Source organism: Haliotis cracherodii, unplaced genomic scaffold (genome assembly GCF_022045235.1).
Source record: "Haliotis cracherodii isolate W230 unplaced genomic scaffold, xgHalCrac1.p SCAF_18, whole genome shotgun sequence".
Classification (NCBI taxonomy): domain Eukaryota; kingdom Metazoa; phylum Mollusca; class Gastropoda; order Lepetellida; family Haliotidae; genus Haliotis; species Haliotis cracherodii.
Genome location: NW_027266273.1, coordinates 21,914,013 through 21,986,101, shown reverse-complemented (window position 1 = coordinate 21,986,101; position 72,089 = coordinate 21,914,013). Strand labels below are relative to the sequence as shown.

Genomic DNA, 72,089 nt, shown 5'->3' with positions numbered 1-72,089 from the left:
TTAAGTTTGCCCGGTAGTGTAGTGGAAGTAAACGTCCTGTTACCTTAGAGTGAGTGAGTGAGTGGGTGGGTGGGCGAGTGAGTGAGTGGGTTGAGTGAGTGAATGAGTGAGTGAGTGGGTGGGTGGCCGAGTGAGTGAGTGAGTGAGTGAGCGTCCGGCTTTACGTTTTTACCACTACTCCAACGACACCTCACCGGGGGACTCTTAGCATGGTGTTCCTGCAATGTTGGCATGCGGGAATCGAACTCAGGTTAACGGTATGACAAGCCAACGCTCCAAACAACAATTCGCGCCACTAGTGAGTTCATCCAGTCTGGTTGACTTTTACCTCAGTTGACTGCAGGATCAAAACCTCAATACACAGGCCCTGCTCCTTCGTCTGTACGCCAACTGGAGAATTCGCTAAAACGCGAAAAAACTATCGATTGAGAGGAGCCAGGTAGATGAGACGACCCAAGGCGAGCTGTGACTCAATGTACTGCCCGTACATTACCCCGTTATAACAATCACGGTCCATGTAGATACTGAGGCTGTGGTAGTGTTTCTGCATACAGAATCCTTGATGAGGGAGTATGTACAGTCAGGTTCGCCTCCCCGCATCCGTCTAGTCCCGGGGGGACGGGCAGGGAAGCTTGTTTCCTTATAGTGCGGGACGGGATGCCGTTGCGCAATACCTGTTGACATTAAACTCTAGACCATACCCATTTAAAAAAGCAAGAAATGTCAGAGCAATGAAAGCTTTATAACGAGCAATCAAAATATGCCTCGTCATGTTCAAGGCTTTATGACGGCTAGTCATGGTATCAGGCTGGAAATTGTATGCTGCCATTATATCAACATTGGATTATGAAGAATGGCGCTTTTACCGACATCAGTTCCATTGCAATTGTGCCACCGGAAATACATTATGAAGCGTTTGGAGGTCCACTGGGGGGTATACATCCGACGTGAATAACGTTATCAGCAATAACACTATTATCAACGCAGTCCGTAACTTGTTCCAGCACGTGAGGCTGAAAGCGTCTGGGGGGGTGTTTACCATGCATAATGAATTGTGTTCTTAAGAATCCACGGACTCTTGTGTGAGACTATGCTTCAATGTATGGTGTTTTATTCAAGTGTTCATTTTCAAAACTGAAATAGTAATTCGGATTATCATAAGCTTACGGCGACTGTCTCACACAAAGGGCATGTTCTAGTACAGCTGATTCTGTAGTTCGTTGGCAGGGGTCCTAGCTTGGTGCATATTCCCGCTAGGGTCCGTAGGAGCGTTTCTCAGAGGGTTGGGTGGTGGTGGGGAAATACAATTTTGTAGCTTTATGGGGCTCATTGTCCCATGTCACCAGTGGCACTGGTTCAGAATCGTCACGAGAGCCAAGTCGAAAGCCAAAACTAAAAAGCACATTATTTAATCTAAACATATGACTGTGCATAAAATAATAATGATTCTAAATTCGGTTTCACAGCAGAAACTCAGCAGTAAAGGGGGGTGGGGGGAGAGAGAGTCTTACGGGCCTGCTCTACCGCGCATAAAGCAATGCCCTACACAATTAGTGAGACACGAAGCTACCGCGGGCAAGCAATATACACAGAACCCAAGGTTTACATTTAGAATACATGAGTCTAAACACACACAGCCATGTTGCACCGAGTTCTTGTCAAACAGCCCGATTAGCTTGGCGTTAAAGGTGAAACAGTGAGTTCGGGTGTAGTGGCTGGTGAATTGGTTGGGGAAGGTGTAGCGGATATGACGTCAGAGGAGGCCACATGTGCGCACTGAGAAGACCATCACGTTTCAGTTTGGCGGCCATCTGCTTTTTCCATTTGGTCCTGAAAAGATGGAAAGTGAGTGAGTGAGTGAGTTGGGTTTAACGCCGCTTTTAACGGCATTCCAGTTATATCGCGGCGTGTCAGCTTAATATGGGAGGAAAGCCAGAAGTGATGCAGGTCTCAGACGTTTACCACTTCGGTGAAACCCACGAGCACGGGTATGGTGCTGACAAACCTAGAAACATAACCCGGGCGAACCGGGTTTCGAACCCACAATCATAGGTTTCTGGCGTGCCCAAAGGACGCAACTCTGCACAGCGAATCGCGGGGCCACCCGTGCCCCCAAAAGATGGAAAGAGTAACATTGCTTTCAGTAAATAATTGAAAAACTTACAAAAGAAACATTGTTAAAAAATACCAGAGCTGTAATTTGGAAGAAATGATTTATATATGAATTCATATACAGCAAAATCTAGTTGAATTAAATTCCAGGGCGCAACGAAGATATGTTATGTAATCCGTAGACAAACAGCGTATCACTACTTCAATATTGTTTGCTTTGTATGTTTGATTGTTGTTTAACGCCGCCCCAGCAATAGTACAGCTATATGACGGCGGTCTGTAAATAATCTTGCCTGGACCAGACAATCCAGTGATTGACATCATGAGCATCGATCCACGCAATTTGTATACGATGACATGCACTAAGCAAGTCAGCGGGCATGATCACCCGATCCCGTTAGTCGCCTCTTACGAAAAGAATAGTCGCCTTTTACGGCAAGTATGGCTTTCTGAAGACCTATTCTAACCTGAATCTTCACGGGTCTATATAATATGTTTTGCATTCTTTGAGGTAAAAACGTAAAAAAAAACGAGGTACAAAGTGGTTACACAAGTATTGAGGTAGCGGATTCATGTAGAGTGTGCATACCGGTTTTTACGTTTAGAAATATTTAAAAATATTTAAGTCAATTTATTAAAACAATACGTAATCAGTGACATAGTTCAGGGAAATAATGGAACCCAAGTCACACCCACCCTATTATTGACCAATCAGGAAAGAGTAGACCGCGAGTGGGCGGAAACAGAAACGCAAAAAGAATTGTTTGGCTAGCCAATCAAATGCCATGGAATCGCTTGCAATTGTTTCATTATACAATATTGTTGTTATGGATGCTTCCGGCACAATAACCGCGTTGACGATATACCGAGTCGTTGGCGTTCGATATATGAACATGATTGGTAGTGTCGTCTAGTTACTCAGCCTGTACTATGGACAGTGCATGGAAAGTACAGTAAACCTCGGTTATAACGAACTCAAAGGGACTTCTAATTTTAGTTCGTTATAACCGTAGTTCGTTACAAGCATATATACAGCATAACTTCAGCAAATAGTCGGGACTAAAAAGTAAGTTCGTTATATCCGTCAGTTCGTTATAAGCGAGTTCGTTATAACCGTAGTTGACTGTACCGTCGTTAGCACCAGTAAAGGCTCTCATGCACCGGTTTTGCCAATTTGAAATCAGATGGAATGACGATTACATCCGATGAACGCGTGAAATTTCGTTTTTTTCACCAGTGGTAGATACGATCCCTTATTTTAGGAACTGAAATGCCGAGTATTTATTTATTCATTCTGTTATGATCAATGCCCTGGAGCCATTCACAAGCATAGCTATATGTTGAGCCCGGATTGAAAGACGTCCCATCAAATTATTCTCATGAGCAAGCGAAATTTTGTGCAAAGATAGAGAATGTGGAGATCCCCCCAAAACACAAGTGTGATATCCTCTTTATCACATAATGTCATTCTTCAATTGCGTCCTCGAAAACTCTATTCCCATCTCATTACCTAAACACTGAAAGTTTCCCGTAATGTGCGCATTAATATTTACGTCAGAAGGTAAGTGATATGTTAGTCGGACAGTGACAGCAGTCAACATAGTTCAAACTGAAACCTGTTACTTATACAGTGGGTGGGTGGGGGCAGTCGTCTAAGGCGCGGCGATTTGCTGTGCAGTTGCGTCCCTTGGGCACGCCAGAAACCTATTATTGTGGGTTCAAATTCCGGTACGCCCCGATTATGTTTCTATGTTTGTCCGCACCATTCCCGTGCACGTGGGTTTAATCAAACATATACAAGTCAAAAGGAATGTGTGTATCGTCAGAAAGAGATGCGAACATTAGCCACATATAGTGTAACCATTGAGCTATAATGAGTTTTTGTCATTAAACAGTATATCACGTGACTAACCACGGGTCTGGGTAGTCCTGTGGGTACCCGGGTCCTACTGAGAACCCACCCGACCCGAGTAACTGAGTTACCCGTCCCAGCCCTAATCCCAGTAGTTCTCCAGATTCCCGATGGTTAATTCTGACTTAAGTCGCCTAATTAGAAAGGGCGATGCCATGTTTGTTTGTATCGTTTTTATCCGTTGGCTTTATCCTGCCGAGAAACCTAACCATTATATGGTAATAGCATATATGCATGATATACAACCGTGACTAACCGAAAGTGCAGCCACATATGGAGGATACGATTATATACGCATGATATACAACCGTGACTAACCGTACGTGCAGCCACATAGGGAGGATACGAGTATATACGCATGATATACAAACGTGACTAACCGAAAGTGCAGCCACAGAGGGTAGAGGATACTAGTATATATGCATGATATAGAACCGTGACTAACCGTAAGTGGAGCCACAGAGGGAGAGGGTACGAGTATATATGCATGATATACAACCGTGACTAACCGTAAGTGGAGCCACAGAGGGAGAGGGTACAAGTATATATGCATGATATACAACCGTGACTAACCGTAAGTGGAGCCACAGAGGGAGAGGGTACGAGTATATATGCATGATATACAACCGTGACTAACCGTAAGTGGAGCCACAGAGGGAGAGGATACGAGTATATGTGCATGATTTACAACTGTGACTAACCGTAAGTGGAGCCACAGAGGGAGAGGGTACTAGTATATATGCATGATATACAAACGTGACTAACCGTAAGTGGAGCCACAGAGGGAGAGGATACTAGTATATATGCATGATATACAACCGTGACTAACTGTACGTGCAGCCACATAGGGAGGACACTAGTATACATGCATGATATACAACCGTGACTAACTGTACGTGCAGCCACATAGGGAGAGGATACTAGTATATATGCATGATATAAAACCGTGACTAACCGTAAGTGGAGCCACAGAGGGAGAGGGTACTAGTATATATGCATGATATACAACCGTGACTAACCGTAAGTGGAGCCACAGAGGGAGAGGATACGAGTATATATGCATGATATACAACCTCGACTAACTGTACGTGCAGCCACAGAGGGAGAGGATACTAGTATATATGCATGATATAGAACCGTGACTAACCGTAAGTGGAGCCACAGAGGGAGAGGGTACTGGTATATATGCATGATATACAACCGTGACTAACCGTAAGTGGAGCCACATAGGGAGGATACGAGTATATATGCATGATATACAACCGTGACTAACCGTAAGTGGAGCCACAGAGGGAGAGGGTACTAGTATATATGCATGATATAAAACCGTGACTAACCGTAAGTGGAGCCACAGAGGGAGAGGATACTAGTATATATGCATGATATACAACCGTGACTAACCGTAAGTGGAGCCACAGAGGGTGAGGATACGAGTATATATGCATGATATACAACCGTGACTAACCGTACGTGCAGACACATAGAGAGAGGATACTAGAATATATGCATGATATACAACCGTGACTAACCGTACGTATAGCCACAAAGGAAGGATACTAGTATATATGCATGATATACAACCATGACTCCAGCCACAGAGGGAGATGATACCCGTATATATGCATGATATACAACCGTGACTAACCGTACATGCAGCCACATAGGGAGGATACCAGTATATATGTATGCATGATATACAACCGTGACTAACCGTACGTGCAGCCACAAAGGGAGAGGATACGAGTATATATGCATGATATACAACCGTGACTAACCGTAAGTGGAGCCACAGAGGGAGAGGATACTAGTATATATGCATGATATACAACCGTGACTAACCGTAAGTGGAGCCACAGAGGGAGAGGATACTATTATATATGCATGATATACAATCGTGACTAACCGTAAGTGGAGCCACAGAGGGAGAGGGTACGAGTATATATGCATGATATACAACCGTGACTAACCGTAAGTGGAGCCACAGAGGGAGAGGGTACTAGTATATATGCATGATATACAACCGTGACTAACCGTAAGTGGAGCCACAGAGGGAGAGGATACTAGTATATATGCATGATATACAACTGTGACTAACCGTAAGTGGAGCCACAGAGGGAGAGGATACTAGTATATATGCATGATATACAACCGTGACTAACCGTAAGTGGAGCCACAGAGGGAGAGGATACTATTATATATGCATGATATACAACCGTGACTAACCGTAAGTGGAGCCACAGAGGGAGAGGGTACTAGTATATATGCATGATATAAAACCGTGACTAACCGTAAGTGGAGCCACAAAGGGAGAGGATACTAGTATATATGCATGATATACAACCGTGACTAACCGTAAGTGGAGCCACAGAGGGAGAGGATACGAGTATATATGCATGATATACAACCGTGACTAACCGTACGTGCAGACACATAGAGAGAGGATACTAGAATGTATGCATGAGGGTACTAGTATATATGCATGATATAAAACCGTGACTAACCGTAAGTGGAGCCACAAAGGGAGAGGATACTAGTATATATGCATGATATACAACCGTGACTAACCGTAAGTGGAGCCACAGAGGGAGAGGATACGAGTATATATGCATGATATACAACCGTGACTAACCGTACGTGCAGACACATAGAGAGAGGATACTAGAATGTATGCATGATATACAACCGTGACTAACCGTACGTGTAGCCACAAAGGAAGGATACTAGTATATATGCATGATATACAACCGTGACTCCAGCCACAGAGGGAGATGATACCCGTATATATGCATGATATACAACCGTGACTAACCGTACATGCAGCCACATAGGGACGATACTAGTATATATGTATGCATGATATACAACCGTGACTAACCGTATGTGCAGCCACAAAGGAAGGATACTAGTATATATGCATGATATACAACCGTGACTCCAGCCACAGAGGGAGAGGATACTAGAATGTATGCATGATATTGGTCTGTGACTCACCGCCTATTCTGGAACCAGGTTTTGATCTGGGTCTCCGTGAGTTCCAGGTGTTTGGACAGCTCGATTCTCTTGCTGACGCTCAGGTAGCGGTCGGTCTGTAACGGACAATCAGTACCACTGAGGGAAATACAATTGAAGGTTTCTGACACCTTTCTTACACGACACAATTAAATAGTTACAAAGACACTTTTGGCATTAATGATAAACAATACTATAGCGCGAACTGACTCGAATAGAAGGTTGTTTTTTAGCTGGAGTATTCATACGGTTTCATATGTTGCCATGGGGAGTGAGTGAGTTGGGTTTAACGCCGCTTTTAACACTATTCCTGTTATATCACGGCGTGTCAGCGTAATGTGGGAGGAAAGCCTAAAGTCATGCAGGTCTCAGTCGTTTACCACTGTGGTGAAACCTACGAGCAAAAGTATGGTGCTGACAAACCTAGAAACAGAATCAGAGCAAACCGGGATTCGAACCCACGAACTGGCTCCAGGCCAGCCTAAGGCGCCTTAGACGACTGGGCCACCCGTGACTCCAAGTTGATATATGGATACAATTGTATATGCATGCATCTTGATGTACAGGTATACTGGACGTTGAGTTACCCAATAAATCTTTGAATATTACCTTCCACCTATTAACATCCTTATTGATTCCACATTCAATATACAAAGACATGGTGTCTGTGTGCAGTTAGAGCACATCTGGAGTGCAGTTACAACTTGAGCTTAAAATACAAGCATAAAGTAAAATAAAAGAAGAAGAAATTAATCTGTCTCGAACGAAAATACCACTTCAAATGTGTGTCCTGCTCCATTAAGGTCCCAGGGCATTGCAATAAAGGCTATTAGTTCATGACGTCAACTGACGGAGCGTGTCGATGTTAGAGCATGTTGTTTCTTTGTATCCCTTCTCCATTATTGAAACTGTTTTTCAGCACTGGAGCGTAAGCGGCAATTGTAGAGACCTCACACCGAGATTACCTTAAACTCATTAAAATCAGAATTTAATTCTCGCTACCGCTACACAACGATCTAAGGACCTCCCATTACAGGTCACGTTTGAACGACCTTTCGCAAACTTTGACCGACCAATGAAATGACTAACACGAAGTCGACATTAGCCTATCAGAAAGCAGCTTTCTCGAGCTTTACGGTACTAGTTTCAATTTGACTACTTCGCTTTGAAACATTTTCGATTCAAAATTTGAAAACTAAGTAAAATAACATTTTGAAATGTCTAATACAAGGCCTAGATTGTATGGCAGTACTTCCCATGGGCAATGCAAGGTCTCTTCCGTTAAAATGTTTACCCCATTGAAGCAAGAGACAGACGATGATTTTGACAAACACACACACGCGCGCACGCACGTACACACGCACACAAAATACACATTCTTACTAATCCTGTAAACGACGCTCTGAATGGCCGGTTGAAAGGTCGTTGTGACGTGACCCATAATGGGATGTCCCCAGATCTTTGTTAAGCGGTAGCAGTAGATTTTAATAAGATTGAGATTACCTTAAACTCTTCCTCTAGCCTCTCCAGTTGTTTTGTTGAATACGCCTGTCGGGGTTTCCGGTCGATGTTAACCCTGCGCTGACGACGGGAGCTTCTCTGAGCTGAGGAAAAAAGGGCATGTGATGCATTCATGAGTCAAGTTTTTGTTTACAGGTTATCGGGGCTTTTGACATAGCCTGCCTCATCTTGAGGACTTACCGTTTCGGAAATTAATTGTTTAACCCCAAAACAGTAAGTTGTACCATAGGCACTTTGATGTTTAGAAATGCAACATTGTCAAACTAATACGGTAGTCGTCATCCGTGGCCTAGGGGTAAAGCCTCCGCTCGGGGAGCATTCAGCATTAAGGGGCTAAAACAAGGATTGGTCGGCTTGGAGTCAGTATAATGTGTCTCAATTGGGTATTCATGTGCAACTGCGGCATGGTATCTCAGTGGGCTAGCATTGTAAAATCAGTAATAGTCCGGACTAGTACAAGCAGCCACACACACACACACACGTGCATGCACGTCGCTATATAACGGCAAAAATTTTGGACGCGACTCTATACCCCATTTCATCCCACCTCACCTCACAACTAACGTCCGGCCTGTGACGGTCATGGGAAGGCACACGTTTTGAAAGTCTACAAAAATAGTTGGATCAAACAGTGAACTGCAGTAGACCCTACAGACATCCCTCCTCGAGTAACCAGTTACATATATCTCCGTATGATTAGATACATATATCATATCATACTGAATAATCGAGGCTGCAGTCAGTATCGGGGATCCGGTACAGTACTGTGAGAATTCGAGAAAAATGCAAATGTAGAAATATTCTTCATATTTACATGTCATGAGTACATGCCAATTTATGGTTAGCTTCTACTATTTACTAATGCTATCTTGTTATTCCAAAACATCTCATTGTGTACGTCCACATGATCTTCCAAGATAGAAAACTTCCATACATTTAAAATATGTTTGTAAAAAAGTGTATTTTATATTTTCAATGTGGATGCATCATAATTACATTTGAACAAGAACTTTAGCAAGTTTACATGCTTAAATACATGTTCTAATGGGTATGTCTAGAATTTTCTTTCTTGAAATATTTTAAAAGCCAAACTATAGTGGAACCCTGGATTATCCGGAAACCTCGCCTTCCGGACGATATTTACGTGAAACGAAATAGATACTACATAAATTATTAAAATGCTTCATTTATACGAAAATTATAGAAAGTAAATTATGTATTTTAACTGCCTTGTTTGATTCTTCACAATTTAAGGCTTTAATCCCATCATTCTCAACATTTCTTGATAGTCTGACACGAGCAACTTTTATTCCGATTTGCTATTCTAAATGAAGGTAAACAATCCTATTAACTACTTCAACAATTCTCCTTGGACTACTGATACATTGTTTGATGGACAGCTCTGGAAATACCTTCTGATTTACGCAACAAGCAATGGCCATAAATAGTTAAATTCCTTGTTCTCCAAATATCGAAACGGATTTTTAGCTCTTTCAGCACTCTTTAATATCATCTTTCAGGTATGTCTTATCGTTTACAGTATTCCAAAATATCTATATCTTGACATTTTCTTGATGCCAAATGGTGCCCTACAATTGTCATTTCTAAGAGACATTAAAACAGATTTTTCCACATTTAGTTTAAGTATTAAGTATGATGAAGAATGGAAACGTGCAGGTATTGTCCATACCAGAATAAGAAGGGACAATTTTACCAACGTAAAACTAGATGGTATGGTATAAATATTATAAAATGGTTAACATTTGAATGTAAATGCAGTGAGGAAAGCTGTTGGGTAAAATGTTTATTTCAAGGACATGGTTCCTCCTAAAAATGTTAATTTACCTCCTTAATATGAAGGAATAAAAACAATTCAACTGCAGCCACGTCGATATATTGTCTCATACATGTTGTACATCCATTACATAATGAAGATCGGGATAAATGGAAGCTACTCGGGGGGATTCAACAGGAAAATAAATACAAGAATTCCAATAAACATTTAATTATTCCGTGTAATGAATACCTCAATCAGATACATGTATAGGATAGTAATTAGTGTGAATTTTGTGACGTGAAAATACCATAAGACATCATCTATTTTATTGATAAAATGATTTGCCCTTTTGGGTTGGATATCGTTGTGTTATTGAGTTAATAACCATAACAAAAATATGATAATTATGGGAATATTATTTTGTATGGTGTCAGTGAAAAACACGATGATTCTGAAGTTAGGAACTATTTCTTGCTGTCAGCAAAATATATTATATACAGATGTAAGGCTACAAGTTACAAGTATATAAAGTCACTCATTGCATCCAAACTTAAAACTGTTCTTGTCAATAAATAAATATTATTGTTATATTTTATTTTTAACATGGAAGCAATATCCTCTGATACGCCTGTCCACGTGGTACTGTACAGGGTTGTAAAAACACGGGACTATGATGTAATAAGGATGTGTTTAATAAAGAACATTAAAAACATGGTTACCTTCTATGTATGCTTGCCTCTGATACATGGACTGGCACAGCCAGGATGTAGACTGGAAGACCCCCAGGGATCGGGCTAACGTGCAGGGGTAGTGCAGGAAATGCGGGGGCCGGGCGTATGCCATGTAGTCCAGCGAGGGAACACTAGAACCAAACACGTCCGGCCTGGGACTGTCCGCGCATGAATCGCTCGATTTCGGGATTCGCAGTGATGACTCTGCGACGTCATACTTTATGGCGTCATTTCGGGAGGGGTCACTACTAGCGGTGTCCGTATTTTTATCTTTCAGGATGTCATCTATGGATAAAAAATGAGATTTTGTGGTTTCATCTCCTTCTAAACTTTCTCCCCTCTCGTCCACAGAGTTGCGGCCTTCGGGGCCGGAAGTACGGGAGCTCACCTCTTCTTTTTTCGGCATCATCAAAATATATTACAAATGCCCCTATGACTTTAAATGTTTCAAACTCGCCAATCTGAAACTCTATCTGAGATTTATGACATTGCTGAGATTTTTATATGAGTATTTCCTACAAGTAGACATTATCAATTAATATACCGCCATCGATCTCTATTGTTACAGATTGCGCGTGCAATAATTGGCCCTCTAACAAGCACAAGTAGGCTGATGAAAGGTACCATACGAGCAGATTCCCACTGCTATAACTTTGTTAACCATTGTCGTAATCAATGTTAATTACTGTGAGTCCTCTCGCATCATCCACAACACTCTACCAATCCATAAATGCCATTAAAGTCCTTTTAGCTAAACTTTGGTGAGTATTTTCGTTGAAGGCGTGATAGTGAATCTGTGTGTATGTTGACTGGGTGTGAGCCGGCCAGACTGGTTTCACCTGTGTTGAGCGTTCCGAGGGCTCCTATTGTACCATAAGAGCCTAATACATCACAACGCTCTAATGTGATATAGTGATCCCGTAACTGCCACAGGGCTTGGGGATAGTTGTCATAAGTAGCTCGTTGCAAACATGATGAATTATTAGAAGATGTTCGTCTTTTTGAGGTGGCATGCGTCTCATTGACATGTTTGTTTAACGTAGGATACCCAAGCTTAATTCACTTCAGCCCCCGCCATAGAATCAGATGCAGATTGATAATGGCCTGTTTCTAGATTGCCGCCGTGAGGTACGGTATATTGTTGTTAATGAATCAATTTTCAATTAAACCACAAGAAAATACAATATTCATTTTTCTCCACATCGAATTTTAATTTACTTGGAACTACTTCGACCATTATACGGGAGAGAAGCCAGTTGTTTCTCCGCGGAACTACTTGAGATTGAGACAGTTTACCGGCCTTTTTGTTGAAATCGTTTTGTAATAATGATTTAGTACATACAAGTACAGTGAAGCATAATTTTGGTATCCCCTGCCGTGATAATTACTACTGTTGTTAAATTTTACATAATGCCCATTTCCCTGCTTCACTCAGCATTGTTAAATCACTGGTCGCCCCGTCCACATCGTGATCAGAGGGAGTGTGTGAATGTTGTTTGGCGCCGCATTCTGTTGTGACAGCGGTCTGGAACATGGAAACCACAAACGGTGGTACGATGACACGCAATCAGCAATGTGACGGGGCGTGGCCATCCGATCCCCATGTTAGTCGTATGGTTGTTACAGGGATGGGGGGGGGGGGGGGGGGGGGGGGGACTAATGTCTTAGTAAATAAATGACTTCATCCCTCTCTCAAGCAATCACCGCGTAATTACACATTCAAAGCAAGTAAGAATTTTCTGATGAAATGTACCAAGAAACTCCAGCTCATACCTAACGGTACATGGGTCGACCCTGATACAAATATATCAGACACAGCCCATGTAAGTCTATAATGTTTGACAAGTCTAGATTACTGCAGTAATTACTGGGCTCCTTTTTATCATATTTTTTATTAAGATAATTGAACAACTGTTTTTTTCTGTACGATATGTTCACTTCAGAAACAAGATGTTAGAGGTACATAGGCAACTGTGTTGTGTTTAATTTTACTGAAAGATTTTAAAGTAGCATTTAAAGCATTCATTCAAAGCTTTGGGATGTGGACTTCCAAGGTTGATGAGGGGCAGGTATCACTGGGAGCCTTTTCCCTCCACGATTGTCACAATCGCCAGCTTCAGCAATCAGGTAATGAAAGTTTTTAGAGACTTGAACTTCCTGACATCGCTTGAACTTCTGAAAATACATGCGTATATATGGAGAAACGGTTGAAATGTTTTAGTTTAATAGCTTTATAATGTGCTTGTTTATTGTTTAACAGCAAAACTCAAGCTGTACGAGCTGACAGCGGCCTGTAAACAATCGAGTGTGGGCCAGACAACCCAGTGATTGATATTATGAACAACGTCGGAATACGATGCCGCAAAATGAACCAAGTCATCGAGCTTGACCACCCGATCCGTTGAGTCGCCTCGAACTATAAGCAAGCGTTGCTGGAGACCAATTCTAATCCTTGGATATTAGTTTTAAATGTGTGATTTGTGTGGGAACGGCAACAGTAGCAGCAGCGTCAACGCTGCATCAATCAGCCATCTATAACGAAGAGCCAATTACACAATCCATTACACGCCTCTAATTGATCTTCATATTTCTAATCTCACATCAAACAGCGACGATGTGATCAAAGCACGCCTCGAGGTTGATATCCTGCGAGATTGGAGTAAACTTGTTGTTCACACATGGTAAAGGGCACTTTATTCATTAAAGTTATCAAGTATATTTGGGTTCTTTCGTTGATAAGGGTCAATGGGTGAGGTTTGGGTGGGTGAGTTTGGTTTAACGATACTTTCAGCCACATTCTTGCTTGACCAGATTTGGGGCTTCACACATATTACCCATGTGGAGAATAGAACCCAGGCCTCCGGTGTGACGAGCGAACACGTTCACCTTGGGGCTATCACACCGTCCCCCGTCTTGAGCATAGAATCAATAAAATATAATTCTGTGCCCTACTCTCATGAGACCTTTCATACATCAGCGCTAAAACACATATGTGAATGTTTGTTTGTTTGTTTGTTTGTTTGTAAGTGAGTGAGTTAAACGTCACTTTGAGCGTTATTTCAGTTATACGACGGCGTGGCAGTTCAATGTGTGAGAAAAGCCAAAGGGGACACTTGTCGTGGGCGTGTACCAGATGACTGAAACCCACAGGCACTGGTGCTGAGATTCACCGCCAGGGCGAATCTGGGATTCGAACCCACAAGACGAGGATTGTGACACCTCTCTGCCCAGCGAATCCAGCATTTTCTATCACTGGGCTACCCGTGTTCCCATGTATGAATTTCAACTGCACATGGATGTGTATAGACCTGATCCCAACGCATTCACAATAACATCCGTGGTAGCAATTTTGAAAATATCGTTTTAAATAAAGTGTTAAATGTCGTGTTGGCCTCCGAAGCCACGTTGACTATCATGCATCCCATGTAGCTAATGTTATGACCCGCCTCCTGTCTTAAATCTTCCGTAGCTCGCAGAGCGTATGAAGCTCTATCATCACACGCAATACTGCCCTCAGTTTGTTTCCGGAAGTCTGAGCATCCCTCATGAACCCCAACAGTGCGTATACCTTCTAGTCTCTGTGACCATCTATCATGAACCCCAACAGTGCGTATACCTTCCAGTCTCTGTGACCATCTATCATGAACCCCAACAGTGCGTATACCTTCTAGTCTCTGTGACCATCTAAATGAACCCCAACAGTTCCTATACCTTCTAGTCTCTGTGACCATCTATCATGAACCCTAACAGTGCGTATACCTTCCAGTCTCTGTGACCATCTAAATGAACCCCAACAGTACGTATACCTTCCAGTCTCTGTGACCATCTAAATGAACCCCAACAGTGCGTGTACCTTCCAGTCTCTGTGACCATCTATCATGAACCCCAACAGTGCGTGTACCTTCTAGTCTCCGTGACCATCTATCATGAACCCCAACAGTGCGTGTACCTTCCAGTCTCTGTGACCATCTATTCTGAGTCCCATCATTATCCCTTGCCGTCAATGTGACTGTCCAGTCCTGACAGTTGTTCTTCAACTTCAACATTACCAGATGTGCATCATATCAGTGTGTTTCTTGTTTCACATGCACTCAGCAATATTCCAGCAGTGATGGATAATGGGGGCAACTTTCCACACTATCGAATAGGAAGACATGCAATCCACCAAGTCACCGATCATGACCACCCAATAGCCTCTTAAAGGTCACCATTGGATGCTGTTGACCAGTTCTTATCGGCATCATTACTTGGCTGCTTGCCGTAAGAGGTGACTAACAGGATCGGGTGGTCAGGCTCGCTGACTTGGTTGATGCATGTCACTGACATCGATTGTGCCGGTCGATGCTCATGATATCAATCACTGGATTGTCTGATCCAGACTTGATTATATATATAGACCACCATCATACAGCTGGAATATTGCTAGGGGCGGCGGTAAACGTACAACCAACCAACCACAAACTTAGCATCTGTTGGATGGCCATCTACAGGTCTTTACACACAGAATGACACACATGAGTGATTAGTTATTTTATTGTTTCAATATAAGTATAAATGATGATACAAGTATCACTAAATGCAATCTAACAGATATGTACAAGCAACGTTCACCACAGTGAGATACTACACAATATACCTCTAAAAACTGTTTGGGCAATAGTGGAGTCTCTTAAAGATGACAAACACACTGAAACAATGGAAAATAGTTATTAATGGTATTGATTAATATACGTTTCCATGGTTACAGAATTTTGCAGAATGTTTGGACATAGTGGTTTTCCTGTGGAACAATTATCTTGAAATTTTGACATGAAAAACAGTCCATGTATGCTTGTCACTGGCTAGTTTGGCTGGTTGCTATGGTGAAGTGTAGCTGCAACTGGCTTAGCATTATGTGAAAGCCAATGTGATACAGTGTATGTATTGGATCAAATCTTTTAACTGAACCTATATCAGCAGATCATGGCAGCAAAGGGGGGGGGGGGGGGGGGGGGGGCAACTCTGAACATCATGATGCAGAGCCTTATGCCATGTGGTCACCAGCTGTCATCTTTTATTCACATGGTTGGTATATGATGACAACCAGTGATAGATAACAGTTCAATATCCAACACCATGAGTGATGACACAAAATCAGGTTAACAAGAGACCATGTGGTCACCAGCAGTCATCTTTGATTCACATGGTTGGTGTATGATGACAACCAGTGATAGATAACAGTTCAATATCCCATACCATGAGTGATGACACACAATCAGGTACACAAGAGACCATGTGGTCACCAGCTGTCATCTTTGATTCACATGGTTGGTATATGATGACAACCAGTGATAGATAACAGTTCAATATCCAACACCATGAGTGATGACACAAAATCAGGTTAACAAGAGACCATGTGGTCACCAGCAGTCATCTTTGATTCACATGGTTGGTGTATGATGACAACCAGTGATAGATAACAGTTCAATATCCCATACCATGAGTGATGACACACAATCAGGTACACAAGAGACCATGTGGTCACCAGCTGTCATCTTTGATTCACATGGTTGGTGTATGACGACAACCAGTGGTAGATAACAGTTCAATATCCAACACCATGAGTGATGACACACAATCAGGTACACAAGAGACCATGTGGTCACCAGCTGTCATCTTTGATTCACATGGTTGGTGTATGACGACAACCAGTGATAGATAACAGTTCAATATCCAACACCATGAGTGATGACACAAAATCAGGTTAACAAGAGACCATGTGGTCACCAGCAGTCATCTTTGATTCACATGGTTGGTGTATGATGACAACCAGTGATAGATAACAGTTCAATATCCCACACCATGAGTGATGACACACAATCAGGTACACAAGAGACCATGTGGTCACCAGCTGTCATCTTTGATTCACATGGTTGGTGTATGACGACAACCAGTGGTAGATAACAGTTCAATATCCCACACCATGAGTGATGACACACAATCAGGTACACAAGAGACCATGTGGTCACCAGCTGTCATCTTTGATTCACATGGCTGGTGTATGACAACAACCAGTGGTAGATAACAGTTCAATATCCCACACCATGAGTGATGACACACAATCAGGTACACAAGAGGTACATAACAGTTACTATTCCATGCTTTTAGTGTTCTACCTCCTCACCCAACAGCAGGAGCAGCCTAGAGAACCCACATACATACAACTACTAGTCACACTGATCCACTTGATCATCATTTAAGACACACCTAATAACAAACAGTTTGTAATTTGGACATGTGCGAGACTAAGAATCGCACAATGTGTGATATCTGATAATAGCCACATTACACACCAATGTGCTACTGGTTCCTTTCACCAAAGTGGTAAACATCTTAGCCCTGCATCACATTAAGGACCGACCATTTGATATCCAGGGGGGGCTGGGATTTTGTATTGAGGTTAGATATTTTTTCGGCTTCAGCTACAAAACCAGATATTTTTATATCTAAAACTATGAGACTGAGTTTTTAAAGAATAACACCTTGCACAATATAATTGATGTAGCAGGAAGCATTTTTTAAATTTTTTTCAACATTCTGAGGCATAATTATTTAATACTATTATTTATTTAATCAAAAGGCCAGTCCCTGACACACCGTGATGTAACTGGAATACTGTTCAAAGCAGTATCAAACCCAACTCACTCATTCACTAGATATTACACATGACAAATGGAAACCAGATTCCCCCTACTCAGCTGCAATGAGGAAAACAAACACTAGCTTGAGTCATCATTCAGAAGAAACAATATCTTAGAGTTCCAGACTGGAGATCCTAGAGCACCTCCTCTACACTGGTAAGGTCAAGTGATACCAGTGAACAGTGTTGCCTAGAACGCAGTCCACATTCCTCGGCTTCATAGCAATCTTGTCCCTCACATGGATTTCATAAGTGAAGAGTAGCTCTTTTTCAGTATTCATTCAATGGAGGATTGTCAGTTGGCTGTGGGAGGAGAGCCTTACAATCTGGTTGAAACAGCCAGCATGAGGATGATACGCACAAACTTAGAAACAATCAGGGTGATACTTGTATAGTAATATAAAATAATCTGGAGGTCATTACTTTACTTTTTAGCTTTATATATGCAATTATGACTGTTATAAGCTTTTCATTTGCTTTGATTGCAAACAATCTCATGCTTACTCCTTTTTGTGTGGCTATGTCAAGTGAGTAGATTTTATGTTTACACTTTGCAGCAAATGTTAAAACTCCACTTGTCTCCATCTACAGATAACGTGATACATTCCCCAAACCATTGAGTTCATTGAAAATGTAATTCCTTAGTACAAAATAGTTCTTAGTTTCGTAAATGCTGAGGTATTTTGTGTGGAGTCCATGTGCAATGGGGAAGCAGAACTAGGAATCCTATGGTTAAGGACAGCCTAAAGGAGGGCAGGGTCTAGATGTATACCACTCGATACCAACCAGGAAGGCTATGGCTGCAAGACGATGGATCATCATAATGAACCTGGGATTGGAAATGATACTTAGTAGATCCTGGCAGTGCTAAGGGAGGCAACTGAAATATCTTAAGTATTCTTTACTCTTCACAAGATGAAGGTTTCCTGCTGGAGTCATGACACAAGTATCTCATTCATCAAACATCACCTTACATCCAACAATGAGCCACAAGGCTCTGCAGCTCACCTGACAAGAAAAAATAATGTTATGACCTTCCACCTTATTTTAGACAACATTAGTGTGTGGTTATAGTGGTGCTTTGAACTCTTAGGATCTTCATATAGTCATTACTGTCACACAAAGTTTAAGAATGTCATTTTTATATATCAAACTTCTAAAAGAAATTTAACATAGATAAGATGTCTTCATTAGAAGGCAATGCATTCCAAATTTCAGCTTCATCAGTCAAGCAGTAATAGAAGTGAAGGGATTTATGATTATGGTTAAAGTGCAACCATCAATGTTGGGGTTACTGGGGGTCACAGGGTGATGTACTTTTAAGTAGCGGACAAAAGAAAGAGACTCCTCTTTGACATGCTGTAGGCTACTAGCTACTGCTTTGAGGTCTGAAGCAATGGCTGTTTTGGCTTTGGTCAGACAATGTGGTAAAACATCTGTTGGCAGTTTGGGCCTGCTTGAGCTTTTTACACTATTTTCTCCTATATCAAAAGATACAGGATGGTGAAAGGATGACTCAAGGTCAAAATTCACAATATCGCAATATTAATGTAAGGCCACACTTCTAACTACACTTAGGCCAAATTTCAATACATTTTGGAAAAAAGATGGCTGCTAAATAGCCGTAAATGGGTTTCAAAAGATGGTAAAAAGTGAAACGGAATTCTGCGAGCATGTTTTAGAGACTCAATAGCTGAGAACATTCATACCAATTTTCAGCTCTGTTGGACACATAGTTTCAGTAGAGATGTTGAAAATGCAAAACGTAACAATGGACAGATAGGAAGACGGACGACAGAAAATGCGTCATAACAAAAGCTCACTTGATTCTCAGTCAGGTCAGCCAAAAATACTTCATGAAATATCAAATAACAAATTCCATTTTGGTCTTTAGCTTTGTTAATTTTCAATATAGGACAATGTAGCAAATCATATTGGAAGTGGTCAATAATGTCTCAGGTTATCTCATTATTAAATTGACAATAAGAAAAACAATACACAAACAGTATGTACAATCACTACAATAACAGCTAAGCTGTCTAAAACAGTGGAACTAAAAATAAATTATGCTATGCTGAAATGCAACGCTATACAATAGAATATACATGATCTATCCGGTTACATGTCTAAAGAGCATTTTATCATAACAAATAAATACAAAGTTCTTCCATAGGGAAGTAGTGTCTTCTATACATATATGGTTGTATGGCAACTGTGGACATTACATTGTTTGTTGCCTAACACCACACTTGTAATCGGGTGAGGTCAAGATAAACCAGTGATTGATATTGTAAGCAACATGTTATCCACAGTTAGGGACTCGCAATAAATCAAGTCTCTGGGCCACCCTATCAGGCCCAGTGCTGTGGTTGCTGTGGACCAAGTCTTCCCATAATCCCCATGTATAGACATGACAACATTAACTTTGTCCAGACATCACACACTGATCCCATCCCAAACCCTCACATTAGAGGTATTAACACAGTTAATGCCATGGCAGGCATATTGGAGGGAGTTTGTTCAAACTTGGGAATTTCTTAACATCCCTTATAATCTTATTCAAAATATTTTAGCACTGCAAAAATAATATAAAAACTAAGTATTAAAGTCTTTTGGGGGGGTACATTATTTGGTCCTGATAGCAGTGAAATAAAAGTCACCTTCAAAAACACATTCCTGAATATTATCAATCATAACAACCATAATTAGGAATATTACAATTTAATTTGTAATTCTTTAGCCATAGATTTGGTGAAATATCAGCCTATGTGAATACTGGGATATATCCCAGCGATGTTGTCATACCTCTGCACATTGGCTGCACGATTTCATTACAAATATGCACACAATAAATATGGGTGTGACAAGATGATCAGCTACCCCTTGTTCCATGTTGTAAAACTAAAACACAGTCAGTGTGGTTGTACCTCGTTTTTAGCAGCACTCCTGCAACATCACAGGGGGGACATTAGAAATGGGCTTCACGTAAAACACAGAGACACGTGGGATCATGGACCAATTCCTAAAACAATGCTGGCCATTTCAAATGTTTTGTAAAGTTTAGTACCATATGACATGCCATTTCGGATTCAGAACTTACTCTATAGAAAAGTTTCAACTCATAGCTGGCCTGTACAGTACTCTTCCGTCACAAATCCAGACCCATACCCACACACATCAATAGCAGGTAAACCATGGACCTTTGTCCCTCCTCGTACAACTCAGGACTACCTTCTGTGTTAACAGAACAAAACCTTGGCCCATTGCTTGAGACTCTCAGGCAGTTCCAGCATACAATGAAAGGAAGTTCATTTCCTCAGCTGCTTATTAAGACATAACCCCATTGGCCTATCACTTAGCTTGTCTGCATCAGGTAATTAGCGGAGGGTATTTGGCAGGTACAGCTTTGTCAACATGGGTGTTTTGCCAAATACATCCGATTGATTCACTCGACACATATACTATTAAACAATAGTTAAGGACCACCTGATTCTTTCATATTACAGTTAATCTGCCATGACAGTGAGTGAGTGAGTTGGGTTTAATGCCACTTTTAACAGTATTCCAGTTATATCACGGCGTGTCAGCATAATGTTGGAGGAAAGCCAGTAGTGATGCAGGTCTCAGATGTTTACTACTTCGGTGAAACCCACGAGCACAGGTACATAATCAGGATGAACCGGGATTCAAACCCACAATCATAGGTTTCTGGCGTGACCAAGGGTCACAATTCTGCACAGCGAATAGCGGAGCCTTAGACTACTGGGCCACCCGTGCCCTCCTGCCATGACAGATTAACTACATGTATAGTAATATAAAAGAATCTGGGAGTGCTTACTTCTTTTTTAGCTTTATATAAGAAATTATGACTGTAAGAAGCTTTTTCATTTGCTTTGATTCCAAACAATCTCAAGCTTACTCCTTTTTGTGTGGCTATGTCAAGTGAACAGATTTTATGTTCCCAGTTTGCAGCCAATATGTTATGTCTCGTAAAACTCAACATGTCTCCAACTACAGATAACGTGATACATTCCCCAGAAAATTGAGTTCATTGAAAAAAATATTTCCTTAGTTCAAAATCAATTTTTTCTAAATTCCGAGGTATTTTGTGCGGCTTTGTCCAAGGAGCGGGGTGCTATGGGGAAACGTAGAATGTGAATGCTGCAGTCTAACATTGACCCAACTGGCTGCACATGGTGTACATATATAAGGAAAATATATCTCTAGCACAACTTGCATCACTGAAAGGTAGTCATGAACGCATTTGGGTAGAACACATTTTAACCATTACAGATGTGGCCACTCATTCAGTCATTTATCACAGGGAACAGAGAACAACCATACCCCACTGCAGTGAAATCGTGGTAACTCCTTTTGCTTACAATAAACTATGGTCCCTGAGGAGTCTCTAGGGTAGGGATTTCCTGGGTACACCACAGGATACTTTGGGGATAGTATTTCTCAGGAGACTAGAACAGTTGAATACACCATGCATGCTACAAGCAAACTAGTCGTAATGGCTCAAACAAGACATGATGTTGGGTCCCTTTGGAATAACAATGTATTGTATTATTTGCATCCATTCTCAAAGTTTATGTGTAAACGACACAATAAGTTAGCTCCGGTAAAACCTTGACATGGTCAAGATACTGACAATCCATTTATCTACAACTACTCACTCCTTACATGATAAATTTTCCAGAACATTCAGAGTTCACTGAAAAAATCATTATTCAGTTCAAATTTGTTATTATTTATATGTAATCAAAGGTGTTTTGTCATTGTCAACGTGTAACAAAGTATTAATCCTATAACAACTATAACATTGTATTGTGAAATTTGCAGTTCCCATTTTCTTTTTTCAATATTGGCCTCTAAGCAGGAATGATTACTCTGTTTACTACTCAGAAGATAAAGAACACCCGATTCTTTCATAAAACTAGACTTAATCTGTCATGGCACTGAAGTAATATGAAAGAATTGGGTGTTCTTTACTTGTTTTGTGTAGTATATATCTAATGCAGCTACTTTCAACCTCAACACTGTGAGTAAGCTGTGGGAGACAAGACAAGACAGAATGAGCCAGTTTCACAGTACATACAGTTCCATATATACGTGCATCAACACATCAGTGTAACACATCTGAAATGCAGATTCCTGAGGCAAACATATCCACCAGCCTGTATCAGTGTAGTTTCCACCCTCCATATCAAGCCTACTTTTGGTGCTGAAATATGAGAGAACTACCACACATATCCAAAGTCCAATCAGAGAACATTTGACAAAATCAGCGTGTTCTGATAACGTGGTTGATGCTTTTGACACAGTCATTGTCTGTCGAATTATGTTGACATCATTCAAAAATTTAGCTAAGACAAGTATTTTGAAGTGGTTCAAGTTTTCAATCAACTTGCCCAAGTAATTTCATATATTTGAATGCAAATCAGGTTGTCTGCCATAGTAGTCATCACTGTGAAGCCATTAAAAATAAGAACAGCGATCTGATTGGATATCATGTGGTCGTCACTTTGTGAAGCCATAAGAACAGCGATCTGATTGGATATCACAAGAGACACGACTCATCTTCTTCACAGGGTAGTGCTACAATTGAGCCAAGAAAGTAGGCTTGAAATGGCAAGGTAGAAACAAGGCTTTGATTTAGGCTAGTGGGCACTCTTGCCTCGGGAAGATGCTGAAAATGTGGCAATATCATACACTATTAGCTCCATGAATACTCATATCTGATCATTAATCATTGTCATGAACTAGGTGATTACACTGACCATCCTAGTTCTATGGCCACATAACATGCGTGAAGCAGTGAACACTCAACTCTGCCAACATCACATGAACTGTAGCCTAACAGTCAAGTTAATCTGTTCTTCATATCATGAAGGTATTGATACAAACATGGATTAAACATTTATGACATTATCAAACCCAAACATAACAACATTAAATATGTCTCATCTGTTATTTCAGCAATACTTGATGTGAACAGATGTATGTAAGATGATCGTTCAACACCACAACCAGGTTTAGGAGAACCTTTTCAGTCATCAGTCTTCATCATTCAACTGATGCAAAAGATGAATCATTCTGAAACACTCTGACATCGCATATTCAAATTTTGTAAAATTTGGCAGAATGGCCACAAAAAGTAAATGAAGTTGTTCTTGGTATTTAGGTTCGAGATAATTAAACACAACATTGCTGTATGGGTTTGAATCTCATTCAGTGTGTTTGGTGATGGACTTAAACACAAAAACGCATTTTTCTGATTTCATTTTAAAGTTGATTATGTGTTTTCAAAGTGTGTCAGTATATCATTTTCCCTATGTTTTCCATTGATTTTTGATCGTTCGTTCCAAAAACTCTCTACAACAACTGTGGTCCCAACCTATGGAACATGTAGGACAACTCTTCGTTCAGGCGGACTGAACTCGTCAATGATACAATCATCATCATCATCATCATCATCATCATCATCATCATATTTCAACATCATCATCATCATATTTCAACATCATCATCACCATCATCATCATCATATTTCAACATCATCATCATATTTCCACCTCCTTGTCTGAATAGAAATGAAAGCCCTATGGCTGTTTAAAATGAAACACTTGTCAGCTTGTTTTTGACATTGTTCAAACATATCTCAGCTGTAGACACACGTCAGTACAAGTGTGACTGAAAGCTCATTGGCTGTGTGTGACTTGACCACTCCGACACACAACACGGTCAGTGTGTCCCTGTCAGTGTCAGGTGCTGGCCATTATTACTGTGCCAGATACAGGGCTTAAGTGTAGGTGGAAGCTGATTGGTCAAGCCTGCAGACCAGACACACTCATTGGTCCTGTAGGGTCATATGATCTTCTGGAGCTACAATGGCACATACACACACACACATTGAAAGTGTCACTAGCACAGTTGTGTAGGATGTCAGCTCTGGGATGCAGGGGCTGTCTCAGTTTCTGAATCAGAGAGGTCGTCGTTATCCGAGGAATTGTCCAAGTTTTCATCAAGCTTAGCTTTTATCACATCCAGTCTTTTCTTTATGCCTTGGTAGTCAAATATCCCCCGCCTCTCTCCAAATGGATCCTGTAAAAGATGTACATCAATATAGTTGAGTATTATAATCTCTAGTGTCTTTTGATATCAAATATATGTACATGAGTCGATAAAAGTTAAAAATATGAGTCTGCAAGTGTTGATATATTTCATATCAAAAGAAACAAGGGTATCATTCTATTTAACATACAAAATCATTTTTCCAACTTGCTAAGTTTGTAAACCGTAATAAGCAGTGTCTTTTGTGTAAAATGTACTGCTAACCAGCTTCAGCAGCAGAGAGATCAGTGGTATCAGTTGCTGTGACGTCACAATGGTCTGCAAAGCATTGGGATGTAATTTCATTGCAGCAATATCTCCAGTTGGGTTTGCTTGATCTCACCCAAGCACTATCTCCTGTGGAGGCCAGGTTTGGATGATATTTTGTTTGTTTGTTTGTTTGTTGTTTTACGCCACACTCAGCAATATTCCAACTACATGACAGCGGTCTGTTAGTAATTGAGTCTGGACCAGACAATCCAGTGATTGACAACATGAGCATCGATCTATGCAATATGGATCGAAGACATGCATCAATAAGGTCAGCGAGCCTGACCACCCAATCCCGTTAGTCGCCTTTTATGACAAGCATAGTCGCCTTTTAGGGCAAGCATGGGTTGCTGAAGACCTATTCTACCCCGGATCTTCACGGTTTGGATGACAAAACCTGCTAATCACCAGCTCAGTATGCAACTACCAGAACACTGAGAATGAATACAGGCTAACTAAATAGCTCAGGGAGTTGTCTGAAGCAGACTACTAGAGGCTGTAGTATGAGCATGCATGTAACTACACCATTGTGTCCACGTGAGATGTGGTGCCTCGGAAGGCTTGGCTACATGTGCCCTCATTCAGACACGGAGTTTGAATATCTGTGTTGGAAGCTGTATGTCACTGACCTGCATTGTCTGCCCCTGCTGGTGGCTGTACTTGGTGCAGATGGACTCGTAGTAGTCGTAGTACGTCGGGAACGACTTCTCCATCACCTCCCTGCAGACATCACGGAAAATTTGGAAAAGTTAGACATTTCACACAAAAACAGTTGAGAATCTTGAGATACTTTATGTTCTGGAAATACAGCAACTTTACACATGTACACTGGTTGTACTTACACATCTGATGCAGTGTCAATATCTTCAGAGCCATGTAAATTCTCTAACAGGAAACAGTGCAAGTGTTGCCTTTCACAAGCAAAGCAAAAGTGTTGCCTTTCACAAGCTTAGCACAAGTGTTGCCTTGCACAAGCATAGCACAAGTGTTGCCTTTCACAAGCAAAGCAAAAGTGTTGCCTTTCACAAGCAAAGCAAAAGTGTTGCCTTTCACAAGCAAAGCAAAAGTGTTGCCTTTCACAAGCAAAGCAAAAATGTTGCCTTTCACAAGCAATGTACAAGTGTTGCCTTTCACAAGCAAAGCAAAAATGTTGCCTTTCACAAGCAAAGCAAAAGTGTTGCCTTTCACAAGCAAAGCAAAAGTGTTGCCTTTCACAAGCAAAGCAAAAATGTTGCCTTTCACAAGCAAAGCAAAAGTGTTGCCTTTCACAAGCAAAGCAAAAGTGTTGCCTTTCACAAGCAAAGCAAAAGTGTTGCCTTTCACAAGCAAAGCAAAAATGTTGCCTTTCACAAGCAATGTACAAGTGTTCCCTTTCACAAGCAAAGCAAAAGTGTTGCCTTTTGCAAGCAATGTACAAGTGTTGCCTTTCACAAGCATGTCTTATATGTTGAAATCAAGTAAGAACAATGGGACTATGGTTCTGACACAAGGGGCCATTGAGGTGAGGGAACAAAGGGAGATAACTCTTCACATTTACTGTAAATCGTGATATTAATGCATCTCCAAAAGAATGCGACCACTGGCCCCTAGCCAAAGATGCGACTCAATATGAATGCGATACCAAACTGCTCTCAAGCATCAGTGGATTTGTGTCTAAAGAAAATTTCCTCTGTCAGGTTAACAGGAGAATCCTCACCTTAATCCAACCCTATATTAATCACATGCACAATTTCTGCACATGCGCAGTAGCATTAGAAGGCCTGTGTTAACAAATTTATGCTCTCACTTACCCAGAAAGGAAGATACCACTTATCTCATTATATACAGTCAATCTCATTAAAATCAGATCTTAGTTCTCGCTATGCTAAACAAAGATCTGAGGACATCCCATAAAGGGTCACGACAGAACGACCTTTCATCCAACCAATCAGAGCGTCGCTTACCAGATCATGAAAGTGACAGTCGGAATGTGTTTTCTAATCATGCAACGACAGTTACGGGTTTTATGATTATATCCATACAATCTAGGCCATCTAAAAGCCATTCCAGAATTCCAGTTTTTATTTTTTAACCGAGAATACGTCAAAATATGTTTCGAAGTGTTGTCGCCAGTTTGAATCTAGTGTCGTAAAGCTCGAGAAAGCTGCCTTCTGATTGGCTAATGTCGATTTCTTGTCAGTCATTTCATTGGTCGGTCAAAATTCGCGAAAGGTCATTCTGATGTGACCCGTAATGGGATGTCCTCAGATCTTTGTTTAGCGGTAGCGAAAACTAAGATCTGATTTTAGTGAGATTGTATATACAGTTACACTGACAGTTTGACTATGTTTGTGCTCCTCACTCACTCAAGCAAAACAATAAGATAGACTACATCCATAAACATTAACCCCAGAAAGGTGGACGTCTACTGAACACAAATGGCAATATGTATAATAGATAATTAAGTTTAGTCATTTTTTGTTACCCTAATTTAGGCAGGGATATTTATCCTAACTACCTTTAAGTATTGGGGGACGAAAAGTTGTAAAAACAGTAACTAAGGCATGAATATATAAAAAAAATCAAATTCAATCTTTTAATTATCTGTACCAATAAATGATGAGTATAGTGTCTTACTTGAGGGCAGAGGGACAGACGGAGTGATCGTCCAGCATGTCGCACACTGCCACACGCAGTGTCTCGTGACAGATGATCTCGTTGTATCGCTTGGCGTCACCTGCATTCCTTTCCTGAACATAGAACATGCATGATATACAACCTACCCACTTAGTTTGTTCATAAAACAACAACATGTTAAGGGTACTAACCTCATCTGTGGGTACACCAGTAGAGCTGAGTATCACCTGATATTTCACGATATGATACGTATCATTATAAGGGCTGGTATAAATACATCACAACAAATAGTACGAAATAATGAAATCACTGAAACACAACTCAACACAACACAAGCTTTTGCTAAATATTGATTTTTTATTATCTCAAAAACTAACACCTGTTTCAACAAGAAACAAGAACAAAACAGTTTTAAAAAAAGGGATAGTTATTATATGTAATAGATAATGGATAAGTAATCTACCACCATGTCCTCATGGTCTGCAATGTTTGCCAGTTACTCTATGCTACTGTCTGTCATTATGGAAGGTAATTCCTGTTTTATTTATAGTGCATCACGATCTCACAAACTGATGATTGGGGTTAGTATCATCTGTACCTAAGTATCCATGAATCGTTACACATAGTTACCCTTTCAAATCCAGGTTCGTTGTGGTAGGGCTTCTCGTTGAGTAGTGACTGGATTGATATGAGAACTGTGGACAGGCTCTGGGCGGGGCTCCAGGCAGGGCCAGACCAGGTTCTGCGGGGGATAACTAGTGTTATCACATACATAAGCATACTCTGAGTGAGTGAGTGAGTGAGTGAGTGAGTCAACAGAAGGTTGTTTACCACACAGCAATATAGCAGTTGACAGCCTGTAAAGAATAGAGTCTCGGCCAGGCAGACCAATGATATATACCACAGTATTAACATTATACGCCATACAGGCTACTACACTGTAACCACCTGATTGTCATTTTAGTCAGCTCTTACAACAAGCACATGGAACTGACTAACTACTATCCATTTAGTAGTTTCACTCTGAAAGAGAATATGAGAACCCATAAGTTAAAGGATGACACAAAGGGCGGATCCAGCATTTTAAAAGGGGAGGGGTTCAAAATATCAAAATCCTCTCAGTGTGGGAGGGTCTACAACATATTACATTTGGTTTTAAACTGTTAAAAGTGGAACCCCCCCCCCGGATCCGCTTATGGAGACCCAACACACCTTGACATCAGCACCAAACAAGTTGTTCCAGTTAAACTAAAACAATACCACCATCATGACAAGTGCAGTTCACTCATTGTTACTGTGACAGTGGAATACCGTACCCGATGATACTAAGGCACACTTTCCCATTCTTGTAGAGGTTAGGGTTGAATCGGACACGCCCGTCCCCCGTTGTCATGAGCTTCACCCGAGGCGGGTGGATGGGGTAGTCTGGGGGACAACGGATGAGGAAGTAGAAGAACCCTCCTTCATACGGGGTGTCGAACGGGCCAGTTATCAAGGCATGGATCTACAAGAACACATGGGAAACTCTTTAACTTACCATCACTTATGACATACATACTGCAAAGAAAATGTGAAAATTTGCTGAGTGAGTGAATGAGTGAATGTGGTGAATGGTTCATGCATTAGTTGCAAATTTACAGTTACATAACAGGTGTGAGGTGAGGTGAAATGGGGTTTAACGTCACTTTCAAGATTATTGCACTTATATAGCGATGTGCATGCATGTGTAAGTGTGTATGTGGCTGATTGTACTCAGTATACAGACTCTGAGCCGACCAGTGCCTGTTTTATCCCCTTAATGCCGAGTGCCAGACAGGGTAACAACAAGTACCATCTTTTAATATCTTTTGGTATGTCAGGGCCGGGCACCGAACCCCCAACCTTCTGCTCTCTGGGCAGATGCTCTACCACTAGACTACAGAGGCGGTCATTTACATAACAGAGGTCTGTAGACATGGCATAGAAATGTTTGTTGGTTTGTTATTTTATATGGCACTCAGCAATATTCCATGCCATATCTCGTTGATCCTCAAATAATTGAGTCTGGGCTAGGTAAATAATAGGTTGCTAAAAGCATAAAGCAGGGGCTAGTTACTGCCTATCATGATTCATGGAAATCCAACATTTCAGACAACTAGGCCATGTGGGTGGAGACACATGCATGAACCAGGCAGTACCTTTGTGATGTCCTCCTTGTCAGGCACAATGCACATCCCCGGCGGCGGCTCGTTGTAGATGGTCATGATATCTCTGAAACATAGTACATAGATGTAGATGGTCATGCTATCTCTGAAACATAGACACAAGGCTACATGATACATCTAGTTTGTTGTATTTTACATCGCTATATCAAAATCAAAGTCTGAATTTGATTTCTGGAGCAATAACACTCTTTGCGTTTTTTAACCATCAGGCAGATTGTGCTAAAAGACTCATATCTACTGTCCTGAACTATTATTTTGGAACCATTTTAAGTAGATTTTACTGTTAAGTAGACTTAGCTTTAGCTTACTTGACAGAGAGGAATTTAGTTCAACTCTGGCTTCAGAGTAGTGGATAAAGTTGCAGCCTGATAACAAAAGGAACCCCCCTCTTGAACCTCGTTCCATAATCCTCCCAGTAGTTTAAGAACAATACATTTTTTCTAATAACAGAAACTTCAGTACACACGGTCACCATAACAGTGCTATTAGACAGATGCTGTAAGATGAATTTGTAACAGAGAGTAATATATCCTATTCAGAAGAAGTTAAAGAACACCCAAGTTGTCATATGATTATAGTTAATCTGTCAAGCCAATAAATCAGGTGTTCTTTAACTTCTTTTGAGTAGTATATTATTTGTTATACAGGGTTCCCTCGCTATTGCACCAGTCAAATAAAGCCCTAACTCAGTCATAGCATGTGGTAAAACATGGCTCCCAAAATTCCCATACATTTTAAATAAACTCAAGTTTTACACTGACACATTGTTTTTTCTCCATTGCGAAAAAACATTACCAGATGTTCACCATGAGCATGCAACACCAGAAATACCAGTTAACAAATCCAAATTGAAGTACACCAGTTAATCCTATTATTACACGAACGGTTATATAAACATGTTCATTGATATCCGGACTTATGTTTGTAATATATTTGACTTATTTTATTCAAAATTTCATTCAATATCGTGACAAAAATTTCATCTAAATCGTGTGTGAAATGATCGGTAGATCGCACAACTCACTGTTATTTAGAGCAACATGAGTTACCGAAGTAATTCTTCCACGCTGATCCTGCTTCTTCATTTACAAATAACACTAATAAGCATACACCAGTATTTAACACACTTCACTCCATATGATAATCCACATGTAAACAAATCGTATTCGATTTGCGTGGATCAATGCTCATGGTGTCAATCACTAGATTGTCTGGTCCAGACTCGATTATTTACAGACCGTCGTCATATAGCTGGAATATTGTTGAGTTGCCTTGTTAAACAACAAACAAACAAAACATGTAAACAATATCTTCCACACTCATATTGCTGTGCAAGGTACATATTTGCCATAGCAGACCTGATCAGTGAGCTGAGTGAGCTTGACTGAGCCATCTGGACTTGAGCGCAAGGGTTCATAGAACCTCTGCATTTATGTATATGGAATTTGACATATACTCTATACTTGTATACATATATATCTTCTCTGAACATCATATCTTCATTGAACAACCCACAATGACCCAAATGTCTTCGACATTATATAAAATTAATCATCTATTCTTTATCATTAAGCTCTCAATAAATTAGACATTCATAAGCATGACCAAAACACTCTAACCAACAAGTTGATAAAGCCACTGTCTTGTTGCTGGATCTTTACTTTAAGCTTCTTTTCTTATGTTTATAGATTGGTAAATGTTGAGGTATCAATGCAAATACAGTGGTTTTTTTACAGACAAGTTAAAATGTATAATGCATATGAAATTTAGGGTAATGTACTCACAAATTGTCCAGTTTTACTATCCTAACTGTTTGGCCCCTGTTTACGATCATAGGGCACAGTGCTAGTGGAAGCATGAACACCTGTTAAACTGCAAACATATTCAGAACACACCACTGGTGCAGGATAGGGATCAACTGGTTATCATCCACACTTCGGCTGTTTAACAATAATGAGCAATTATTGAGTATAATTAGTCTGTGATTATTTAACCAACTCGGCAAATTGTGAGTAGGCATATAGCAGTCTGTCCCAAAAACCCTTACTTTCTGACCTAATGAAACTTAAGAGAATTCTACTAGGCTCAGTCTTCGGACAAGTGGCTGCAGTCACAGACTGACTGTGCTTAAGGGAATGAACACTTTTACTTAGTATTCATAACATATTCGTCACTGTTTCTCAAAATGAAAGAGTGATATTTCCCAATCTCATTAATATCAGATCTCAGTTCTCACTACCGCTAAACAAAGATATCCAAAAAATGCTTTCACTTCAGGGATACGTTTTATTATTATTAAACTATAACCATCAGGGGCATTTCCAAATAAGAACATCCGATGAGCTTCCACTGTTCTTTTTGTCTGTTTGTTTAGGCTGAAGAAATTAATTAACATGTGCCCTTTTTCAAAATCTTCATACATCAGGTGTAACCGCAGAAATCATATATATATATAATATTCACAACAAAACCTTTGATATCAACTTCATAACAGGTGTTCACGCAGTTCACGCAGCAAGACCAGTGAGGTCTAAAACACGGAGTGAAATGGAAATAAAATCACTCGGTCAATGAACGTTGGCATTTTCGAATCGGTATAGTTAAACACCGTAATTCGGAATAGCTAGATAGTCCATGTTCAGATGTTAGTTTACGGAAAGGGAAACTGTCAAAAATACCATTATTTCTAAGAACACGGAAATATCGCTTTGTAATTTGATCGATATATGACTAATGGTATTGCGTACCGCTTAATTCTGAGAATACATTGCTGCGTAGGTTTTTCTTTGTCCCAATCTTTACAGTGACATGGGTCCCAGTGAGGCCACTTCAGAGAAGGGCCTTCATCTGTTGCTACCAGGCCCAGCGTATCTTCCAAAGCAGTCGCCATGTTGCTCTTATTCCGACTTCCTCTTTGCCGCACTGACCTCAAATATCTTGTGAATAAATGATACAGAATATAATTTGATATAAATAGGGAATTCAAATTCCCAAAAAATATCTAGGTTAATGTAAACGATAAAATTTATTACCTTGACGAATAAAAACCAATCGCTATCACTTCGGATCGTAACTCCGTATTCTCAAACATCAAAATAAACACAAGTAAACAAACTTCTCATTACTGGCAGGGAAGTGCTTTTTCAAAGATGACGACAAAGTTAAGAATTTATGGCGTGATAGTAACTAATTGTAATTGTCAATTACATATCAGGGTATTTTTTTATCAAAAACATAGAGCCAAACTTTATTTTGTAGCGGACTTTTTCTTGAGTGATAAGGTCGTAAACGTTCGTGGGACGTTTCGCGCACCTGACAAGCGTCATTTCTAAATTTAGACTCCATTTGTCACGTGATAGCAGTTGACGAATCAATTTGTCCGAATTTATGCTGAGGTTCGCAGACGTTAGCGAAACGTTTCTTCGGTACATAGTCAACGCGGAAGGTTATGTGTGTGCAGTTGCAGTCCGGGCATCGGTAGAGGAAGGTGTACAGCTCTGGTTAAGGATTTTGGTAACGCATTTGTTGTTGTAACACGTAATTTGTGTACCAGTCAAACTTCGGGTAGAATCGTTGATTAATTTGACAACATATTAGCCGAATATCTCAGTTTTGTTGTGTTATTCGCAAACTTGGGATCAGTTTCAGAAGGAATTTTCCAGAATTCAAAATCTTGAGTAAGTCGTAGTGAAATGGGCGAAATGGCGTTATCGTTTGATGATTTACTGAAAGTCGAGGGTGGTATGGATGTACCTCTAGATATGGACATCCCAGATAACTTGTTTGATTTAGATAATTCCTCATGTGAAATTATTCAGACAGGCACGACCGGTGACAAGTGGCTGAAGAAGTCGCCATTTCATGAATCGGACAGTGGCATGTCGGAAGACTTGAATAGTGTAGATCTTAACAGCCCTCAGAGCGTTACTGATTCATCAGGAAAAATGCTGGATGAATTTGTGGACGCTTTAGATTTTGAGCCCTTCTGTCATGGTTCTGATAAGGACCTTGCAGACTATTTTTGTACTGCCCAGTCACCAGAATCTGAGGAGGAATACACTGATATCAGCAACAACCACCCAGTAAGGACTCTCAGAACACAAACATCTGTCAGTAGTTCTAGGTCAAGTTCACCTGAAATTCCACAGAAGACACTACGTGGTAGGGTAGTTCAGAAAAGTGGCAAAACTGCTCCTGTTTCCTCAAAAACTGTTCGTAAGTCCTCTCCACATGACAACGTGACGTCCTCCCAACCAACAGGTATTCAGTCTGTGAAGGTTTTGAAAGTTATTAAGACCTCTGGTACGGCAAATACAGCCACAGAGGTGTTGAGGGCCCTGGATGACCGAAACAAGAAGAATGCGGTTCAGGCTAAAATCAACAGGGAGAAGAAGAAGCAGTATATCAAAACTCTTGAGGACCAAGTCTCTGAACTTACCGATGAGAATGGTCAGTTGAAAGTGGAGAATGACTCAATGAAGAACAGAAACACTTCCTTGGAGGAGGAGGTCCAGTACCTACGAGCAGTGTTGGCAAATGAAAGCAGCTTATCAAGGTTGCTAGGTAACATTGAAAATGTTCAAAATGTTAAACTGAAGTCTTCATTTGCCTCCCGCAAACGCAGTGCTGCTATGGACCATGACTACACCCCCAACAAGAAGAGCAAGCAATCTCACTCTACTGCTGGTGTGTGTCTGCATGTGGACAATGACACAGTATCTTTGGAATTCTGTTCAAAGTGTTCTAAGATGGCAAAATCAAGTGACGAAGATTGACATTAAAGCTAAGCCAGGAGATAGTCTCCATTGCAAAGTGCTAGTCTGCTTGAACCAACCAAGCAGAAACCAAGCCGATTGTGCTGGCCATGTACACAAGTGACTTCCAGGCACAGGACCTCAGTGACGAAATGTCACAGCAGTTTTGTACATTGTTGTATGATAATGTCCAGTGACTTCCTGCCATGGGACATCTGAAAGTGGCAAAAATGTCACGACAGTAATGTAAATTGTTGTATCATATATGAGAATTTGCAGACGTTGATGTGGAAATGTTTTGTTGCAAGTTTCCAATTGTTAGCAGTCATGGTGAATTGTTGATGTTTGACACATTTGGTCTGATCTGGCAATCTTGCAACATTTCTTTCAGAAGCAGCAATGAAGCAGTTTTGGCTGAGTGTACATACTGCGAGAGATTGCCATTTCAGCGACAGGATTGATATGTTATTCAATTGTGACTTTCCATTTTAGGGGAGCAAGCCAATGGGGGAGATCTAATCTCGCCGAGATGAATGCTTGGCAGAATGTTTGTTTATTCGGTAAGGTCCCGCCACAGTTTTAGTATGTTCTTAGATTGGCAACTTTCATAAAGTTTTCTTTTTAAAAGTAACTGTTTGACTCTTCCTTTCAATATTGTGGAAGAATAGTTGCCAGTCTAAGTTAGGGTTAAGAAAAAAGACCATAATTTTGCATGCCTTTCATGTTAAATTAAGTAAGACTATTTAAATTTAAGACATTTTTCACAAATGTCCAAAGATAATGTGAGATGCAATTTACAAGATTTGAGGGTGGAAACCCCTCTTGTACATATGTGTATGTTGAAGTTCCGCAGAGAACTTACACCTTACCTTTGTTATGCAGCTTCCTGTGTGCGTGAAGAGCCAAGAACTGTAGTAGAGAATCATTGAGAAACCAAGAGTATGCCGAGGGCATGGGTAATGTTACATTGGTAAGATACTTGCCAACAGGTAACATGGGTTTGGTAAGGCTCGTGAAGAAAAATGTAAAGTTAAAGAGAATTTTTTTAAATTCATGAAATTTGTAATTTTTTTTGTCTTATTTAATTGTTTTTTTTGGTTTAATTTTACATTTTTCTTCACTCTGTTCAAATAAAGCAAAGCATTATGATGACCATTTGTATTTCAAGTGAAACGGTTGGTATGTCCATTTAAGAACTGTTCTGGAAAATCTGGAAGTAACATTTTACTTGTGGCCATGTGGTAATCATTTAACCTTTGACATAGGAATTAATTGAGCATGTGCATTATTGCTCATTGGAATTTTTTTTATCTTTTCAAGTCAGTCCATGTGCTTATTTGAGCAGACGAGTCTGGTTGTTCAAATGATTTTGTTGGATATGGTAACATCAATCAGATCTTGACATAGTCTGTAATTTAGTGAATTGAATTCATATATGATCATGTTGGGCAATTGCTTTCATTTTGCATATGAAACACTTTCTGTGTATGAATAAAACTGTAATTATGAACATTTAAAACATGTTTCCTCCTTATTTGCGATGTATGTTGGAGGTTGTATGCCTTGAACTAACCAGTGTTGCAGATGGAGAGAAGTGGCTATAGAGCATGTAGAGTGCAGAGAGGTGGAGACAGTTAGTGTTGATGGTGAGAAAACTTTATCATTTATTGGCCAAACTTTGACAATAGTATAGTATGGCAGTTGTGTAGCAGTTTGCCATTATATTATATTGTGATGTTGCCTTTCGGCATACTAGTTAATAATGTGTGTGGAAGATAGATCTGCCGTTTGGTCAGTTGAATTCATGTTTACAAGAGTTTGTCAATATTTTACTGACATCGTTTTATCTTTGAACATCCTCTTATTTCAGTTGTTGCGGTGTCTCTCTAAAGATATTCTGGCGATATTTGAGCTTGGATGATTTGAAGTCAACTTCTGTAGATGGATAGTGATCTAATGAAAAAAATCTTTTGGTTGTCTCAAAATAATCTGACATCAAACAGGTTCTGTCTATCCTGTGTCCCAGCAATCCAGAGAAACAATGCATTCAGTCTTCACTACTCTGATTCCCGCCCTTGTCTACCCCAGGAAAGATTGTCATTCATGTTCGGGTGGTGCTATGATCAATGTTATGTAATAGGTTGTTCCTGCAAAGCACTGGATAGTTTTTGAAGTAGGCAGAGGAGGAAAAGTTCATTATATTCACCCATCAAGTAACTGGTACAGGGTCACAACTCCTGATGCACAAGGGGCGATCAGGTAGCCTAGTGGTTAAAGCTCTTCGCTCGTCACGCCGAGGACCAGGGTTCGATTCCCAACATGGGTACAAAGTGTGAAGCCCATTTCTGGTGTCCCCCGGCTGTGGTAATGCTGGAATATTGCCAAAATTGGCGTAAAACCATACTCACTCACTCTTGAAGCACAAATCAGGTGTTTCTGCCAATGCATTTTTCCCCCATGGAGATTCTGGGTTACAGTAGGTCAGAGGTAACTGTAGTAAGACGTGTCTGTCGGGTCCTTGGTTACAGTAGGCCCCAGGTAACTGTAGTAAGACAGTTCTGTGGAATCCGGGGTTACAGTAGGTCCCAGGTAATAGTAGTGAGACAGTCCTGTGGGATCCTAGGTTACAGTAGGTCCCAGGGAACTGTAGTAAGATGGTCCTGTGGGATCCTTGGTTACAGTAGGTCCAAGGTAATGGTAGTAAGATGGTTCTGTTGCATCCTTAGTTACAGTAGGTTCCAGGTAATAGTAGTCAGATGGTTCTGTGGGATCCTTGGTTACAGTAGGTCCCAGGTAATAGTAGTGAGACAGTCCTGTGGGATCCTATGTTACACTAGGTCCCAGGTAACTGTAGTAAGATGGTTCTGTGGGATCCTAGGTTACAGTAGGTACCAGGTAACAGTAGTAAGACGGTTCTGTGGTGTTCTGTGTTACAGTAGGTCCCAGGTATCTGTAGTGAGACGGTTCTGTGGGATCCTGGGTTACATTAGGTCCCGGGTAGCTGTAGTAAGATGGTTCTGTAGGTTACTGTAAGTCCCAGGTAACTGTAGTAAGATGGTTCTGTTGGTTACTGTAGGTCCCTGGTAACTGTAGTAAGATGGTTCTGTGGGATCCTGGGTTACAGTAGGTCACAGGTAACTGTAGTAAGATGGTTCTGTTGGTTACTGTAGGTCCCAGGTAACTAGTAAGATGGTTCTGTGGGATCCTGGGTTACAGTAGGTCTCAAGTAATTGTAGTAAGATGGTTCTGTGGGATATTTGGTTACAGTAGTAAACAGGTAACTGTAGTGAGACAGTTCTGTGGGATCCTGGGTTACAGTAGGTCCCATGTAACTGTAGTGAGTCGGGTCCTTGGTTACAGTAGGTCCCAGGTAACTGCAGTATGATGGTTCTGTGGGATCCTTGGTTACAGTAGGTCCCAGGTAACTGTATTAAGACTGTTCTGTCAGGTCCTTGGTTACAGTAGGTCCCAGGTAACTGTAGTAAGATGGTTCTGTAGGATCCTTGGTTACAGTAGGTCCCAGGTAACTGTAGTAAGACAGTTCTGTGGGATCTTTGGTTACAGTATTTCCCGTTAACTGTAGTAAGCCCTGTGGGATACTTGGTTACAGTAGGTCTTAAATAGGCTACATACAACCTTTCACATAATTAGTAGAGTGTTAGAAATTGGCACTAGTCCTATAGTCCTTGCCAAACTGCCCAATAGTTAAGGTATCCTAAGGACTAGTAGAAATTTACCCATTTTAATGGTTTTGCTTTATGTTATCTTTATAAGGACTAGTGGACTAAAACTGTTTGGTTCTACCGCTGTTAGTACCAGTTAACCTTGAACATTCTTGTAGAATGATCAGAGTGAGTAGGTAGTGCAGAGTTGGTACAATTATGTGCCTTGTGACTCGTGTGGTTGTTGGCAGTTAAAAACAGGTCTCTAGCCAAGTCGAGCCAAGTATTAATACACTGCTTGTTTCTAATTTCTGGTTGCATGTTAACAGTTTTTGTTGTATGTATATTTACTGTCTGTGAGGGGTGAGGCTTTGCTAGGAGGATTAACCCGTATTCTTCATGGCGTCAAGAGTTGTGTTTAAAGACTTGATGTATCATGTTTATTGTAGGGTTCGTCTCGGTTATCTTGGTTCGTCCCACAATGTTGTGGAGACATGTAAGCAACCTGTCTTGTGGGTTTACTTGGGTGTCTAGGTGTGACTGTTTTTATGTATCCTAGACATGTTCAGGGTTGACTGGTCTTTAGAGGTTATGCATGAGGTTCATTTGATGGTTTTGGAATTTTTTGTATGGTTCACAATTGGTTCATATTCAACATTTGACTGAGGGACTTATTCAAAATGCCTTGAGAATATTTGCTACAATTGTCCTAAGTCTGTGTTAAGGTATGGGAGTGACGATCACCTTAGTGCTTCGATCACTTAGCGCCATGGCATTAGCCAAAGGGAGTTTCGTTGAAGGAATATTTGATTTCTGCATGTTTTTTTTTTGTTAAAGTCTAAATTGTGATGGTGATTTGTCTTCCACTGGTAACAGGAACAATAAGAAAAGCAGCTTTACTTTGTTAATGTTATTTAGTATTCCAAAGTTTGGACATATTTTTTCCAAATTAATGAACGAGTATTTTAATTATATTTGAAGGATTAAGTATTGCAACAAACAATAATGGATGCTTTGCCTATCAACTGTCTGTTCCAATTGCAACATCACAAGCAAGATAGGTGTAAGTTCAAGGGTTGACCTTGAGGAAAGAGGACACTCAGAATATTAATAACACCTGTGAATTTGAAACTAGCGAGGTTGAAGAGGTATGCAATCAGTGATTAGCTACCTGAAAATGCAAAACATTAATGATTTACAAATCATTTTCTTGAATTGGAGTGGAGAAATGCTGCCTTTTCTTCAACGTGTGTTGAAGGAACATAAGCATTTCAATTAGCTACCTGATTTATTAGTTCAGAGTTGATTCAGTAAAGTGTTTTAGTTTGGCCATTTATGGTAAAGTAGGTGAGCTACAGATAACATGCTGTCTGATTCCGTGTTTAGTGACCCACTCTGAAGTCTACCCATCGGAGAGATATCGGAACATGTTAAGATACAATTACCACCTGCGATTGTCAGCATTGGTCCCAGCAACCTATGCTGATCGTAACCCGACAATGTCGATCGATCCTCACAATATTCCTCATCACTGGATTGCCTGGTCCAGACTAGGGGTGAAACGATACAGCAAGGTCACAATAATATGCGTTATCTCAATACATGGTTAACGATACTATTCAAATTGCGTGCGAACCTCTTGACTATTATATTTTGAAGTGTTCTGGATGAAAAGATAGCTGAAGACATGTTCATTGCTATTTTTAGTAGTGAACTTTGGACGCTATTAAGGTAACATTTTGCAATATTTAACAGACGAAAATGCTGGGGAGGGGATGGGGTGTCATTAAACAAGTAGTAATATATTTTAACAAGTGTATCAAATTGCTGCATGATAACATACTATGCACTGTTGCACCTATGTGTCGTTCACCCCTAGTCCAGACTGGGATAATGCTGAGTGCAGTATAACACAAGCTAGAAAGAAGGCAGATGTCTTATCTTGACCACATAGCTTGTGCTACCACTCACTTCTGTGCCTGGCCTCATTCCAGCTCATGTCACATAGCAGATATATAGCTCTCACATCCAGTCCTTCACACCAATGCTAGTCTGTGACATGGACAGTCTAAGGCTTGAACTGCAGCCAATTTGATTGAAATGTTTTAGGGGCTACAAAGGTAGAATTGAAATCCACTGTCCCAAGCTTGTCTAAAGAACTGAATAATGTGAAGAATTGTGAGGCCAGGCACCAAACGAACTCACCATGTGAACACTGTCTGATGCATGTGATACCTCCGACATGTCGATGACGGGGATTAATGCTAATGTTTTCAATCACTGGTTTGTCTGGTCCATCATATGGCTGGAATGTTGCTGTCTGCAGGGTTAACCAACATTCTATCACTGAGACAGGAAGTATGAACTTGTTAATTCTGTTGTCTGCAATATTCCAGCAATTCCACAACCTGTAATGAGTCGGACAAGGCTGTGATTGATAATTATGAGGAAGCTCGCAAACCATCAGGACACAATGATGTATCTTCAGTCACCAAGCCAGTGGACAGGGTGCTAGGAGCTGCTGTCACTGGTCTAGGTGATACCCTGACCTGGTGTAAACTGAACACACAATTAGTACTCACTTTTCAAATTCTGGTCAATTGAAAACCATTAAAAACATTCAATGTCACATTGCAGTGTGGTAATAGAAAACTAGTATGTCTGAGGTTTCAGAAATTATCCTTGTATTTGGGTCATTTTCAGAATTCTTATTTTCGATCTGCAAAACAAACTGCTTGAATCTCTTAAATGTTATTTTATAGAAAACCTTAAACATAATGAGGGTTTTTTAGTCAAATTATTGACAAAGAAATGTCTTTACCATGATAACCCAGTGTAGAAATAATTGATCATGGACCAGAATAGAAATTTTACATGAAAGATAACAATCTTACATTTAAGTATATTAACTTCTAGAAAACAGACTTGAACCTGTATTAGAAGCAAAATATATTACTTCAACCTACCTACTGACCAAATGTTCAATAAAAAACCCAACTTTATTTGAAAGGCCATTTTAGAATAAGTTTTATTTTTGCAACATATTTGGATAAGTTTCTTTGTGGATTTCATGCGAGATTATTTGTATTTTGGTAAATTAAAAAATTATAATTTATGAGTTGTAACGGAATCAGTTTGGCCACAAATGGGAACTGTTAGGACAAATCCATTGATAAGTAAAATTATAGCTATGCAGTGATGTGCATCCTCTATGTACATGTTATACTGCATTCTAAGAGTTGACAACACCATAAATTTCTGGAACAAATATTCGGTAACGGTAGAGACATTCAGCAAAAAGTATAGATATGTACTTTGAATATGCCGGATAACTGAAAGAAATGGCACTTTAATGCTGCGTGAAATAAGTTTTAAAAATAATCAAGGAGTAAAGTATATGTTTCTTTGATTCCAAATAAAACAAGTAGCTGCATAGACATCTTATAAAATATTCGGTCAATAGATTCAGTGATTTATATATAATCATAATGTAAGGTCAACATTTAGTTACTTTAATCGTATGGACAGTAATGATCAGGACATCTCTATTAATTTGAACGCAAAACAATTCAGTAGTTCACATTTAGATCGGAATTTCTGCTAGATAAAGGTTCAACAGGAAGATGTTTTTTTCATAAAAAGATCTTAGTAACAGTCTACAAGCAAACCTGATAAGACTCCCGATGATTGGCAAGTCAGAAAGACGACTAGGAGAAACAGTTGAATTACAACTTGGTAGTATCTTGAAGTTATTTGAGGATTTTTTCACATTAGTAAAGGACATTTTAAGGGAGAAAAGTAATAACTATTGCTGAAAAAAAAAGTGAAACATGGTTAGGTCATGTTTATTATCCACTGAAGATGGGAAAAAAGATGCTTAAGGAAAATGTTTTGTGATCGATGTAACTTGTGGTACGGCAACAGTCAACAAGGGACGTAACATTTTAACTGCACAAAGTACCAACAAATAATAAAGATTCATAATCCAAATTGAGAACATCAGGTCACTTACTCATAGAATGGTCAGTGAACATTAATACACCATGAAAATATGAGTCGTGCTTGAAACAAACGGGGCAAGAAATCCGACAAATTCGGAATTTGAGTCATTTAAACTTTCCTACCAATGAAAACCAAGAGAGCAACCAAACAAAGAAATATTTACACACTTGATATGGAAACAGCCACACAATTTCCAAACAAAACACAATCCTCTGAAAATGTGCATCGTAATGACCCAAGACTTTACAATGGAGACCCGTAAAAAACGAAAGCGTACGCACTCGGTTTCTTCCTCAGCAACCCATGCTTGCTGTAAAAGGCAACTATGCTTGTCGTAAGAGGCAACTACTGGCTCACTGACTTGGTTGATGCATGTCATCGTATCCCAATTGCGTGGATTGATGCTCATGATGTCAATCACTGGATTGTCTGGTCCAGATTCGATTATTTACAGACCGCCGTCATATTGCTAAGTGCGGCGTTAAACAACAAACAAAAGCACTCGGTTTGTAGCGGTCTGTGTGACTTCTTGTCTTTGGTTTGTGGCAGGGTTTTAATCATTACGGTGCACACCTTAAATAGAAATAGTGGGGTTGCTCTGTTGGTTTTCGTTCGTAAGCCTGACATGACGGTATGAAAGTGAAACATTGCACCCATGAAGGAGCCAGCCACAACGCTTCAAGGGGGAATACTTTCATTATGGGCTGAACAGAAGAACAACCATCTTCAAATGACCAAGAACTGAAACACCACCGACAGGGAGTCGTTCATAACGTCATGTTTCTTAAACAAATGTATGAATAAACTATCAAGGGCTATCTAACAAGGACATTCTTACCCACAGTACACATTTATGTTAGTTATGTCGAACCCAGATGCATTAAAATGAAAAAAGTGTATATATATATATATATATATATGAAAACATGAAGTAAATGTCCTGTAAAGCATCATATACATCCACACGGAATGCATTACCTAGACCTGTTCTCCAGGTCACGGTGCCACTGTACTTATAGGACATTATTCATAATTTCTCGCTTCTTCAAATAGCCAACAACTGATAAAACATCAAGGGCCTTTACTCCACGTTAAACGGACACGTCGAAATGTAACTGATACACTTACCGCCTAAACAGGCGTAAAAATAAATGACACTTGTGTTAATTTTTCAAATGTAAGTCATTTTGGAAGAAGAAAATCGTATATCAAGTGCATGGAAGGCACTGTTAACTAGAAGAAACGGAGGTGCTGTACGTGAAAAAGGTGTGAGGAAACCCAGGTGCGCGTGACGAGAGTAGAAATCCGTGTGTTAAGGGTGGAAACTTGGGTTTGGGTGTCGTGCTGGCGAAGGTGAAACTTTGGCGCAGCAACAAGGTTGTAGCTTGGGTTTGAGGGTTTAGCGGCGAGTGTAAGGGCGTAGTGACGATGGTTGGATCGGGTGTGTAAGGGCGTAGTGACAAGGGTGGAATCGCGGGTGTAAGGCGTAGTGGTGAGGGTGGGATCGCGGGTGTAAGGGCGAAGTGGTGAGGGTGGGATCGCTGGTGTAAGGCGTAGTGATGAGGGTGGGATCGCTGGTGTAAGGGCGTAGTGATGAGGGTGGGATCGCGGGTGTAAGGGCGTAGTGATGAGGGTGGGATCGCTGGTGTAAGGGCGTAGTGGTGAGGGTGGGATCGCGTTAGCAAGGGCGTAGTGATGAGGGTGGGATCGCGGGTGTAAGGGCGTAGTGGTGAGGGTGGAATCGCGGGTGTAAGGCGTAGTGGTGAGGGTGGGATCGCTGGTGTAAGGGCGTAGTGATGAGGGTGGGATCGCGGGTGTAAGGGCGTAGTGGTGAGGATGGGATCGCGGGTGTAAGGGCGTAGTGATGAGGGTGGGATCGGGGGTGTAAGGCGTAGTGGTGAGGGTGGAATCGCGGGTGTAAGGCGTAGTGATGAGGTTGGAATCGCGGGTGTAAGGGCGTAGTGATGAGGGTGGGATCGCGGGTGTAAGGGCGTAGTGATGAGGGTGGGATCGCGGGTGTAAGGCGAAGTGATGAGGGTGGAATCGCGGGTGTAAGGGCGTAGTGATGAGGGTGGGATCGCTGGTCTAAGGGCGTAGTGGTGAGGGTGGGATCGGGGGTGTAAGGGCGTAGTGATGAGGGTGGGATCGCTGGTCTAAGGGCGTAGTGATGAGGGTGGGATCGCTGGTGTAAGGTCGTAGTGATGAGGGTGGGATCGCTGGTCTAAGGGCGTAGTGATGAGGGTGGGATCGCTGGTGTAAGGGCGTAGTGATGAGGGTGGGATCGCTGGTCTAAGGGCGTAGTGATGAGGGTGGGATCGCGGGTGAAAGGGCGTAGTGGTGAGGGTGGGATCTGGGGGTGTAAGGGCGTAGTGATGAGGGTGGGATCGCTGGTGTAAGGGCGTAGTGATGAGGGTGGGATCGCTGGTCTAAGGGCGTAGTGATGAGGGTGGGATCGCTGGTGTAAGGGCGTAGTGATGAGGGTGGGATCGCTGGTCTAAGGGCGTAGTGATGAGGGTGGGATCGCTGGTGTAAGGGCGTAGTGATGAGGGTGGGATCGCTGGTGTTAGGGCGTAGTGATGAGGGTGGGATCGCTGGTGTAAGGGCGTAGTGATGAGGGTGGGATCGCTGGTGTAAGGGCGTAGTGATGAGGGTGGGATCGCTGGTGTAAGGGCGTAGTGATGAGGGTGGGATCGCTGGTGTTAGGGCGTAGTGATGAGGGTAGGATCGCTGGTGTTAGGGCGTAGTGATGAGGGTGGGATCGCTGGTGTAAGGGCGTAGTGATGAGGGTGGGATCGCTGGTGTAAGGGCGTAGTGATGAGGGTGGGATCGCTGGTGTTAGGGCGTAGTGATGAGGGTGGGATCGCTGGTGTAAGGGCGTAGTGATGAGGGTGGGATCGCTGGTGTAAGGGCGTAGTGATGAGGGTGGGATCGCTGGTGTAAGGGCGTAGTGATGAGGGTGGAATCGCGGGTGTAAGGGCGTAGTGATGAGGGTGGAAACAATCGATGAATGTCTTTACCAGAAGGAATACAATGATAACGACATTACAAGTCAGTGTAGGCAATATTCTAGTCCTGCACCATGACTGTGGAATATGTTCATTGTATTAAAAACAACACAATCTAGAAACGTAAACAAAATCAAGTCTAGTCAGCTCTAGCTAGCTCTATTCCACATATGAAATCAGCATCGGGAAATATTATTTTTTATATATATATTTATAGTCAAGAAGGTAAATGTTAGTCTATCAATGTTCATTTGTGTATTACAAGAGAAAGGATACTCAATCGAATCATTAAACAATTTTATCTTCATCTCGAACAATATCAATTTTATATTTTATTCTTGTCTTTTTCTTCATTAGAATGAAGTGTTGCATTGCTTAATTACGGAAATTGTTTGTGCACAAACGAGAAAGGCAGCAGTACATAGACCATAAGTTTTGTCCTTGCTCAAAATTATTGTCACCCAATACTTAGACGCATACATCTTGGGAGTGACAATAAGTATTAGTATGGGTAAAGGAACTCCTGAAAATAATATTTACCAATTTTACCATGTCTCTAGGCTACTGGCGTCACGGTAGTTTAACCACGTGACATAATACGTTTCAAGGAAGTATGTATGGGGTTCATATACTGATGAGATACGTTAATGTGCATCAACCTTGAGGTAGAATTGGGAATTGCCATTACGAATTACATTGATTGACTTTATCTCATTACAAACACAATAAACGTATCTTGAGTATTGTTTCACGTTGTACCCATAGCCCAAACACGCCTCCGGCAATAGTGGGGGCACCACTGGCAGACATACAGACAGTAATTTGAGACTCGCGGCAACACAGGCGTTAATGCAGCAATATATATGACATTTATGATTTATAACACAACAAAGGGTTAATCTGCGACGTCTTGTATTGCCCCGCAACCAATAGCCTCGTGGCAGACGACAATTACGGTTTGGTTTAATGATTGAGATTATATCCGTGTCGCTCTTACTCATATAACAATCATTATCCATTCGAATATACAGAAAGTAAATAAATCTATGTTTGGTTAATCCCACTGTCACTTCAGTCTGAAAAGAGATTATTGCCTACCAACCTATACTTTGAACAGTATTTCATTTGTATCACGGCTTGTCAGTTTAATGTGGGAGGAAAGCCCGAAGTGGTGTGTGTCTCAGAGCTGTACCTCTTTGATGCAACCCACGAGCACGGATATGGTGCTGAAAAACCTAGAAAACCTAATCGGGGCGAACCAGCATTCAAACCCATGATATTAGGTTTCAACGTGTCCGGGATCGGGTGGTCTGCCTCGCTGACTTGGTAGATGCATGTCACCAACTGTGGGGATTGATGCTCATGATGTCAATCACTGGATTGTCTGGTCCAGAATCGATTATTTACAGACCGCCGTCATATAGCTGGAATATTGCTGAGTGCGGCGTTAAACAACAAACCAAAAAAAAAAAAAAAGGGGACGCAGCTCGGCACATCGAATTGTGGCGCCTAAGGCGACTGGGATTAATGTTCACAATGGGATAAGTGGTAGCAATTTACAGAATTGACTGTATAATGTACAGATACAACAAAGTATAAAGACTTAAACTTCAGCCCCTCGTTGATTATCATCGCTGACATATTGCCGATGCGACGTTAAATTTTAGTTCACTGACTCATTAACATCTCTACATTCCTTGATATTTTTTACCGAATTTTCTGTCACATGGTCTACCCCACTTTCTTTAATCTATGATCTCTGAACAACGACGACGTTTCACACTATTTTCTATTTTCGATAATCACCCAATTACATTCCTTTTAAAAGTGTTAACTGACAAAACTAATTTGTGTGTACGATTACATGGTGTAACATAGTTGATAGTCGTGTTCGGGTCAACTGTATCCAATAAAAAACTATACAGATAATAAAAGCATACTACAATCTCATTAAAATCAGATCTTTGTAGTTGCTACCGCTTTGTTTAGCGGTAGCGAGAAATAAGATCTGATTTTAATGAGATTGAGCACACTAAAGATTTTATTCAAAGATACACTTCACTTATTAGTTTAGAGTTACCTTTCTTTGTAACCTTCACCCAAGAAACTGCGGAGATGTTACAGTGATAATCATTGGCTAAATATTTTGTTAATAACCAATCACTGAAGGCTGTTAATAAAGTCGGCAATGGTGGACAGGGAATGTGATTGAGAAGGTTGTGCGTTTTAATTATAAAACCGCACGTTTGTCTGTAAATTAGATTTCTGTCGGCGCAGCCTATTTCAACAGCGAGCTGTGATGGCGTCCATGTTAACACACAGTACAGTGCAACCACAGGTAAATAATTTGATCACGACAATATTTATTTAGAATCTTGTTTCATTCGGCAAGGATTGGCAAATTCTGGTGAAGGGAAAGAAATAAGAGGGTCGAACAAATGATGAAATATGGCTTTTACTTCATTTTCATTTCCCTGTTATTTTGAGCACAACATTTTCTTCTTTTGGCAAGACATGATGCCGTTGACAATATCATAAAACACGAGTCGAAAGGGAAGCCGGCTGTTAACAATAGTTGAGAACCATTGATTGTTGCTTCCACAATTGACACTGCCTTGTTGGTATAGTTGTAAATGTGCTGTTAAAAACAACATCCTGATACTTACACAAGTAATATGCATACATGTATGATAAGGACAGACTTCCGTCCGTCCCCCACCCTAAAACATTTTTTTCTGAACCTGTGAAGATCCGGGGTAGACTAGGTCTTCAGCAACCCATGATTGCCGTAAAAGCCCCCCACGCTTGTCGTAAGAGGCGACTAATGAGATCAGGTGGTCAGGCTTGCTAACTTGGTTGATGAATGTCATTGTATACCAATTGCGTGGATCGATGCTCATGATGTCAGTCACTGGAATGTCTGGTCTAGACTTGACTATTTACAGAAGTCCGTCATATAGCTGATTTTTAATGATTTTAGCAAGTTTTGAGAGGATATTCTATCTCAATACTATTATTGAAAAATAACATGGACATTTTGGGTGACAATCAGTCAGTGTCCAAGAAACCAATTTAAAATCCTGTGTACCATAGCAAATCATAATTGTTTTTCAGTGTGTCAGTTATTTGTATGTTGCTAAATATGTATATGAAACTCAAACAAAACTACACTGATAAAATGATATAATTAGTTGAAAATGTATGTTATCTTTTATTTAGGTTGTTGCAGCACTCTCTCAGCTGTCCTCTCTATTCAGTGGAGTACGAACACTTCACACGTCTGTGAGAAGTCGTCACCAGAAAAAAGAGAGGGACATATCTTCAGCTTGTGCAGTTTCTCAAGTCACCAAACCACCAGCATTCCCAACTTCAGAGGTTTGGTTGCTTTACATACTTGTCAGACATGTTTAGTACATTTTGAAGTGTCAAAATAAGATTATTAGTTTGTAATAGATACAATTTGCATGGTGTAAAATCGATTGGGGAGGGGGATCTACAATCTAAGAGTGTTTTGCGATAACATTTGCTATAGAGTTACACTTAGTCTTTTTGTTTATCCATCACATTAGGGTTATGAGAAAGACCTGTTGACTATTATCCTGAACACTGCATTACCGGTATGTATTATCATGATTATTGATGTTTAAAATGCTCTTATGATGTGTCTATCAGGGATTGACCTGGGTTGTTTTGGGGGGGTTCAAGTGGACTCATAGCGTTTAATTGTAGGTATTTTATTTATTATGTGATATATGAATATGGAAATCAATTTAAAGTGGTACCAAGTTATGAAATAGTAGCATTCGTTTTCTACATCCCAGTAGATTCACGCTGTATTTGTTTTGCATACATCTTCTTCTTTTTTTTGCATGTTGGATGCAGGATTTCGTGGATGATAAATCCCTGGTCAATGATTTCAGGTGAAAGGTGTGCCCAGTACTGTGGAGCTGGTGGACCTGCCGCGGGATGTGGACAGTGCGGTCCTTAGTCCACTCCTGGCCCTGGTCAAGCAGCAGGAAGCACCCCACAGTCACTGGCATGAGTCTCATGTGTCAGCGCAGACCTTTTTCGAAAACAAAACAGGTTTCTATCGTCTACTTATTATTTAATATGAATTTGAAACTTATCCCATCTCATAATATGCATTTCTTCCTTCTTCTTTCGATCCTATGTGGAAACCTGCTTGAACAAAGTTTCCAGCTTCTGAAAACAAATCACCCGAACACATCTCAGCATCACCATGGCCACCATCCAAACAAGTGAGTCAAGCACTGTAATCCCGTGCATGGCAACCTACACGACCTGATCATGTGTATGCTGTCAATATTATTCTCTTTATCATCGCCACACTGTGGAAACGTGCACTGAGGGTTCAGAGATTACATTGAAGTTTTTCTGCTGGGTTTTCCCTCACCATCAAATGGACTTTACGTTAATGTTTGCGGGAAGATGAGTATGGATAAGAAACAAGCCTGTCTTCAGTGTAGAACTACCTTTTCTACTTTGGACCCTCACAACTTATGCTGTGACTATCGTGGCCATTGCAGTACTAACAATTGTTGTTCCCTGTGTGCCGATCTGACAGAAGAACCCTTCATTGTTTATCTACACAAGTGCCACAGATGGGAAATGTACCGGCACTCAAAATCTAGGGACTTGGAACATGGGTCATCTTCTGTAAGAAATATAAGAAGTCAACCAAGGTGGCTGCCTCCGTCGGAACAACCAGCTACATCAGACGTTTGCAAGGTTCTCTCTTCTGTCAATTCGTCGACTACACATCCGGTCGACCCTCTTAACGCTGCGTGATCGTCTGTTGCGCCTTCACGTGATGCTCCGGCTGGTGATGATCGCTTCTCTGCATCCCAACATCTGTTACTGGTCGAAAGGGTTCATCCTCTTCTAAGGATCTACTGTGCAAGGATCGATCCTGTGCTTCTTCCAAGAATAGTGGATCGAAGGGTTGGCGCTTTATGGATCGCTCCACAAAGGATCCCTCACCCAAAGTCTGACAGTTGGAGGATCGTTATTCCAGTTCGCCAGGTTGCACTCAGGATTGACACTCTCAGTACTACATTTGGGGGATCGATGCGCTCACAAGGAAGCGACAGATTCATCATGTACCACTCCTGTTCATCATGATTCAGGGGATGACTATTATACAGACTCAGCTGAGTGCCGATCGACTTTGTGTCATTTCCATCATCAAGCTGAACCAACCGACATCGTCACAAGGCTTATCTCAATGTGGATGTTTATCTCACTGTGGATGTTAATGTCAATGTTGCTGTTAATCTTAATGTGTTTGTTAAGTTGTTAATGTCAATGTTGATGTGGATGTTAATGTCAACGTGTTTCTTTGTTACAGGGTTCCCTGAAGGACATTTACAGTCGACTGTACCGACCTTCCTCCAGATCATGGGAGACAAGGGTTTCCAGAGTTTTCTGAGAGGAGGGTTTGCACCATGTGAGTTTCCAGCACACACTTTGTGAGCCATTTGTGGCGTTTTCTGTCATTTAAACCATGTGAGTTTCCAGCACACACTTTGTGAGTTATTTGTGGTGTTTTCTGTCATTTAAACCATGTGAGTTTCCAGCACACACTTTGTGAGTTATTTGTGGTGTTTTCTGTCATTTAAACCATGTGAGTTTCCAGCACACACTTTGTGAGTTATTTGTGGTGTTTTCTGTCACTTACTGTGCCAGGCTTCTGTTGTACGCTTTGCTGACTGGGGATCTTTAGACAAACCCACATTTGAAAGCATCTCTGTTGAAAGTTCGCATCTGCAATGAAGCCTTTAATCTGATATCTATTATCTTAATTTTCTTTTACAAAATCTTTTGATGTATTATAATTAAATTATTGCTGTTTTGTGTAAAGGGAACAGTTTTAGTTGAGTGTGTACATTGGCGTGCAAGTATGTCCATGGAGAGACCAGATGACTTCTTTCCTTCCAGGTGTGCAGCAGACGCGAGGTTTCAAGACGAAGCGATCACAATCTGTGTTGGGGCTAGGCAGGGACAAGAACATGTCTTTCCTAGATGAACTTCGACATTCAGTAAGAGACTCATCTTCTTTCATCCAATATGGTCTTTGCCAGATCCATACTAAAATGACAGTTACAAAATTCTGAATGTTGACAATAATACTGATGCAAAATATTTGTAAAGTCATGAGGCTAAAATAATGCCTGTGCCTTTAGCGTGTCTAGTAACCTGCTCAACCTATCATTTGTATTACATTTCTTAGTTCACGAAGAAAAGTTGTTGATAGTTAAAATCTTTCTTCCAACTCTTTCAGTTTGTAAATCGTATTAACCCAGTCTTGAGTGTACAAAGTACAGCTTACCTGGTTCAGTGGCACAGGGATTAGTAAAGTCATTTGATTGTGATGTCATGGTAACCGATGATTTCACAATGGCCTGCAAAGTCATGTCGTGCAATTTTATTACCTGCTATCTTCTAGGCCATGTCGCTTGATCTCACTCAAACGATTTGTTCCGTGGAAGCCCGTTTCGGATGACAAATGTTTATATATTGATACAGAAATTTCGAAACAATGACTACCCATATATATATACTCACCGCCAAAAGAAACATGAACCACAGACACAAAGAGAAAATTATGTACATTCAGAAGAGATGTTTCCATTGTGTACCACTTAATGCCAGAACTAACAATCGGTCAAGTGTTACCACAGTGTCTTTGTTCTAATCACAATATGCTGCACATGATTTCCAAACTTTACATGCTGATCCTGCACGAGACAAATGGTGCATCTTGAGTCATGGATCTGTGACGTAACATGTGATGCATTCATGAGCGTCGGTTCACACAACAGACCAGTATATTCATTTGTGCATCAAACTAATCTAAGATCTCTTGCATATGAGTAATTCTTCATATATTAGCCAAACATGTATGGTATTCGAGTTTCTTTTGGTATATATATATCTGTCTGTTCTGACTCAGGTGCAATCCAAGCTGTTCCCTGACAACTACAAGAAGGAGATGGGGAAGTTCCAGAAGATCGTCACAGCTCATGAGAGTAATCCCGAGTTTCAGGACAGACTGAAGGTGGCTTTTGCTGAAGGCTACCACGCCAACTCCAAGCAAGAAAGCCATGACACTAAGAACACCGTGCTTAACCGAACATTGCGCTTCCTCTTCTACATGTGCATGTTGTGGCTGCTCGTGCAGGTCGTACAGGTCTTCACTGCCGTGGGAGGAAGTGAGTGTCTGGACATTTTTCAGTCAGCTGTAGAACAGCTGTTTTTAGAATATTGGTCTGGGTCTAATGGTGCGGACCCTAATCCTTTGCAAACTGCGCCAAGACGCTTATAACTCTCTTACCTTAATTGAGACAAACGTTTTTGCTAAATTTGCTTCATGCAGATCGTCCCTGGTAATTTTATGGCGATCAGGTATGCAACTTCTCCTGAGTCCTCTGGCCTTTAAGGACACATAAATTCCTGCCCACCCTCAGGATGTATTTGATATTAAACAAACTGACTCACGCTTGTCATCTTCCCAAGACAGGGGAGTTAACAGACTTTTAAAATCCAGTTTCCACCTTTGCCAAATTCCGGAGTTACATTTTGGCTGGACTAATGGGTCTATGAATAGTGCAATCAAAATCGCGTAACAAACTACATGAACTAGACATCTGGTTTGTAAACAGTGATTTCAACATGCAGGTTTTGGTTGACTGAAGAATTTGCAAAGCATGTGTACTGCCAACTGGGCGTTGACAGATATTTTTCAAATCTTTTCATGGTTTTAATCAAGGTGCTCAAGTAATTTGATCCATTTCGCAAGGTAAGGTCCGTATTATTAGAATATGAATCTTGATTTTTTAATCAAACGGTCTTCACTGGGTGCCACCATTTTGTTTGAAGCGATTGCAAGTGATAAGAGAGGTGGAATCTGATTGGTCAAGAGGGGGGGACATAACTCGTAATATCAACTGTGGCGCTACGATTGAGCCTGGAAATTCCAGCCTATATGGGCAAGGGTGGTAGCTGGACTTTTATTGTTAGCTAACGGCCCTGCCTCGGAAAGATGCTGGCTCAAGCCAAGTTGCATACATGACAGGGATGGAAATTAGCACTAACCCTGACCAGTTATGTTAACGGTATCCAAAGAGCTAGTAGAATTTCAGAGAGTTTGGGAAGTCTTTGTTATATGTTATCACTATTCGGCCGGTAGACGTCCTTGGTGTTATATTCATATTCACATCACTATAGACTTGCAATAACTTTGAACACTGTTAAACCCCATTTCACCTCACCTACCCTACTTACTTGTAGATTGAGGGTTTGTGTCTATGCTTTGTGTAAATTTATTTGTGTATTGTCGTGTTTTGGTCAATCAGCTGGAGTGCGTGGTCTCGGCGTTCTGACGAAGGATCAGTTTGAGGTCAACCCTGAGGATGTCAACGTAACCTTTGATGATGTCAAAGGGGTGAGTCTCAATAAAGCCTAGCAGTCTGTTGTTATCCGAATGCGTCTTGACAGACTCAATAAAGCCTAGCAGTGTTTTGTTATCCGAGTGCGTCTTGACAGACTCAATAAGCCTAGCAGTGTGTTGTTATCTGACGCTCAATAAAGCCAAGCAGTGTGTTGTTATCCAAGTGAGTGAGTCAATGTTGTGAATGACACACTCAATAAAGCCTAGCAGTGTGTTGTTATCCGAGTGCGACTTGACAGACTCAATTAAGCCTAGCAGTGTGTTGGTATCCAAGTACGCCTTGACAGATTCAATAAAGCCTAACAGTGTGTTGTTATCCAAGTGAGTGAGTCGATGTTGTGAATGACACACTCAATAATGCCTAGCTGTCTGTTGTTATCCAAGTGATTGAGTCAATGTTGTGAATGACACACTCAATAAAGCCTAGCAGTCTGTTGTTATTCAAGTGAGTGAGTCGATGTTGTGAATGACACACTCAATAAAGCCAAGCAGTGTGTTGTTATCCAAGTGAGTGAGTCGATGTTGTGAATGACACACTCAATAATGCCTAGCAGTCTGTTGTTATCCAAGTGATTGAGTCGATGTTGTAAATGACACACTCAATAAAGCCAAGCAGTGTGTTGTTATCCAAGTGAGTGAGTGAGTGAGTAAGGTTTTACACCGCTTTTAGCAATATTCCAGCAATACCACGGCGGGGGACACCAGAAATGGGCTTCACACATTGTACCCATGTTGGGAATCGAACCCGGGTCTTCGGCGTGACGAGCGAACGCTTTTACCACTAGGCTACCCGACGGCCCCGTTATCCAAATGAGTCAATGTTGTGAATGACACACTCAATAAAGCCAAGCAGTGTGTTGTTATCCAAGTGAGTGAGTCGATGTTGTGAATGACACACTCAATAAAGCCAAGCAGTGTGTTGTTATCCAAGTGAGTGAGTCGATGTTGTGAATGACACACTCAATAAAGCCAAGCAGTGTGTTGTTATCCAAGTGAGTGAGTTGATGTTGTGAATGACACACTCAATAAAGCCAAGCAGTGTGTTGTTATCCAAGTGAGTGAGTCGATGTTGTGAATGACACACTCAATAAAGCCAAGCAGTGTGTTGTTATCCAAGTGAGTGAGTCGATGTTGTGAATGACACACTCAATAAAGCCAAGCAGTGTGTTGTTATCCAAGTGAGTGAGTTGATGTTGTGAATGACACACTCAATAAAGCCTAGCAGTCTGTTGTTATCCAAGTGAGTGAGTCGATGTTGTGAATGACACACTCAATAAAGCCTAGCAGTGTGTTGTTATCCAAGTGAGTGAGTTCGATGTTGTGAATGACACACTCAATAAAGCCTAGCAGTGTGTTGTTATCCAAGTGAGTGAGTCGATGTTGTGAATGACACACTCAATAAAGCCTAGCAGTGTGTTGTTATCCAAGTGAGTGAGTTCGATGTTGTGAATGACACACTCAATAAAGCCTAGCAGTGTGTTGTTATCCAAGTGAGTGAGTCGATGTTGTGAATGACACACTCAATAATGCCAAGCAGTGTGTTGTTATCCAAGTGAGTGAGTTGATGTTGTGAATGACACACTCAATAAAGCCTAGCAGTGTTTTGTTATCTGAGTACGCCTTGACAGACTCAATAAAGCCTAGCAGTGTGTTGTTATCCAAGTGAGTGAGTCAATGTTGTGAATGACACACTCAATAAAGCCAAGCAGTGTGTTGTTATCCAAGTGAGTGAGTTCGATGTTGTGTATGCTTCAGGCAGATGAGGCTAAGACGGAGCTGATGGATGTGGTGGATTACCTCAAGGACCCAGAGAAGTACCAGTCTCTGGGGGCCAGATTACCCAAAGGTTGGTTAATTGATTCAGCTTTGTACAGTTTAATGTTAAAAAAACTAAAACACAAACTTATATACAATTCATGATCATAGGAAATGTCTGATTTCCAATATTGCCAACAAGATGGCCACCACAGCAGCCATATTGAGTTTGTTGTAGTGTTATTTGAATATTTAATCTGTTTTATCTGTTTTCATCTCATCCTCATTCACTTTTAAAATACCATTATGACTCACACAGGGACCTACATGTCCACCTGTCACTATTTTCTCTTTTAGTTACATGTGTGGTTGTCATGGTGACGTTGTAACATGTTACAGGTGTTTTGTTGGTGGGACAACCGGGCATTGGCAAGACGCTGTTGGCCAGAGCTGTAGCAGGTCAGTTGGGTTTAGTTTTACTCCATTGCATTCTTCTCATTTCAAAGTAACTATGACAACCCGTGGGATTCCCAGTTAGAGTTGGTCCCTAGCAATCTATGCTGGTCGTGTCAACTTACCCCAACAATGTGGATTGTCTGGTCCAGATTTGTGGATTGTCTGGTCCAGATTTGTGGATCGTCTGGTCCAGATTTGTGGATTGTCTGGTCCAGATTTGTGGATTGTCTGGTCCAGATTTGTGGATTGTCTGGTCCAGATTTGTGGATTGTCTGGTCCAGATTTGATCATTTACAGGCCGCCATCATGTAGCTGGAATATCGCTGAGTGAACAACAAACAAACACATCCGTAACGATATTTCTTTTACTTTCTTTCATAATAGAATCCTATAAACTTTATCGTTAATATTAGCTATGTTGTGTGTAGTATACATTGTCACTATATTACCAGTTTTCGAACATTAGCTTGAATCTCAGTGTTATTGTGAAAAGGAGGTTCCTCAAGTCGAATACAATAGGTGCAGACCTCAAGAACCCCAGGACCTGTCGTAATATTTCAACACTGATTTATATATTAGTGTCCCAGATTAAGCATACTTCCTTTCATTAATCAGTATATGTTTGTGTGTGAAAGGGGAAGCCGGCGTGCCGTTCTACCATGCTTCTGGTTCCGAGTTTGACGAGATATTTGTTGGGACTGGAGCCAAGAGAATCCGACAGCTGTTCTGTAAGTGGAGGATATTCATTCACATTCATTTAATGAACAGCTTGACTGTAGATCAGTTATTATTGTTTTGTGTTGTTTTGTCAGGTAAGGACGTCCAATCTCTGGTAAAATAATGAATGTACAGTGAACTTAGTTACTAAAGTACTCACGGAAATGAAAAAAACCTGTTTTTTCGACCTCAGATCTTAAATTATTGCAGTTAATATACAAAATATGTAAATATTCTAACAACTAAATTAGTACTAATTGGGCCGTGGCACAAATACAACGTATCAAATGTTTTTATGCCTTTTTACTCGTAGAAAGGTGTAAAAATGTGAATAAAACAGACTATTGTGAAACAGGGCATAACCAGGTGTAAGTAGATCAAGGTGATCTATGACACCTTGACGACAGGTGAGAACAGGTGCGTAATGCCTATAGTCTGTTTCTGCTCTGTCAATTTGGACTTTATTTTTGAATGTTGAAAGTGCCGACAAATTACCTCCTGTAAAGTACATTTTGTATTGTTCACTGAGATCAAACTAGCAAATCCAGACTAGTACTTTTCGATTTGTTTTGTTATTTCGTATTTACAGCTACGTAACACTTTGTGTCGATTTTTAAATTGAGAAAAACAGTTTTTTTATTTCCGTGAGTACTTTAATGCCGATTTTATAATGCTAGCCACTAGTCCAAGCTGACCAGTCCTTTGTTTTAGCCCTTTAATGCCAAGCGCCAGGAAGGGTAACAACAAGTACCATCTTTTAAAATGATTTGGTATGACGTGGCTGGGGATCAAACTCCTGCTGTCTGGGCAGACGCTTTACCGCTACACCATGGAGGCGGTCATTTAATAAGGGGTCTTCCAGATCCATAAAGTTGAATCATCTTGACCGATATGGAGTGTTGATAAACAAGGCGACTAGTAACGCAGAACTACTAAAGAATTAGACAATTTCTGTGTGACATGAACTGAAGTTTGAAAAAGTGGAGTGTGGAACACATGGTAACATGACAGAAGAACATTCTCTTTTTTGAATGATGTGTGACGTGTCACATGATTGATCGTCATTCTGCCTGTTCCCTTACTTTTGTCCATAAGTATATGTTGTTTCGGCAGCTGCTGCCAAGATGAGGACCCCCTGTGTCATATTCCTGGATGAAATAGATTCTGTGGGAGCCAGTCGAACCAACTCCCAGATTCACCCGTACGCCAACCAGACCATCAACCAGCTCCTGGCAGAGATGGATGGGTAAGGGGCACTTTCTGCCTGTGATATGGACGGGAATCAAGCAGTCCACTATCTCCCTCACAACTATCTTACAACATGAACACATTCACACCCTCAACATGGCTGTCTACTATCTCCCTCACAACTATCTTACAACATGAACACATTCACACTCTCGACATGGCTGTCTACTATCTCCTTTACAACTGTCTTACAACATGAACACATTCACATCCTCAACATGGCTGTCTACTATCTCCCTCACAACTATGTTACAACATGAACACATCCACACCCGCGACATGGCTGTCTACTGTCTCCGTCACAACTATCTTACAACATGAACACATCCACACCCTTGACATGGCCGTCTACTATCTCCCTCACAACTATCTTAAAACATGAACACATCCACACCCTTGACATGGCTGTCTACTGTCTCCCTCACAACTATCTTACAACATGAATACATTCACACCCTCAGCATAGCGGTGTACAATTTCCCTTACAACTATCTTACAACATGAACACATCCACACCCTTGACATGGCTGTCTACTGTCTCCCTCACAACTATCTTACAACATGAACACATCCACACCCTTGACATGGCTGTCTACTATCTCCCTCACAACTATCTTACAACATGAACACATCCACACCCGCGACATTGCTGTCTACTGTCTCCCTCACAACTATCTTACAACATGAACCCATCCACACCCTTGACATGCCGTCTACTGTCTCCCTCACAACTATCTTACAACATGAACACATCCACACCCTTGACATGGCAGTCTACTATCTCACTCACAACTATCTGACAACATGAACACATCCACACCCGCGACATTGCTGTCTACTGTCTCCTTAACAACTATCTTACAACATGAACACATCCACACCCTTGACATGCCGTCTACTGTCTCCCTCACAACTATCTTGCAACATGAACACATCCACACCCTCGACATGGCTGTCTGCTTATTGGTTGGTCATAGAAAATAATCACCTTGGTTCAGATTGAATGATAAACATGTTTTAGTTTAACACTTTCATAATATGATTATAGTAGATTGTGATTAACTGATATGTATCTTTGTTACAGATTTAATCAGAATGAAGGTGTTATTGTACTTGGAGCAACCAACAGGAGAAATAACCTTGACAGGTATGGACAACATACCATATAGATAATCTCACTCAAATGTCCTCGGCAAACTTTGGAGTTTTAAACTTGACTCATGTAGATATGTTCGATATCATAAGACACAAGGGTGAAATACTATTTATCATCCAACATCATTCTGTCAACAGTTTCAGTTTGTAAACAGTAATAGGCAGAGTCTAGTGTAAAAAGTACAGCTAACAGCTTCAGTAGCAGAGAGATAAGTGATGTCATTTGATTGTGATGTCATGGTAACTGATGATGTCATGGTAACTGATGATGTCACAATGGGCTGCAAAGCATTGTAATGCTATTTCATTGCAGTGATATTTCCTAGGAGAGATAGCCTAGTGGTAAAGCCTTCGCTCGTCACGCTGAAGACCAGGGATCGATTCCTGACATGGGTACAATGTATGAAGCCCATTTCTAGTGTCTCCCGCTGTGATATTGCTGGAATATTGCTAAAAGCGGCGTAAAACCATGTTCACTCACTCACTCACTCACTCACTCACTCCTAGGAGAGATCGCTTGATCTCACCCAAATGATAGCTCATGTGGAGACCAATTTTGGATGACAAATGCTACTCCTTTGCAGGCCCACGTTGCTCTCATTCTCTTTACATGTGCACAAGATTTCCTCGTAGTTAATCTGTCACTTGTCAATATGAAAACAGGATTTCCCACAGTGTGCTTTGTTAATCATGACAATAAATACACAGCAATTGTCTCATTCAAATTGGGAATAATTTGTTGCCATGTTTCAGTGCTCTGCTGCGTCCTGGTCGGTTTGACGTGGAGGTGACCGTGTACCCCCCGAGTCTGAAGGGCAGGAAGGAGATCCTGGAATACTACATCAGCAAGGTCAAGGCCGACTCCAGTACGTCATGTTGTAGATGGTGCACAGTTTGTCTTTATACCGTTGTTTATGGTATCCAATCATATATTGACATTTGAAGTTGGCCCTTGTAGCGTAGCGTCCCTTGACCCTCCATAAATCTATGATCGTGGGTTTGTATCCTGGTTCACCCACAATTATGTTTCTGGGTTTGTCAGCACCACACTTGAGTTTCTGGGTTTCACCAAAGTGGTAAAGCTTTTCTCCAACAGTGACATGCCATGTTATATAACTGGAATACTGTTCAAAGTGGCATTAAAACCAACTCACTCACTTCAATTATTTATGTGAAGCTGTTATGTAACTGGAGTAATTCTGTTTGGGGTCAAGAACACTCGTTTAGGAGATACACCTACTGTGTTTTGAAATTTGATGTAGTCCCACTGTAGAGTAGATACCTCTTTATTTTAATTTTTAACCAAGCACTTTAGTTTTAGCTACAATTCATATGGGGTGATCGATCGGCAGCCATTGTCTATGAATCGATATGTAGGCTATCTACGTATTCATACGCACATTTTTTTGTAAAAAGGCTTAAGATAATTGAAAGGGGTTTCCGTAGCAAAAAATCATCAGTGTCATTTAATGTCAGCCATCATGTGATGTGTTGCAGAGATGGACTTCGACCTGCTGGCCCAGAAGACCGTGGGCTTCACAGGAGCAGATCTCCAGAACATGGTGAACCAGGCCGCACTGCAGGCTGCCCGGGACGGCGCCTCCCTCATCAACATGTCGCACATGGACTACGCCAGGGACAAGGTTGTCATGGGTACGTCTGCTGTGTATTACTTCAATTGATATGTCGGAATAAAGTTGTTGAATTAACACATTTGTTGTCAACACCTTTCTGGATCTCATAGATCTCTGTTGATGTCATGTTACAAGAATCAACACTGCAGAGCTTGTGATCAGAAGAGTCTCGAGTTTATGGGGGCATAGGTGGCCCAGTCGTCTGAGGTGCTTTAATTTGCTGTGCAGAATTCGGTCCCATGGGCATGCTAGAAACCTGCCCTGATTATGTTACCAGGTTTGTCAGCAGTATACCCAAGGTCGTCTAAGACCTACATAATTTCAGGCTTTCCTCCCACATCAAGCTGACACTGTAATAACCACTCACTTCCAGATTTGAAATTTCTAGATTTCAAAAGGTCTGTTAAAAATGCTCCCCGTCTATAGTATACATCTATATGATAATGGCAATAGGTTAGTTTTTATGTTCAGGGTACTTACTGTCATTTCAATACGAAGTGATGAGCTGTGAAGATGATGTGCATCCAAGAATGGAAGACCTGCTGGGTTTGATGCCTGTTCTGCTGTCTATACACACCTGTATATGTAGATGTATTGTTCTCGCAGGTCCTGCTAAGAAGTCTCTGATTCAAGACGATTCTGCCAAGTGGAAGACGGCATTCCACGAGGCCGGGCACACGCTGGTCGCTCACTTCACAAAGGATGCACCTATCCCTAACAAAGTCACCATCCTTCCCCGAGGAAGTTCACTTGGACATGTGAGTCTGCATTCCTGTGTTCCCTGGTGTCAGCACAGTTCACAGACTTCTCTGTCCTGTCTCTAGGTTGTAATGTTGACTAGGTTTTGTTTGTGAACATCTTCCATCATTTTTATCTTGAAAATAATGTAATGCTCTCCAAGACAGATGATGAGCTACTACATAAATGTGGAGAATGTGTGTCCCATTGGTTTCCCTCATACATTAGAACCAGCTTGTCTTTCTGGTGATACATAGAGAACTCACCTTAGGGTCTCTTTATATCAAATATATCAAGACAAGTTGATAAAAGATTGGTGGTTGCTGAGGTGTTTTGAACTTTAGTTGATGAGTTTTCATATATATATATATATATATATATATATATATGAATGATATTACAAGACATAAGGGTGATTTTATTGTCATCCAAAATCATTCCTTTTTTTTTAAACTGTAATAAGTGAGTGTCTTGAGTTTAAAAATACAGCTAACCAGCTCCAGTGGCAGAGAGATTAGCAGGGGTCGACTTACTGCTGGCCCGTGGCCAGTTAAAAAACTACAGAAGGCTTGCTGAAAAATAAAGTAGATGGCCCGTCTAGCTAGTCAAAATTTCGCCCCTTCTCTGTGTATGTTTAATCTTTTTAATTGGACACTGCTCGTGAACTATGTAAATTTTGATGAATTTAGGGAGGATATGACTTAAAGATCTCCTTAAAGAGGAGTTCTAAAGTTTACAGGGACCGGATAACGCAGTCATGGCCTCCAATGTTTAGTTTTAGGTCAGTTACTTTGGAGAAGGGCCAGTAATTTTTGAAAGGAACAAGACCAGCTGGCTATATCTGAATTTGTGGTTAAATCTACCCCTGGATTAGTAATGCCATTCGATTGTGACGTCATGGTTACAGATGACATTGTGATTAAATTCATTGTAGCGATGTCTGTTAGGAGATATTGCTTAATCTCACCCAAACAATATCTCCTATGGAAGATAGTGTTGTATGATGAAGTGGAATAACTCACAGTGAATGCTGTGGATATATTGGCCCTGTCAGCAGTGTACTGATGATGTTTACAGACGGCGATGTCGTATGAGAAGGAGCTGTTCAACATGTCGCGGTCCCAGCTGCTGGCTCGGATGGATGTTGCCATGGGGGGTCGGGCTGCGGAGGAGGTCATCTACGGCATGGATAAAGTTGAAACAGGTACACCATGTTTGATAAGCCTGTTTAAAATATTGAGAATTCTAGGTGATTACACCACTCACTCACTCACTCACTCACACCTGAAGTAGAATCAGTGAGCCATAAATCATTCAATAAATCCGACGTTAAGCTTGTTATGGTTGATATTTAATTTCTCAAACATTTTACATATCAATCTAAAGTTCAGTTTTACTTGTTAAAATGCACATTCAGAATGTCCAGTGGCTTCTTGGATCAGAATCAAATGCAACAGCAATAGCAGGCTGTCTTCCTTATGGTTTAAATTACGTCAAATAATGCACCTTAACAGTAATACATTAACCCAAGGCACTGTAAGCATCACATGGAATTTGTCAAGTAGATGTTTCTCGTGTTTTATGTTTTTGATGTGTACAGTTTCATGTCGGGGGGGGCGGTCGGGTAGCCTAGTGGTTAAAGCGTTGGCTCGTCACGCCGAAGACCCAGGTTTGATTCCCGACATGGGTACAATGTGTGAAGCCCATTTCTGGTGTCCCCCGCCGTGATATTGCTGGAATATTGCTAAAAGCGGCGTAAAACCATACTCACTCACTCACTCACTCATGTCAGGGAGGTTACATTTGGTAATAAGGTGATTCCTTCACAGGTGCCAAGGATGACTTCTCACAAGCCACAACAATAGCAAGTGCAATGGTCAAGGAATACGGAATGTCAGAAAAGGTAAAGAGAGGTAGTTCTCTGCTTGTCCTGAATCACACAAACTTCAGGAATCTTGCTCTGTGCTGGATCTGTATTCTCTAGGATATAGGGACAACATTAGACACTCTGCTCAAGTTACGATTATCACCTGCACATGATAGTTTCTTGGTCTTGTGATCAATGGTACTATCGAGATTTGGGGGCACGGGTGGCCTAATCGACTAACATGCTGCAGTTCACTGTGTAGAGTTGCTTCCCTTGGGCATGCCAAAAACCTATGCTTGTGGGTTCAAATTCTGGTTGCATAGTAAACTAGTTTGTTAAGTGATTGATCACCAGAGCAAGAACATGGGAAATGTGGGTTCAATTTCATACCATATTTTTTGTGTAGATATGGAGGTGTTGTTTGGTTTGGTGTGTTAGAAGTTATTTCAGATGAAGGGGCGGTTGGGTAGTCAAGTGGTTAAAGCATAAGCTTGTCACGCTGGAAGCCCGGGTTCAATTCCCCTCATGTGTTCAATGTGTGAAGCCCATTTCTGGTGTTCCCCTGCCTTGATATTGTTGGAATTATCCTAAAAGCAGCGTAAAGCTATACCAACCCTTAAGAGGAGATGTTTTGTAGTTCTGGTGTTGTATTCTTCCATGTTTAGCATTAAGACTAAGTCATGGACTTCTGTTTCATCGGTAACAGGTTGGAACGCGAGTGTTTAAAGACAACAATGTGGTGAGCGGTGGTGTGTCCAAGATAAACAGTCTGAGCCCCGCTGTACAGGAGCAGATTGATGGGGAAATCAAGAAACTACTACAGGTATGTCAGTCAATCATACACTCCACTCATACCATTGTGTCAGTCAATCATACACTCCACTACTACAGGTATGTCAGTCAATCATACACTCAACTACTACTGGTTTGTCAGTCAATCATACACTCCACTACTACCATTGTGTCAGTCAATCATACACTCCACTACTACTGGTTTGTCAGTCAACCATAAGCTCCATGACCACAGGTATGTCAGTCAATCATAAGCTCCATGACTACAGGTATGTCAGTCAATCATAAGCTTCATGACTACAGGTATGTCAGTCAATCATATGCTCCACGACTATAGGTATGTCAGTCAATCATACACTCTACTACTACAGGTTTGTCAGTCAATCATACGCTCCACTACTACCATTGTGTTATTCAATCATACACTCCACGACTACAGGTATGTCAGTCAATCATACACTCTACTACTACAGGTTTGTCAGTCAATCATACACTCCACGTCTACAGGTATGTCAGTGAATCATACACTCCACGTCTACAGGTATGTCAGTCAATCATACGCTCCACTACTACCATTGTGTCAGTCAATCATACGCTCCACTACTACCATTGTGTCAGTCAATCATACGATCCACTACTACTATTGTGTCAGTCAATCATACGCTCCACTACTACCATTGTGTCAGTCAATCATACGCTCCACTACTACCATTGTGTCAGTCAATCATACACTCCACGTCTACAGGTTTGTCAGTCAATCATACACTCCACGTCTACAGGTATATCAGTCAATCATACACTCCACGTCTACAGGTATGTCAGTCAATCATACCATTGTGTATGTCAATCATACGCTCCACTACTACCATTGTGTCAGTCAATCATATGCTCCACTACTACCATTGTGTCAGTCAATCATACGCTCCACTACTACCATTGTGTCAGTCAATCATACACTCCACGTCTACAGGTTTGTCAGTCAATCATACACTCCACGTCTACAGGTATGTCAGTCAATCATACGCTCCACTACTACCATTGTGTCAGTCAATCATACGCTCCACTACTACCACTGTCTCAGTCAATCATACGATCCACTACTACCATTGTGTCAGTCAATCATACGCTCCACTACTACCATTGTGTCAGTCAATCATACGCTCCACTACTACCATTGTGTCAGTCAATCATACGCTCCACTACTACCATTGTGTCAGTCAATCATACGCTCCACTACTACCATTGTGTCAGTCAATCATATGCTCCACTACTACCATTGTATCAGTCAATCATACGCTCCACTACTACCATTGTGTCAGTCAATCATACACTCCACGTCTACAGGTATGTCAGTCAATCATACGCTCCACTACTACCATTGTGTCAGTCAATCATACGCTCCACTACTACCATTGTGTCAGTCAATCATACACTCCGTGTCTACAGGTATGTCAGTCAATCATACGCTCCACTACTACCATTGTGTACGTCAATCATACACTCCACGACTACAGGTATGTCAGTCAATCATACACTCCACTACTACCATTGTGTCAGTCAATCATACACTCCACGTCTACAGGTATGTCAGTCAATCATACACTCCACTACTAAAGGTTTGTCACTCAATCACTAAGGATAAAAAGATACAACAGCTGACAATGAGAAAAGAACACTATGCATATGAAAGACCAGATCCCGTGTTTGGATCGGTATTTAGCATTGTGTACTGCCCTAGTGCATATTGTCCTTGTGATCATTGCTGAGAATACTGTAATTATTTTACTGAACACCTCAGTAAAGATTGATCACCCCAGATGCATATTATCCTGAATATATACATGCTGTTTATATATACTACATGATGATTATACTGATATACTTGCAGGAGTCGTATGACCGCGCTAAACAGATCCTTCACAAGCACCAAGCAGAGCATAAGGCCCTGGCACAAGCTTTGATAAAGCTAGAAACCCTGGACAAAGAACAAATAGTGGCAGTCATTGAAGGGAAGCCAGTCAGCAACCAGTCGTGATAATGTGTTCTGTAGGGATGGACGTGGATTGTGTGATGTGATCGTCAGTGAGAGTTGTCTCCCTTGTCAGTTGTCACAGCAGAGGCCAACCGACCAAGATGTTGACATGACACAAATGATATTTTTGGGGAGATGGTGTAAGCCAATCAATCTGTATAGAACACTGTGTGTAATGACTGAGTTGCATCATTTCTTCTGTCTGTACCTATTGTGTGATAGGACTTTCAGTTGGGAATTTCAGAAATGATTCTGTATCCTTGCATTTTCTTATTGATAGTTTTGTGTATAATTATTGATACCAACTTTTTCTTAATGTAGAGATAAATGAAATCATGTACTATATACCAGGGTTGATACGATACATCAGTGTACCAGTGCATCGTGAGTTTTCATGTGACGATACGATACACGATACTGGTTTTTCTGTATCGATACAATACGATACACTTGCTAAAATAAATTACTTACTATTTGCTTAATGACCCGCACCCCAGCGCTTATGTCTGTCAAATATTGCAAACTGTGTTGTAATTAGTTTTTTCAACTTCACTAATAAAATTAGCTGCTATGAACATGTCACAGCTAGCAGTTCCCTTGGAACCAGCTCTGAAATTTTCATAATCAAGAAGTTTCGGCATGATTTGATGTAATTATGCGTATCGTGATACATATCGTATCATGACCTTGCTGTATCGTCTCACCCCTACTGAAAATTGTGGCATCGCCAGGCCTCCATCTCAAAATAACTTTCCTTCACTCTATGTCTGTGTGTACCTTATACAGTGTGCCCATACTCTATTTCACTGGGTACATAGTAAATGCAAGGCAAGGACCTCATCTTAACATTGTCCAAACAGTCTAGATTGATGGAATGTCAAACGGGTGAATCATTGCATAAACAATTGAAAAATTGGAAATTGAAGGTCAAATTGTTGGTGGTAGGGTTTTTGTTTTCTTTTTTAGACAGATTCGCACATTTTTTTAGAATGAGATTTTATGTATGAGTTCAGTTCTTATGTCTTCTGTAACATACTGTACATGCTATATGTATTACAAGCGTCACCTCAGAAATGAGGGTTTGTGCTTCATCCTTCACATGGTTGACTTGATGAAGTGGTCACGATCATGCCTTTGTTGACACATACCGACAGTGAATGAGTAGTCGTGGTTTCAGAACACAGTCAGTGATTACAGACATTGAATTTAGTGGACGACGACAACGACATTGTAATCAGTGTGTGACCTTGAGGTATTGATGCGAACTTTGAGAGGCCACACAAACGAGAAGTGGAACAGTTTCTTTGAAAGGCATTTAGAAGTTGGGTTACTAAGTAAGGATAACATATATGGATGAATAACTTCTCAGGAGCAACGTTTCGGTGTAGGTTCTAACCCCTTCATCAAGCAAGTTAAAATAACGTGCTTGATAAGTGTCAGAACCTACACTGAAACGTCGCTCCTAATGGTATTAAAGAAGTTGTTCATCCACATATCCTTACTAAGTGGAACAGTTGCAGTGATGGATATCATTTGAAGAGAAAGAGAGACTAGTTCTACACCACTGAAGGATTGCCATGTACATATATACTTGTGTGTGTATATTTCCCACAGACTGGGCACAGAGAGAGAGAGGGGCATGTGACCCAACTGGTTCCATGTGCATGTGGGAACAGACTGTTTTAAAGAAAATCCCTGTTTAAACAGAGAACCTGTCTTCAATGACTATTTACCTTTTCAATATACATAGAATGCCATGATTGAAAACAGGACTGGCCCCTACTGGAGATAACAATCTACTTTAAGGCAAACGGTTCCCCTTTGGGGGCCCCAGCCATCTATACCGGTTGTAAGAGGCAATTTACTAGACAGTCTTCTTAAATGTGTGGATCAATACCCACCATATCACACTCTGTGTTGTCTGATCTAGACTCGATTTTATGCAGGTTGCTGTCAAGAAGCTGGAATATAACTGAATGCAGCATTCAACATAAAACGAAGCAAGCAGTTTGCATATTTCAAACAGCAATGCACATTTCAGACAGCAATGCAAAGGGTGTTCCATGGGAACAACACATCACTGTCTGCATGGTCTGTGTGGGATTCATTCAGGTCATGAACCCTGGAAAAGTCGTGGAATTATGGTTGAGTTTCCAGGCTGGGAATACTTTTGGATAATAGGAAGTTGTTATGAGGTCATGGACAAATATGTTTTTATACCAGCAACGTCTTCTGGTGGTGTATCTGTGAAAGAAAATAAAAGTCAACCGTCGGTCGTTTTCCATGTCATTGAAACACATTCTAATCATTATTAATTAGATGAGATTGTTATTGATTTAATGTCAGTACTGGTGGGAAAACCACTGTGGTGGGACGGACTGGTTTGATGACTTGTTCTGTTGCTTGTATCCTCATCTGCCACGCCGCTTTCAACAGTATTCCAGTTATATGGCGGCGTGTCAGCTTAATGTGGGAGGAAAGCCCGAAGTGATGCAGGTCTCAGACGTTTACAACTTGGTGAAACCCACGAGCACGGGTATGGTGCTGACAATACCAAGAAACATAATCGGGGCGAACTGGGATTCGAACCAACGTGCCAAAGGGACGCAACTCCACACAGCGAATTGCGGCGCCTTTGACGACTGGGCCACCCGTGCCCCCAAGGCGCGTTAGAAGAGTGGGCCACCTGTAATGGTGGCAGCGACATGAGTAACAATACTTCATCTCAACTGCTGCTTTCTGACGGTCATCAAATTCAATGAAAGCAACAAGTCATAAGGAAGGCCAACATGACACACAAGGAATGTCAAAACAATACACAAATAATGTGGAAGCAATCAAATTTATTCCAGCGAAATGCTAGTCATAAACCTCATACTCTGTACTTACCATACATTTACATCTTATTTTCATTAAAAACACATATAAATGCAGATCTAAAATTTCATCAAAATCATTCACACAAAGGTCTGGTCTTGGAGACTGTTATATTTTGAACATCTTGCAATACTGACTGCTGATCAGCTCCAAGTAGAAAGATAGTGGCATTTGTTCAATGGCCAATTCACACAGAAGGAATCACAAAATTCATGTTTTACCATCAACCCTGCTGATGACAAACATGGCATTAGCAAACTGATTTGCATGTAAGCTGATTCAGCAAAAGGCATGCTCCCTCTTGAGGATGGCTGACCTCTTGTGTAATGGAGTGGGCGGGGCGGGGCGGGGCGGGCAGAGATTGAACAGACTATATCTGTGTGACTGGGCCATACATTGGGGGGAACCTGTCATTTTTCAGAGGGGAGATTTTCAGCCACCACTACAGATCAAATTCCTGTGTTGTATTTATACCTTCAATATTTCCCATGTTATTCACCATCAAAAATAATTTATTGTAATTACCCTCCCCATATTCTCTGGGTAGTCCCTCCACCCCCAATGATAAATGAGTGGTTCCCTGGTGGGCACAGGGCTTGAATCACTGTTATGACAAGGAATGAAAATCAGACAAAATAATATTTCAAGTACAATGAAGATTTTTCTATTTAAAAACTTTTTAAATGAAGATATTCGTTTCTAAAGAAAATGTATGATAAACTTTTCTTAAAATACCCCCAAACTTAAAGAAGTTATAAATGACCGATCCAACTAAGATTTATCTTCATAGCACAGAATATGATATTTCTTTCTTGGCCACAACAGTGATAATCTCCCCTGTGCTTAAATCTGTACTGTTAACAGTATCTATCACAGCTGTAGGTTATCCAGGTCAATGAAAGCACAACTAAGCCTGATGTTATCCGCAGCTTTACATCATCTTTAAAGAACTAAAATTAACTGAATCTTCAGACAACTGTCAACTAACTATATACATCTTTCGTGTTGCAATAAATAAAACTCCTAGATCCTCGTCTTGTTACAATATAGCACATACATCTGCAAAATACAGATATAACCATAACAACAAAATTACATTCCTGCATCCAGCAAACAGCAGAGCTCTCTTGGTACACAGTTCTTGTGTCGCTTGTCAAACAGCGAAGCTCTCCTGGTACATAGTCCTTGTGTCGCTTGTCAAACAGCGAAGCTCTCCTGGTACATAGTCCTTGTGTCGCTTGTCAAACAGCGAAGCTCTCCTGGTACATAATCTGTGTGTCGCTTGTCAAACAGCGGAGCTCTCCTGGTACATAGTCCTTGTGTCACATTGTCAAACAGCGGAGCTCTCCTGGTACATAGTCCTTTTGTCGGTTGTCAAACAGCGGAGCTCTCCTGGTACATAGTCCTTGTGTCACATTGTCAAACAGCGGAGCTCTCCTGGTACATAGTCCTTGTGTCGGTTGTCAAACAGCGGAGCTCTCCTGGTACATAGTCCTTGTGTCACATTGTCAAACAGTGGAGCTCTCCTGGTACTTAGTCCTTGGGTCGGTTGTCAAACAGCGGAGCTCTCCTGGTACAGTCTTTGTGTCGGTTGTCAAACAGCGGAGCTCTCCTGGTACAGTCCTTGTGTCGGTTGTCAAACAGTGGAGCTCTCCTAGTACAGTCCTTGTGTCGGTTGTCAAACAGCGGAGCTCTCCTGGTACACATAGTCCTTGTGTCGGTTGTCAAACAGCATAGCTCTCCTGGTATAGTCCTTGTGTCGGTTGTCAAACAGCAGAGCTCTCCTGGTACATAGTCCTTGCGTTGGTTGTCAAATAGCGAAGCTCTCCTGGTACATAGTCCTTGTGTTGGTTGTCAAACAGTTGAGCTCTCCTGGTACAGTCTTTATGTCGGTTGTCAAACAGCATAGCTCTCCTGGTACATAGTCCTTGCGTCGGTTGTCAAACAGCGGAGCTCTCCTGGTACAGTTTTTGTGTCGGTTGTCAAACAGCGGAGCTCTCCTGGTACAGTCCTTGTGTCGGTTGTCAAACAGCGGAGCTCTCCTGTTACATAGTCCTTGTGTCGGTTGTCAAACAGCGGAGCTCTCCTGGTACAGTCTTTGTGTCGGTTGTCAAACAGCGGAGCTCTCCTGGTACAGTCCTTGTGTCACATTGTCAAACAGCGGAGCTCTCCTGGTACATAGTCCTTGTGTCGGTTGTCAAACAGCGGAGCTCTCCTGGTACATAGTCCTTGTGTCGGTTGTCAAACAGCGGAGCTCTCCTGGTACATAGTCCTTGTGTCGGTTGTCAAACAGCGGAGCTCTCCTGGTACACATAGTCCTTGTGTCAGTTGTCAAACAGCGGAGCTCTCCTGGTACATAGTCCTTGTGTCGGTTGTCAAACAGCGAAGCTCTCCTGGTACACATAGTCCTTGCGTCGGTTGTCTCTAAATTTCACGGGCAAATTTACAAAAATTGGCTAGCTTCTACTAGAGCTGTTAGTGATTGACAATATGATGACAAGCCAAAAAATACTACAAATAGTCTCTGTAATAGCCTTGTTTAGGAGTATGTTTTAGGAGAATCCGTTATTGTTAATAACAATTTCAATGAATAAAGTTTGGCAAATGTTATAAAATTAAACATTTGTCTATTATCAATGTTACCATGTGAATGTGGAGACCCATTGTATTGGCAAAATAATACTGAGCATGCCTAAGACGGCCCTGATCAGTCGAGTAGGGTCATCTACCTTAGTCGTCTTTTTTTAAAAGACATTCAGTGCATGAATAAATGGCCAGTCATTTTCTCTCAAAATCAAGTGAACAAGAATTTTGTAGTTTTCATCGACCAAAAAGAGGAAAAGATAGAACCTCTAACACTGTTCATAATGCTGTTGTTTGCATAGACACCGACTCATGAGACATCATGGCGCTTGTTCCCAGGAATATAGGTTCTCACACCATGCACATACACCCCTGACTGCAGAGGATGATCTGCG

At 41.1% G+C, this 72,089-nt stretch overlaps 4 protein-coding genes across 6 annotated transcripts; 2 read left to right on the top strand and 2 right to left on the bottom strand.

Annotated features, from left to right (window-relative positions):
• Window positions 1-1,682: 1,682 nt before the first annotated feature.
• On the bottom strand, window positions 1,683-11,471 carry LOC139465517 (uncharacterized). The gene is made up of 4 exons (XM_071247237.1): window positions 11,051-11,471; window positions 8,537-8,637; window positions 7,016-7,110; window positions 1,683-1,830 (listed from the first exon to the last, which is right to left on the bottom strand). The coding sequence occupies exons 1-4, from the start codon at window positions 11,469-11,471 to the stop codon at window positions 1,683-1,685; spliced, it is 765 nt and encodes a 254-aa protein (XP_071103338.1).
• Window positions 11,472-24,301: 12,830 nt separating this feature from the next.
• LOC139465401 (ubiquitin-conjugating enzyme E2 Z-like) lies at window positions 24,302-32,837 on the bottom strand. Its single transcript, XM_071247108.1, has 7 exons — window positions 32,695-32,837; window positions 29,921-29,993; window positions 29,060-29,247; window positions 28,374-28,485; window positions 27,744-27,856; window positions 25,757-25,847; window positions 24,302-24,848 (listed from the first exon to the last, which is right to left on the bottom strand). Exons 1-7 carry the CDS (start codon window positions 32,835-32,837, stop codon window positions 24,690-24,692), a joined length of 879 nt encoding a protein of 292 aa, XP_071103209.1. The 3' UTR covers window positions 24,302-24,689.
• A 531-nt stretch (window positions 32,838-33,368) lies between these two features.
• LOC139465890 (cyclic AMP-responsive element-binding protein 3-like protein 1) lies at window positions 33,369-36,220 on the top strand. The gene is made up of 2 exons (XM_071247868.1): window positions 33,369-35,261; window positions 35,584-36,220. Exon 1 carries the CDS (start codon window positions 33,640-33,642, stop codon window positions 34,720-34,722), a length of 1,083 nt encoding a protein of 360 aa, XP_071103969.1. The 5' UTR covers window positions 33,369-33,639; the 3' UTR covers window positions 34,723-35,261; window positions 35,584-36,220.
• Window positions 36,221-47,540: 11,320 nt separating this feature from the next.
• Window positions 47,541-68,502, top strand: LOC139465888 (ATP-dependent zinc metalloprotease YME1L-like). 3 transcript variants are annotated; one of them, XM_071247866.1, is made up of 20 exons: window positions 47,541-47,708; window positions 48,590-48,745; window positions 48,940-48,987; window positions 49,291-49,453; window positions 50,739-50,837; window positions 51,329-51,429; window positions 52,344-52,602; window positions 53,746-53,834; window positions 55,596-55,686; window positions 55,995-56,054; window positions 56,687-56,779; window positions 57,882-58,014; window positions 59,101-59,163; window positions 59,925-60,037; window positions 60,669-60,824; window positions 61,412-61,563; window positions 62,621-62,747; window positions 63,373-63,446; window positions 64,117-64,233; window positions 66,091-68,502. In XM_071247866.1, the coding sequence occupies exons 1-20, from the start codon at window positions 47,670-47,672 to the stop codon at window positions 66,235-66,237; spliced, it is 2,280 nt and encodes a 759-aa protein (XP_071103967.1). In that variant the 5' UTR covers window positions 47,541-47,669; the 3' UTR covers window positions 66,238-68,502. The 3 variants fall into 3 exon arrangements, with proteins under 3 accessions (XP_071103967.1, XP_071103966.1, XP_071103968.1); XM_071247865.1 differs by having other exon boundaries at window positions 52,344-52,604; window positions 53,739-53,834; XM_071247867.1 differs by lacking the exon at window positions 48,940-48,987 and having other exon boundaries at window positions 52,344-52,604; window positions 53,739-53,834.
• The last annotated feature ends 3,587 nt before the right edge of the window (window positions 68,503-72,089 follow it).

Bases quoted from the DNA above. Each gene is read 5' to 3' on its own strand.
- LOC139465890 (XM_071247868.1), top strand. From the start codon at position 33,640: ATGGGCGAAATGGCGTTATCGTTTGATGATTTACTGAAAGTCGAGGGT.
- LOC139465517 (XM_071247237.1), bottom strand. From the start codon at position 11,471: ATGATGCCGAAAAAAGAAGAGGTGAGCTCCCGTACTTCCGGCCCCGAA. The intron at 8,638-11,050 runs GTAACCATGTTT...TTTTTTCCTCAG, and splicing joins GAGGCAAGCATACATAGAAG to CTCAGAGAAGCTCCCGTCGT. The intron at 1,831-7,015 runs GTGAGTCACAGA...CCATCTTTTCAG, and splicing joins ACCTGGTTCCAGAATAGGCG to GACCAAATGGAAAAAGCAGA.
- LOC139465888 (XM_071247865.1), top strand. From the start codon at position 47,670: ATGGCGTCCATGTTAACACACAGTACAGTGCAACCACAG. The intron at 47,709-48,589 runs GTAAATAATTTG...TCTTTTATTTAG, and splicing joins ACAGTACAGTGCAACCACAG to GTTGTTGCAGCACTCTCTCA. The intron at 63,447-64,116 runs GTAAAGAGAGGT...CATCGGTAACAG, and splicing joins AATACGGAATGTCAGAAAAG to GTTGGAACGCGAGTGTTTAA.
- LOC139465401 (XM_071247108.1), bottom strand. From the start codon at position 32,837: ATGGCGACTGCTTTGGAAGATACGCTGGGCCTGGTAGCAACAGATGAA. The intron at 29,994-32,694 runs GTACGCAATACC...ACTATGTTTCAG, and splicing joins TGTATTCTCAGAATTAAGCG to AGATATCATGACCATCTACA. The intron at 27,857-28,373 runs GTAACTATGTGT...TTCTATGTTCAG, and splicing joins ACGAACCTGGATTTGAAAGG to GAAAGGAATGCAGGTGACGC.